Source organism: Ipomoea nil, unplaced genomic scaffold, assembly GCF_001879475.1.
Source record: "Ipomoea nil cultivar Tokyo-kokei standard unplaced genomic scaffold, Asagao_1.1 scaffold0176, whole genome shotgun sequence".
NCBI lineage: Eukaryota > Viridiplantae > Streptophyta > Magnoliopsida > Solanales > Convolvulaceae > Ipomoea > Ipomoea nil.
This window is the reverse complement of record NW_017616604.1, coordinates 1,939,107-2,011,195: the sequence shown is the minus strand read 5'-3', so window position 1 is coordinate 2,011,195 and position 72,089 is coordinate 1,939,107. Positions and strand designations below refer to the sequence as shown.

The 72,089-nt window shown below is 40.5% G+C and overlaps 4 protein-coding genes across 4 annotated transcripts in view; all 4 read left to right on the top strand.

The window, feature by feature from the left end:
• Nucleotides 1-6,547: 6,547 nt before the first annotated feature.
• Nucleotides 6,548-7,764, top strand: LOC109177038 (probable carboxylesterase 17). The gene has a single exon (XM_019326378.1). It carries the CDS (start codon nt 6,645-6,647, stop codon nt 7,701-7,703), a length of 1,059 nt encoding a protein of 352 aa, XP_019181923.1. The 5' UTR covers nt 6,548-6,644; the 3' UTR covers nt 7,704-7,764.
• Nucleotides 7,765-12,579: 4,815 nt separating this feature from the next.
• On the top strand, nt 12,580-20,848 carry LOC109178078. Its single transcript, XM_019327595.1, has 2 exons — nt 12,580-13,242; nt 20,663-20,848. Exons 1-2 carry the CDS (start codon nt 12,580-12,582, stop codon nt 20,846-20,848), a joined length of 849 nt encoding a protein of 282 aa, XP_019183140.1.
• Nucleotides 20,849-31,260: 10,412 nt separating this feature from the next.
• LOC109178066 (putative late blight resistance protein homolog R1A-3) lies at nt 31,261-40,669 on the top strand. The gene is made up of 4 exons (XM_019327569.1): nt 31,261-31,268; nt 34,707-34,712; nt 39,135-40,134; nt 40,218-40,669. The coding sequence occupies exons 3-4, from the start codon at nt 39,147-39,149 to the stop codon at nt 40,667-40,669; spliced, it is 1,440 nt and encodes a 479-aa protein (XP_019183114.1). The 5' UTR covers nt 31,261-31,268; nt 34,707-34,712; nt 39,135-39,146.
• A 15,163-nt stretch (nt 40,670-55,832) lies between these two features.
• LOC109176945 (disease resistance protein RPP13-like) overlaps nt 55,833-72,089 on the top strand; it is a 126,980-nt gene continuing 110,723 nt past the window's right edge. Inside the window, exons 1-2 of the transcript XR_002053491.1 lie at nt 55,833-55,928; nt 56,214-56,445. The gene's annotated coding sequence lies outside the window, so the exon portion shown is untranslated. Of the gene's footprint in view, nt 55,929-56,213 lie in introns of the transcript that reaches the window.

Below are 72,089 nucleotides of genomic sequence, written 5' to 3'. Positions count from 1 at the left end.
TTCTAATCATAATCAACACCCAAACATGCGATTTGCCCACCCGATAACCCAAGAATAATAACATACGATATAACCTAGGGTTCTAATTATTTTTATATCAACAAGAATGCGATTCATCTTCTAATCGCAAGATTCGGTAAGAATAACACATAAACATCGAGGATGCCAATTAATCATCAAGAACATCATAATCATCAAGAACAACACATAATCATAAAAATCCCAATTAATCATCAAGAACATCATAATTATCAAGAAACTCCCAATATCAAGATTATCAAGATTCCCCATGGAATCATCAAATCAACATCAATAATAATTACCGTAATTTCGCCATTCACAATAATATGGGGGAAACCCTAAGGGGAAATCATAGCTATGAAAATAGGTTTTGTTGAGACATGGGTTACCTCTTAGCCTTAATTAATTCCTTGGCTATGAAGGGTCTTTCTTTAAGCTTTCTTGCTTTCTTGATTTCTTCTAAGGGGATTCTTGGAGCACTTTGGGGTGGTGGAACGTTTATTGTGGTGGGGGGTTCTAGGTGCCTCTTAAGTCCCCTATTTATATATTTAGGAGTCCTGGTTAGGAACTAATATTATAGGCTTGCTAATTCTATTCCTTTTGGAACTAAGGATTGGGTTTTAGGGATAAGGGTCCATGGTCCATAGTGGACCATATTAATTAATTAAAGGGAATCCTAATCGTAGTCTGAATAGTAAAAGGCCTACTTCCTTTATTCCTAATAGATAACTAGGTGTAGGATTCCTAATTAGAATCTGAATAGTAAAGGGTTTACTTTCTTTATTCCTAATAGGCTTAGGACTCTAATTTAGGCAAGGGTCCACGGTTCATGGTGGACCTTTATTAATTAATTAAAGGAAACCTAACCGAATTAAATCATATTTAATTATTATTAACGGGATTAATTTAATAATTAATCCGGGATTGAAGGCCGTAACACGGGGTGTTACATCTGTAATGCTCTATCACTTAAGAGCGACTTGATCGAACTCCTCCGCCATCGTACTCTGCTCTTCTACTCGACTAGTCAGGGCCGACCACCCTTCTGAACACCTGCCACGTCGCCAAGTTCATCATCGTCGATTGTAGAAAACCTTATCGTAAGAACCACCGATTGGAATCTGGAGGATAGACGGTGCCTCGACTGATCGCCCTAAGCGGACGCGGACGAATACTCGCCGGCGTTGATACTCGCGGGAAATAGTCGGAAGACTCAGTCGTAGCCGACGGCATGCTTGGCGACGGGACACGCCCCTTCCATTGCGAAGCAAGCTGTACGACAAAGGGCGTCGACAATCACGGTTAGCTTCCCTACGGGTTTTGAATGTAACCGAGGCCGCTATGCCTCCAACTCTGCGACTGCCGAGTCCACTTCCCGGACTGCTGAGTCCTTTAGCCTGTTTGGATTCTGCTTTCTTTGACTTAGAGAGTTGCAGCAAGTAGGATGCCCAAGATGGATTGACTCCGTTTTCCACGTCCGCGCTCGAGTCCGGTTGACGCCGTAGGCGGCGTTTATGTTGTGTTTGTCTCATATAAGGATTAAGAATATGAGTTTGTCTCATATAAGGAATAGGAGTGAAAGGGAGATTATATGCCTATAAATATAATCAATGTATCTCATCGCCTGGATCACCATCACAAATAATAAGAGAATACTTTCACTCCCGTGGATGTAGGCACATTGCCGAACCACGTAAATCTTGTCTTCTTTACATTTTTGTCATTATTATTTTTCTTGTTCTTGTTAAATGAACATGGTGGTCCTAATCCAAGGAGACTATGAGATGAGTTTTTTCTCCTAAAGGGCTTATTTGCGAAGGTGGAGATGGTTAGATAAGTATTTTCTCCTGAAGGGCTTATTCGCCAAGGTGGAGATTTGTTGAGTTATCTTTTCTCCTAGAGAGCATATTCGCCAAGGTGGATATTTGTTGTGTTTGTCTCATATAAGGATTAGGAATATGAGTTTGTCTCATATAAGGAATAGGAGTGAAAGGGAGATTATATGCCTATAAATATAATCAATGTATCTCATCACCTGGATCACCATCACAAATAATAAGAGAATACTTTCACTCCCGTGGATGTAGGCACATTGCTGAACCACGTAAATCTTGTCTTCTTTACCATGTAGGCACTTTGCCGAACCACGTAAATCTTGGCTTCTTTACCCTTTTCTGCCATTCTTATTTTTCCTTCTTCTTATTAATCTCAACAAATTGGTATCAGAGCATAGTTGAGATGGCTAGTTTAAGTACAAAATTTGAGGTATCAAAGTTTGATAGTATAAGGAATTTTGGGTTATGGCGGTCTAGGGTAAATGATTTGTTGGCATATCAGGGCCTTCTGAAAAACTTGAAGGCGGAAAAACCAGCTAATCTGGAAGAGGCTGATTGGGAGGAGTTGAAGAAGCAGGAAGCTACGGACGTGGTACATGCTGATGACTCTTATTATAGTGAAGGTGATGTTCTAGCGGTAACTAGTAACAAGTTCGAACATTGTTTGGACTTGTTGGGCATTTCTAGATGCTAGATGAAAAGGTGGTGAGGTGCGCTGTGGTGTTGGGCAGCGCGGATACCAGGAGGGGATATGCACCTGGTATGGGCGGACGCTTCGGGATGAAGCGATTCGTGAACATGCACTGGGAACGTTTGATGCTGCGTTGTGCGGGATTGGTGGATCGGGTATGAGAAAGTGAGGGACTAGTTGATGGGGTGAGGACCCCGGCCCAAGAAGATGGGCCCAAGAAATGAGTCCAAGATAGGAGATATGGGTCAGAAGCCCAGTGGGGGGGGGCTTGGGCCGAATCCAGGAGTCGGCCCAGGCCCAAGCATGGGGAGAGACCTGGCTCCGAGCCGTTAGAAAGCATTCAAAGAGCCTCATTTAAGAGGACTCGGCCCAGAGAGCCGTTGAGGAGCGTATCACAAAGCATTTAAGTCGGTCCAGGAGCCGATTGGAGGCATTCAAAGCAGGCGTCCCGTAAGACTCGGCAACGTAGGCTGTTTAAGAGTCCATAGAGCCGTTGGCCGACCCAGTAACGGCACCCAACGGCCTTATAATTGTATTTAGCCTTGAAAGCGGCAATTAATATCTTTAATTTGGCGAGAGGGGCGCCTACTATATAAAGGCCCCTCCAAGATGTAAAACAGGCGAGTCCAAGCCCAGGGAATAAGAGACACACTTTCTAGCTACTATTCGACTACTCTTCCTTTGCTATCACTTTGTGAAAGGTGAATCCACCAACCAAAGGTTGTGTTGGACCTCCTTGGGCCCGAAAACCCAAAAACCAACAGTGGAGATAGTCTTTCTCCTAAATGGCATATATGTGAAGGTGGAGATGGTGAGATAAGTCTTTTCTCCTAAAGATCATATTCGTCAAGGTGGAGATTTGTTGAGTTATCTTTTTCTCCTAAAGAGCATATTCGCCAAGGTGGAGATTGTTGAGTTTGTCTCATATAGGGATTAGGAATATGAGTTTGTCTCATACTAGGAAGAGGAGTGAAACGGGTAGACCCATTGTATAGGGATGATTAGATGCCTATAAATATATTGTTTGTATCCCTAAGGGGTGGTGTCACCACCATCACCATCACTATGAATAAGAGAATTGTTTCACTCCCGTGGATGTAGGCACTTTGCCGAACCACGTAAATCTTGGCTTCTTTACCCTTTTTTGCCATTGTTATTTTTCCTTGTTCTTATTAATCTCAACAGTTGGGATGAGTCGGTGCAGCCTTCATAGAGATGAAGGAGTCGGCGAGGGTATCGCCTATATCTGCGTGAAGAACATGCAAGTAGGCGAGCGGGAGTTCTTCGTTGATCGAACCTTCCTGTACTTTGTGGTCAGTCACGACTCACGGCGAATCGACTCGGGCATCAATAAACAACCGGTTGAGAGGCTATGGCGCTGGGTGTTGCGTGCGGTCTCCCGACTGCTGGTAAGGGGCCTTATGAACGATGAGCAGCCTGCTATTACTCATTGGTGCCCACTCGATGTTTGTCGACCATTTCTGGGAGCATTTGCTGGCTCGTAATGGCTCGACAGCATTGACCCCTAATTGTTCAGATTACCCGCCCTGAAATTTGGTTGTCGTCACTGATCAGTTGACCACCCCGCCGACTGCTTCCGTGTTGGTGGCACGAGAGTCTACGGCACCCGGCACGTAGACTCGGCAGACTCGGGGGAATGATAAGAATGCTTCATTCCATTAGTGCTGTCTAGGATGTTTCATCGACAAGAAGCCAGCGGGTGCAATATTATCTGCAATTCTTATCTGTACGGAGAAGGAGGAGTCGGCGAGAGGATGTATCGACTGTATCTTTCGCCAAGATGGAACTTCTAAGTATATGGGAGTCAGACTAGTCAGGGCGGGCACCTCCGTAGTTTTCTTAAGCACTTGGGAGTCGACTCAAGTAGTTGCCGTGAGTTGAATGTCGGCTGACCATCGTTTTCTTCTCGCCATCCGCCGATTGCGCATTCCCACAGCAGAACACGTGTTTGTCGACCATAGGCACTCTACGGCCAAGCACTTACGATCTCTCCAAGTGCTACACCCTGATGGCTGGCTGCTGATGATGGTCGCGTGGAGTCGGTCACCAAAATTCCTACGCCCAAGGGTACTGAAGTGATTCTGGAAATTTTATTGTCACATGTGTCTAGGCACCAGTAGCTTTCAAAAATTTGCTCCACCATTCTAAAGGAACCTTTTTCTTCTCTTCAAAAAATGCCACATAATACCAATATTTCCTTGCGTAGATATGCCTTGAGATTGCAAATCTCTAATTCCCTTTATTTTTCTTAAATTTTCCTTTTTCGCTATGTTTTTTTTTTTTTTTGTTTTTTGTTTTTTAATCTTCATGCTCTTCCACCACATGTGTCTTCTTAATAACACATGCACTCTTCTTGCATACTTAACTGCTACGTTTAGTAGATGTATATGCCGTGTCTGTTCTGTCTCCCTGCGTATTGATTGTCAGCTTGGAACCGATTTGTATCAAGTGTCACGCTTGATTTTTCTTGGTTGGAACATACAACGTTGAATGCTGATATCAGTTTAAGAAATTTCATTTCTTGGAACTGGAGACATCCAGTTAGGATATATATTGGGAGTCCCTTCTCAAGCCTCTTTTAACGACATATTGCTTGTCTATCTCAATATAAACAAAGCCTTTCGCACAATCAAGAGTATCAAGAGTAAAGCGGAGAAAGCAGCTGTGACCACGGTGTCTACCGTTAAGGTCGTGGTGGGGGAACAATTTATTCAGCGTCCCGACTTCTTGATTCCCCCGGCCGAGTCCCTCAGTGTGATGGACCGACCACTCTTTGCTAACAACTACCGAGTACTTTAATTTAAATATTACATCTAATTTAAGGGTTACCTCTTGTAGACCTCAACGCACAACTTCTTTACTTGAGTCTCCTCTAATTCTCTTCTTGGTCCACGGTTCTTCGTGAACCTTCTCAATCTTCCGTCCGTAGTGCCCGGACGCTCTCTGAAATTGCTCAGATAAAGAGGCAAACGCAACCTTTTCTCACGATCCCCACAGACGGCGCCAGTGATGGGTTTAGGGTCTTTGGGCCCAAGGAGGTCCAACACAACCTTTAGCTGGAGGATACACCTTTTAGTAAAGCTTCACTATTTTATTGTGTATCGTACATGTTGTATGGCTATTCTCTATACAAAGTGTTGTGTTTCTAATAATATAGCAAGAATAATAGAAGGAAGAGTGGTGGAATGGTGTGGAAGAGTCCTTCCATGTGTATAGATGAGTGGTCTTCTTGGGAGAGTCCTCCCATGTGTGAATAACGTGATGCCCCCCCTCTTGTATTTTCTCTTCCTTTTTATAGTTTAGAGAATGAGAGCTAGCCATTGGGTGATTCAAGGGAATAATAATTAGGTTAATGATGGGGAAATAATAGCCAAGTAAATGGGTCATTAAGAATGATAATGTGTAGTGGGGGTTGCACTTTGTTTTGGCAACGGAAGAGTGTTAAAGGGTTTCTCATGAGTAATAAATGGAGATTAATGGCTTTTAGTTGGGTAATAAGTAGGAGGTTAAGAATGGTGGGGTAGATAAATAGGGTAGTAAATGGGCTAATGGCTAGTTTTGGCCGACCTCCTACCCACGCCGACTTCTCGGTTTGGCTCGTATCTCTTTTGGGCTTGCTCCATTTTCTTCTTAGGCTTCTCTTCTTCGTCTGTGCTTTATCTATTTTTTCCTTGGGTCTGAGCCCACGGAGTTCACACCCCATCAACTTTCTTAATCTAATGAAGCACAAAGAGTCAATAGTTGGCCTCCACCGAAGACCAGAGTTCATTGGCAACATAATTTACAACTTAAAACAAAAGTACAATTTTTTAGTGCATGTTAAAAATATGGTGCACGACATTTTAATTGAGTAAGCAAATTGATAATTGTGTTTACCCCATTTTAGAGTTCACTAACCAGTAACCACCCTAACCACCCACTTCCCCCACCCCACCCCACCCCACCCCACCCCACCCAAAATACTTATACCCAACCAACAACCATTTCCACTGTTATAAATTGTTGTGAACGTTGCCCATCCTCATATATCATCACACTCTATCAAATCTTCCCACTAAACTAAGTAGCAGCCAGCCATGAACACTGTTCAATCTTTTGATTCCTTCCCGACACCTAAAAAGCAAAAGCAGGTTGTCGACGAGGTTTCCGGTTGGCTGAGGGTTTACGATGACGGCTCCGTCGACCGGACTTGGACCGGGCCGCCGGAGGTCAAGTTCATGGCTGAGCCTGCCCCTCCCCACCTCAATTTCGTCGACGGCGTTGCCACCAAGGACGTCACCATCGATGAGAACTCCGGCCGCCGTGTCCGAATTTACCTCCCCGAGAAAGACTGCGCCGCTGCCACCGTCGCCGCCGGCGACAAGTTGCCCATCATACTGCACTTTCACGGCGGCGGGTTTTGCATTACCCAAGCTGATTGGTACATGTACTACGCCGGTTACACCCGCCTAGCGCGTGTGGCGAACGCCATAGTCGTGTCCTGTTATCTCCCACTCGGCCCGGATAACCGCCTCCCCGCCGCCACTGAAACCGGGTACGCCGCCTTTCTCTGGCTCCGAGCCCTGTCCCGGGGCGAGGCGCGTGAGCCGTGGCTCAGCGATCGCGGAAACTTCGACAAAGTATTCCTCGTCGGAGACAGCTCCGGCGCTAACATAGTTCACCACGTGGCGGCTCGCGCCGGAAATGACGATCTTGCCCCGCTGAGGCTCGCCGGCGCAATCCTGATCCACCCGGGATTTTGCCGCTCTTCTCGGAGCAAATCCGAACTCGAGCAGCCGGAAACGCCGTTCCTGACGCTGTTTATGCTGGACAAATTCCTAGCCTTTGGTCTTCCAGAAGGTTCCACGAAAGACCACCCCATAACGTGCCCAATGGGGAGCGGGGCGCCGCCGATCTCCGGCCTAAAACTGCCGCCGTACTTGTACTGCGTGGCGGAGTACGACCTTCTAAAGGACACGGAGATGGAGTTCTATGAAGCCATGAAGGAGGCCAACAAGGACATAGAACTGCTGGTTAACTCCGGCGTGGGTCACATCTTTTATCTGAACAAGGTCGCCGTCGACATGGATCCAGTCACCGGTTCCGAAACCGAACGGCTTCTTTCAGAGATCGCGAAATTCGTCGAAAAGCATTGAATTATATTAATTCCGTATAGTACGATAAATCCGTTCAATAAAATGTAGTCATTTTCGTGAATGGTGTGTGGTATGCGATATTGATGTTGTGATTTGAGGGTAGACAATGTCGACAGAAGCAGGAAAGAAACAAAGAAATTTGAGGTGTGCGAATAGGAAGCAACACTGTGTCGTGTTCTCTAGAACACTCCCGGAGAACACTCCCTTAAAAGTTATTTCCGGCGACTCTCCAGTAGCGCGTAAATATATATATGCTCAGGCAACAGAGGTTGAAGGTTTAGGAATGCAGTGTTTTAGGCGTCTGTAATCTGTGTGTTTATAGCTTGTATTGCATGGGTTATTTATTCTATTAGAAGCTCAACAACCTTAGCAATGCTGTCCACAAATATGCTGTTGTCCACAAAGCTAGGTAAAAGGAGAGAAACGTGGATCACATTCTGAAAAAGTTTATGCGATTGAGCAGCACACCCACAGCCACTCAACTGAACATTAACCATAGAGGCTACACTATTATATTGCTGGTGAGACTTGATCTCTGACCATTCTTCTAAACTTTTACCTCTATAACTAGTTGAGCTACTCATGCAGGCATTTTCCCAACAAATGCATGTATGTATTGGTTGAGGTTGACGTGAAGTCTTTCCTTATACAGTATAGTAGTTGCACCCGTGCGATACACGGACATATGATATATATAAGAAATTAACAGTAGTGTAAAAAAAAACAATAGAATAGTATATGAAATAATTACTGAAAAAACGATCAACATTGCATTGTATTACACATTATTGAAAGTTTCTTTGTATACGACATTGTCAGTCTTACTTACAAATGATACATTATCCCCACGTATCAAAATTTTTAATCCCCTAGAATTACTTACTTGAGACTGCTACATACATTTGACCATGATTAAAGATCTTCATTCTAAAAAACAAATCCACCTGTGATAGTGTTTGCCCTTGACTTTTATTTATTGTCATGTCATATGATATTATCAAAGGAAATTGATTTCTTTGGAACTTGAAAGGCAATCTTGAATCAGAAGGTGTTAACGACATTTGACAAATTGATGGTAACCTGTTATCATGTGAAATTGCACATTTTTGGAGTGTTCAGTGGCCTAATTACACTTTTTTTTTTTTTCGTTCAGTGGCCTAATTGCATTTTCAAGTTACGTTCAGTGGCCAATTTGAACCTTATTCCTTTAATATAATATAGATTCTATGACTCATCGTCATTATTCATTATTGTTATTACTATTATTATTATAGTAAAATTGCATCTTTAGTCCCTCAATTACAACCAAGTTCCGACTCAGTCCCTAAGTCATGATTGTATCCGAGTTTAGTCCCTAATTTATGATTGTATCTGAGTTTAGTCCCTCAGTTATGAGCAAAGTGGCGAGTTTGGTCCATAGTGTTAATATTCCGTCTGCAGCTAACGGAAAATATAAAAATAATTTAATAATAGAGGGGTAAAATAGGAATTTCAAATTATAATCATCTTCTTATGTTGAAGCCCATTGCGAAACAATCATTCTTTTATTCTTATACGTACAATTGAATGTCGTTTTCTTCCCAAAGCTTTGAAATCACAAATTCGTCCACTTTCAAATTGCGAAATTCATAAGTATAAGTTGTTTCTCTATTTTATATGTTTAAATAAATAATCAATATTCTCTGTATTTATGAGCAAGAAAAAAGTAACTTGGAGGTAGACCTGCCAATTCGTGTATATGGGTCCGTTAACGAGTCGACATGATAACGACACGAACACGATAAGCCTAAACACGAACACGACACGCTATTATTAACGGGTTCAAAATTTTAACACGAACACGATTTGTTAACGAGTTGACACGATAGACACATTTTATTAGCAGGTTTCAAGTCGTGTCGACACGAAACCCGTTATTTCTATTAATATATTTAAAAAACTAAAATTTAAAGTTAAGTTATATAATAATAATAAAAAAACTTAAAATTCAATCCATCAAACAAACTAAAAAATATTCAATTCATAACATTCATAAAATGATAAAATAACATCCAAAAAGCATAATTAAAGGAGTACATACTAGTTTTTAGAATAAAATTGAACACACAAAAAATTCAAATTTCAAATTGTTAAGCATAACAATTGGTGTAGGATCTTGGCCTAATTTAGTAAATTCATCATTAGTCAAGTTCATAATATCTTTTGTAACCTAATTCATGAGAATGGTTCTTACCTAAATGACAACAGTTCTTAGTGGGTTATAAACATGTTTGTGAAAACGGGTTCATGTTAACAGGTTAACACGATAATATTAACGGATTAAACGGATTCTTAATGGTTTAACGGGTTGACCCGTTAAGACACGAAACATAACGGGTTCTTAACGGGTCAACTCATTAACGACCCGGGACACATTAAAGCTAAACACTAACCCGTTATTTTCATGTCGTGTTAACGGGTCGTGTCCATAATTGCCAAGTCTACTTGATATAAAATAGAGAATATTGATTACGGAGTATTTATTTAAACATATAAAATAGAGAAACGACTTGCCTATGAATTTCGCATCTTGGAAGTGGATGAATTTAAGACTTCAGAGCTTGGGAAGAAAAAAAATCTTCAATGGTAGATATAATAATAAGAAGAAAATAATGACGGTGGCGCAATGGGTTTCAACATAAGAAGGGGATTATAATTTGAAATTCCTATTTTACCCCTCTATTATTAAATTGTTTGTAAGTTTTCCGTTAGTTGCAGACAAAATATTAACGCTAGGGACCAAACTCGTCACTTTTCTCATAACTGATGGACTAAACTCGGATACTACCATAACTTAAGGACTGAGTCGGAACTTGGTTATAACTCAAGGACTAAAGATGCAATTTTCCCTATTATTATTATTATTATTATTGTTATTATTATTATTATTATTATTATTATTATTATTATTATTATTATTATTATTATTATTATTATTATTATTATTATTATTATACTTTTTAAATTATTTAAAGTGGATTCAAATTAACCTATACACCCCACATTGTCCGTTATATCTATACTAGTCGCGGACAGTCCAACAATAATATATGTAAAATTTAATAATTGTTATATGAGAAAATAAAGCATACATAAATACGTTATTTAAATAACAAAATGATACAAATACAAATTATAAATGTAAATTTTATCATCCGGTGGTTCTCTAACACACCACTCTGCCACCACTTCAAAGAAACTCAAACGTAACCTAGATGAATATTTTCTAGAAGACATAAAATTCTAAGGAAAAAATAAAAATTTATTTAGAAACTCTATCAATAAATAATTAATCAAGAAACAAATTCTTGAATATATTATTATGAAATTAGAATTATTAAGTCATTTAATAAAACAATAGACAAGAATTATGAAATAATACGTAATTTAATTATTTGTCAAGAAAATTGAAGAACTTAGTTTGTATGATAAAAAAAATTAAAGAATCAGTAGCACACTAATTGAGTTTGTCGTCTTTTACGTCAATTCATTAAATTGCACTGTGTAGGAGACATCAAACAGCAAAAAACACAAATAAACAACCAAATTAAATATTTAAATAATTAAATTATTACTCAAATTAAAGAATTAGCAACCTCAATAATCAATAACTCAAATTTAATACTAAAATTGCTTCAATTACCTAGGCCAATGGTCTGTCGCTCTATTCTATGCCTGCTCTCTGATCTGCCGCTAGATTAGGATTTAGGAATTTAAGGTAGGGTTTGAGTTTGTCGCTACAACTACTTGCTTTGTTGAGTTGTTCGTGTAAGTGTCAAATTATTTACACATTAGACTTATTGGCTATTTTATTTAGTAATAGATTTATTAATTTTTTAATTAATTAGAGTTGTTAGAATTTATTCTTTTTAGACAATGTGATATATAAATGAGTGGATGGTATGCATTGATGAATAAAGAGAAAGTCAGCAACGAAAAAAAGCTTTCAAAGAAAACAAAAGATGTGGCTGTGAATCATTCGAACAAAGAAAAGGCTACATTTAAGGATCACAAATGAAGCTCAATATATGCTATAAAAGGAAGCTGTTAGAAAGTGGACATTTGCTGATTTTTGAGATTAACATATTGAGTGCACATCTGCTTGGCAAAGCTTCCTATTTTAATTTATATTATTATCCAATTCGTAAGAATATTTAATCTGTATTACATGATCAGTACGTGGTACTGCTGAAGCACATACTGAAGATAGTTCGGGTATTGGTGTGTCAATCCTGGATAGGTGTTAAAAAGAGTGGTAGTGGTAAAGGCTGAAGGCCATCTTTATTTACCTCTTGTAATACTCCTTTTGGTGAACATCTATAGTGGATTGGGCAGACGTGGGGTGCCCTGCAGACGTAGGAGAAGGAGCTTCGAACTGCGTAAAAATTTCTTTGTGTTTTTACTTTCATTTATGCTTTCGGTTTTCATTATTTATATTTGTTTAAACAAGTTTAATTAATGAATGTAATTGGTGCTTAATTAAAAAACAAGTAAAAATACGTTAGTTTTTTTATTTCAAGTCTCACGTTGGTCCACACTGTTGAAACATACGTTGGTCCACACTGTTGAAACTCCACCTGTACCGATTCCGTCTGGATCAAAATCTAAGGATACCAAAAAGTCTTATAGGCCCATTCTGTTGTCTCGTGAGCTGTTATCCGAATGGAAAATTCATGCCAACCGGGATTTCATTCTAGAGAAATCCATCAATGTGGAGGAATTAACTGCCAAGTGCAACATTATTCCAATTCTCAGAGATCAACATCTTTTTTCATCTCTCACTCATGTTGGGCCATACTCTGCCTGGCTCACTGCCGAGTTTTATACAAATCTTACAATGGATACCTTCACAGATGATTCAGAGCACTTTCAACAGGTGTTTATTAGAGACAAGTGGTATCCGTTTGGACCAGCTGAAATTAATGCCTACTTGGGGACTCCAAATCATCAAGCCGTGCCTTATCCTAATCCCCACTTATTAGCTGCGGCCCTGACTCACAACAAAGCCGTTACTTGGCCGCAAAATGGTCTCAAAAGTTTGCAACTCACAACGGTCTACTCCGTGCTTCTCTGTCTTGCCTCAGCCAACTGGATACCGGCAGTACGACAACACTTTGTCTCGGATCAACTAGTCGCCCTCCTCTACAAAATTCGAAACGGGCTCCCGTTCAATCTTGGAGATCTTATCTTTTCCCATATCATTAAGACTTTCTTAAAGAAAAAAGAAGCCAAGGTTCATCTCCCATATCCAAGTTTGATTTTTGGTGTTCTTCAAGATCATGGTTTCAAGCCCTATAAGGATGAAGTAGTGACCCCTCATGACAATGTGTACCTATATGATGACCGTCTGACCCAAAGAGACCACTATGATGATCGCGCTTCACTCAGTCTGCCTCCCGCCATTGCTATGTCTACTCCTCTAGTTTCTGCTCCAGCCACATCTGAGGACACTGTTTCTGCTTCGTTACCCGGCTCCAGACCAGTTCCAAAAGAGCCTCATGTTGGAAAAAATAGCTAAAAATGGCATAAAATGGCATGTTAAGTGGCTATTTTGTGGTACAATTATCAGTGGGGTCCACTTCCGATTTGGGTAGGGGGTTAAAGTGGATTCGGATTCTTCGTAGTGAGACGAAGAGATCGATATATTGTACGCTCAAAACGGATAATGGGTGAATGAGATATTGATTCTCAAAGTAGACCCATTTGAGTTGGAAAATGAAGGGAAAAAGTGTGCTTTTGTCCCACATTGCTTTGGAATGAAGATTTTCCCCCCTTATATACAAGAGCTCTTTTGAAGCTTGTAGAATTGTATAGCATAGAGGCTCTCTCGCGCCGGGGGGGGGGGGGGGGTGGGGTGCAAATCAAATTCCAACTAGCAGAGATTGAAAAAGGCTTGATTCAAGCCCAAGCTCGTGTGCGCCGGCACCTGGGGGCACGAATGTCGTCCGAAAATTGGCCCGCCTTGCGGGCTAAGTTATGCCAAACTTCGGTATCATTTTCCAACTGGTATAGCCACTTGGTTCGGCCAGAACCGAACCGAGAGCACCTACTCTTGTGCTACAAGAGAGCACGAGAGGTTGTGGTGCACCGAGAGCACAACTCTCGTGCAACAGCCACCTACTCTCGTGCTACAAGAGAGCACGAGAGCTTGTGGTGCACCGAGAGCACAACTCTCGTGCAACAGAGTCCACGAGAGGTGCAAGGGCTGAAACTGGATGAGGTCGAAAGTTGAGACCGAACCCTGTACGCTAACGGTCTAGAACCCAAAAGTTCTGACTGTTGAGGGGATTGAATTCATCTGTTACGGAATTAATTGTCTATTAATTCCAATTTTGAATTCTGAATTCAATTCCCAGGTAGTGGCCTGCTGTTATAGCTGTTGGAAGGCAGCTTTAATGTCATTTTTAATTGCCATAATAAAGGCTATTGGCTCCTTCAACCCTATATAAGAGAGGGTAGAGGCAGTAGAGTTTTACACACTGTGAGAACAGCAAGAACACTGCACGAAACATTGTTTTTCCAGCCTCAAAATTCTGCTTCTACTCCTCTTCTTAGCCATACTGTGTTCATAACCACGTCTTGCTCGCTGGATCCTTTGTTTGAATGCTCAAACATTGGATCATAGCAAGTTTTATCCTGGGAAGCCTAGGCCACAACGCTCCTAGCATCAACGGGAGGTGGCAAATAAGGTTTTAAGGAAATAGTGCTCACTCGACTCTTGCAAAAACCCAACATGAAACACTAGCCTTTTCCTTCATCTTTTCTTCTCTCATTTCTAGAAAATAATAGTAATATTTTATTTGATTATTATTTGTTTTCCTACCAACGATTCCTACAATCTTAAAACCTTATATTATTTGTTTTCCCGTTGGTTGTTTTCTCGAATTTCCTTGAAGAAATGGAGAACCCGGAGTTGCCAATTGTTAACAATGGGGAAGAAAATGTTGTTGAGAACAACAGTGGTGGGAATGGCAACAATGTTGCTAACTCCCAAGCTACACCAGTGAACGTTGGTTCACAAGATGGTGGGAGCACTGAGGGATATATTCCCATGTCTCGGGTACCTTCGGTACCTCGTGGTTCGGCAGAAAAGCCGGAGAAGTTTACCGGTGTTGGTTTGAACTTCAAGAGGTGGCAACAGAAGATGTTGTTCTACCTAGCAACTCTCGGCTTGGCAAGGTTCTTGTCCGAGAAGGTTCCCGAGTTGAAGGAACAAGATGCACAATCCGTGATGGTAGTTGGCTATTGGAAGGATTCGGACTTCCTTTGCCGAAACTACATCCTGAACGGATTGTGTGACACGCTATACGATGTATATCGAAAGATAAGCACATCAAAAGCGTTGTGGGAAGCTTTGGATCATAATACCGAAGTAAGGATGCCGGCTCAAAGAAATTTGTAGTTGGCCGATTCCTCGACTTCAAAATGGTTGATTCAAAGACCGTGCTAAGTCAGGTAGAAGATTTGCAATTAATCTTTGACGAGATCCGTGAAGAGGGCATGGTGCTAAGTGAAGCCTTCCAAGTGGGATCTGTGATCCATTTGTTGCCTCCAGGTTGGAAGGACTTCAAGAACTACCTTAAGCATAAGCGAAAGGAGATGAATCTGGAGGACCTGATCCAGCGACTCAGGATTGAGGAAGGGTACAGGACGAATGATAGGAAAGTTCCTATTGTTGTTGGTGCTAAGGCCAACGTTGTAGAGCACGGTAAGAGCTCCAAGAGGAACAAGAAGGACAAGAGAAAGCTAGGTCCGAAAGGTGGCGTTACCAAGAACAAGTTTCCTGGTGAATGCTACAATTGTGGCAAGCATGGCCACAGAGCATCTGAATGCAAGGCTCCAAGGAAGAAGAACAAGAGTTCTGAAGCCAACGTTGTTGGAGATAGCAGTCAGAAGGAGGTCGAGATTAGCCTTTCGGCTATGGTGACCGAGGTGAACCTCGTGGGCTCAAACCCTCGTGAATGGTTCATTGATACCGGTGCAACCAGGCACTTGTGTTGCAACCGAGAGATGTTCAACACCTTTGAGACCGTTGAGGGTGAAAAGGTATGGATGGGAAACTCTGCTCAGTCTGCTGTGGAAGGCATGGGCAAGGTAGTTCTGAAGATGACTTCCGGGAAGGAACTAACGTTGAACAACGTGCTGTATGTTCCTGAGCTGAGGAAGAATCTTGTGTCTGGCTCTCTGTTGAACAAGCATGGCTTTCGCATGGTGTTCGAGTCCGACAAAGTAGTTTTGTCCAAGTTAGGGATGTTTGTTGGTAAAGGATATGTAACTGATGGGCTCTTTAAGCTCAATGTAATTCATGTTATCAATAAAAACAAAGTTAATTCTGTTTACTTGATTGAGTCTTCCAGTTTGTGGCATGGTAGACTAGGTCATGTTAATTTTAATTCTATGCGTAGATTAATTAGCATGGACCATATTCCTAACTTTCAAATTGACACAAATAACAAGTGTGAAATTTGTGTTGAGGCAAAACTAACGAAAGTACCTTTCAAATCGGTTGAAAGGGAAACTGAACCACTAGAATTAATCCATAGTGATTTTCGTGATTTTAGATCGATACAAACGAGAGGTGGTAATAAGTATTTTACCACATTTATCGACGATAGCACACGATACTGCTATGTGTATTTGCTTAAGAGCAAAGATGAAGCCGTTGATAAATTCGTTCTTTATAAGAATGAAGTAGAAAACTAACTTAATCGGAGGATTAAGAAGGTTAGAAGCGATCGAGATGGTGAGTACGAAGCACCTATTGGTGACTTCTGTGCGAGTGTAGGTATAATACACGAGCGTACTGCACCTTACTCACCTCAATCGAACGGTGTTGCCGAACGAAAGAATCGTACATTGAAAGATATGATGAATGCGATGCTTATAAGTTCGGGCCTACCTCAAGATGCGTGGGGTGAGGCTATTTTGACAAGTAATTACCTTTTGAATAAGGTACCCCGAAAGAAGCTCGATAAGACTCCTTATGAGCTGTGGAACGGTAGGAAACCTTCCTACCAGTACCTGAAAGTGTGGGGGTGTCTTGCCAAAGTTTTGGTGCCAACACCTAAGAAAGTAAAGATAGGTCCTAAGACGGTGGACTGTATCTTTATTGGCTATGCATATAATAGTAGTGCTTATCGGTTCTTAGTACACGAGTCCCATAATCCGGATGTACACGAGAACACGATAATAGAATCAAGGAATGCATATTTCTTTGAAAATATATTTCCTTGTAGGTCCAACGAGGGACCAAGTACGTCAAAACGAACATTTGACAAAACTATGGATAATGATAGTGGGGAATCCGAGAGAGAACCCGAGCTCGAGCTGAGACGCAGTAAGCGGGCGAGAGTTGGAAAATCATTCGGTCCTGATTTTCTTACTTACTTGTTAGAGTATGAATCGGGTACTCTAACTTGTTTATTAGAAAATGAACCCGATTTTCTATCTTGTTTGATAGAAAACGAGCCTCAAACGTATGTAGAAGCCGTGACTTCTACGGAAGGACCAATGTGGAAAGAGGCTATAAAAAGTGAAGTGGATTCTATCCTACAGAATCACACTTGGGAACTCGTTGATCTTCCTCCGGGTAGTAAACCCTTAGGATCCAAGTGGGTCTTTAAAAGGAAGATGAAACCGGACGGTTCCATCGAGAAGTATAAGGCTAGGCTTGTAATCAAGGGTTACAGGCAACGCGAGGGCCTCGATTACTTCGACACGTATTCTCCCGTGACGAGAATAAACTCCATTAGGATGATTCTTGCCATAGCCGCGCTGTGGAACTTGGAAGTTCATCAAATGGATGTGAAAACCGCTTTCCTAAATGGCGAATTAGATGAGGAAATCTATATGGAACAACTCGAAGGGTTCGTGGTTCCAGGCCAAGAAAGGAAAGTGTGTAAGTTGGTTAAATCGCTCTATGGTTTAAAACAAGCGCTTAAGCAGTGGCACGAGAAGTTTGACCATGCGATGTTAACTAACGGATTTAAAATAAACGAAAGTGACAAATGTGTCTACGTTAAGGAAACGATAGACGGCTACGTCATTCTTTGTTTATATGTCGATGATATTCTCATCGTTGGTAGTAATGATCAGATGATCAAGTCTACCAAGAACATGTTAAATGCGAGATTTAACATGAAGGATATGGGTTTGGCTGATTTAATCCTAGGGATTAGAATCATTAGAAGACCTGATGGTCTCGTGTTAAGCCAATCACATTATATTGACAAAATCCTTGAGAAATTTAACAAGGATGATAGTCAAGTGGCTAGGACACCATTTGATACAAATATTCATCTAACCAAGAACCACGGAGAAGGTATTTAACAAGTGGAATATGCTCAGGTCATTGGTAGTTTGATGTATCTTATGAGCTGTACTAGGCCGGATATTGCCTATGCGGTTAGTAAACTCAGTAGATATACGAGTAACCCCGGTGCCATGCACTGGAAGGCAATAGTAAAAGTTATGAGATACTTGAGGTATACTCGTGATCTAGGACTGCACTACGGGAGATATCTCGCTGTACTTGAAGGGTATAGCGACGCGAACTGGATATCCGATATTAAGGACTCTAAGTCTACGAGTGGCTACGTGTTTACACTAGCCGGTGCAGCCGTTGCATGGAAATCCTCTAAGCAAACTGTGATAGCTAGATCCACGATGGAATCTGAGCTAATAGCCTTGGACAAAGGTTGTGAAGAGGCTGAATGGCTATGCCATTCTATAGAGGATATTCCTAATTAGGAAAGACCGGTACCTCCAATATGTGTGCATTGCGATAGTCAAGCCACAATTGGGAGAGTACAGAGTCATATGTATAATGGTAAGTCTAGACACGTGCATCGTAGACATAATACCATTAGACAACTACTCACAACTGGTGTTGTCTCGATTGACTACGTAAAGCCAAAAGACAATATAGCGGATCCGCTGACCAAAGGGTTAGGAAGAGAAGTTGTTGAGAAGTTGACACGAGGAATGGGTCTACTGCCCTTGGACTAAAAAGTTCTATAGTGGATACCCAACCTAGCTGGCACCTAGGTTTAATGGGACAACTAAATTATGGAACGGAGCGCATCACTGTGGGGGTCTCGTACTCCTTACCACTCCTCGTTAAAACAGTAACTCCCGCAAGAGGCTAGCATGTTAATGCTTTAATGATTCTTGAGTATGCGGGATACTCGAGAAAGAATCACCTATGTTAGAGAGAAGTGAGGGTCACTTCAAAGGAGAATTGTTGGGCACAATTCTTTAGAAACTCTCGCAGAACCAGGAACGGTGACCCACGACCAAAACGGGCACACTCATGAGAGCAAGAGCATGGTTGGGAGATTCCTGTGTGAGATTTGTCATCGTCTACACAAACGGCAGTCGGTTCAAAGACATCGCGTTCTACCGTACAGCCAGTAGAGTAAACATGTCTTTACGAGGGAAGGTTCAAAGGGTATAGTGACTCCCTACCTATCCTATGCAGGGATCGACCGTTTGAACACAGTTGTTTCCGATTTCAAAATACCCCGAAAATCAATTTTTCATTCATGTGGGGGATTGTTGGAAAAAAATAGCTAAAAATGGCATGTTAAGTGGCTATTTTGTGGTACAATTATCAGTGGGGTCCACTTCCGATTTGGGTCGGGTTAAAGTGGATTCGGATTCTTCGTAGTGAGACGAAGAGATCGATATATTGTACGCTCAAAACAGATAATGGATGAATGAGATATTGATTCTCAAAGTAGACCCATTTGAGTTGGAAAATGAAGGGAAAAAGTGTGCTTTTGTCCCACATTGCTTTGGAATGAAGATTTTCCCCCCTTATATACAAGAGCTCTTTTGAAGCTTGTAGAATTGTATAGCATAGAGGCTCTCTCGCGCGGGGCGGGGGGGGGGGGGTGGTGCAAATCAAATTCCAACTAGCAGAGATTGAAAAAGGCTTGATTCAAGCCCGAGCTCGTGTGCGCCGGCACCTGGGGGCACGAATGTCGTCCGGAAATTGCCTGGCCTTGTGGGCTAAGTTATGCCAAACTTCGGTATCATTTTCCACTTGGTTCGGCCAGAACCGAACCGTGCTACAAGAGAGCACGAGAGGTTGTGGTGCACCGAGAACACAACTCTCGTGCAACAGCCACCAAATCTCATGCTACAAGAGAGCACGAGAGGTTGTGGTGCACCGAGAGCACAACTCTCGTGCAACAGAGTCCACGAGAGGTGCAAGGGCCGAAACTGGATGAGGTCGAAAGTTGAGACCGAACCCTGTACGCTAACGGTCTAGAACCCGAAAGTTCTGACTGTTGAGGGGATTGAATTCATCTGTTACGGAATTAATTGTCTATTAATTCCAATTTTGAATTCTGAATTCAATTCCCAGGTAGTGGCCTGCTGTTATAGCTGTTGGAAGGCAGCTTTAATGTCATTTTTAATTGTCATAATAAAGGCTATTGTGTCCTTCAACCCTATATAAGAGAGGGTAGAGGCAGTAGAGTTTTACACACTGTGAGAACAGCAAGAACACTGCACGAAACATTGTTTTTCCAGCCTCAAAATTCTGCTTCTACTCCTCTTCTTAGCCATACTGTGTTCATAACCACGTCTTGCTCGCTGGATCCTTTGTTTGAATGCTCAAACATTGGATCATAGCAAGTTTTATCCTGGGAAGCCTAGGCCACAACGCTCCTAGCATCAACGGGAGGTGGCAAATAAGGTTTTAAGGAAAGAGTTCTCACTCGACTCTTGCAAAAACCCAACATCAAACACTAGCCTTTTCCTTCATCTTTTCTTCTCTCATTTCCAAAAAATAATAGTCATATTTTATTTGATTATTATTTGTTTTCCTACCAACGGTTCCTACACCTCAAACTCTCGTTGATCGTAGACAGATTGTGGTTACTCTTGAGGCCTCGATTGCACAAATTCAACAGTCTGTCGCTTCTCAACTAGCCACTATTTCTGGCCTTGGAAACCTACGAGATGCTCAGCTTAAGGAGATTGCACGTATGGAGGAAATACATGCTCAAATTCTGGCTGACACTGGTGCTGCTTCTTCTGGTTCCGATTATGAAGATGACGATGATGATTCGGACTCGGGCACCCCGTCTGCACGGTAAATCTGATCCACTATTATGATATTCACTTTCCTTTGTCATTTATTTGGCAAAAAGCGGGAGTTTTTTTTTAAAGTGGTATATTTTGGATTATTATTGGAAGTGGTATATTTTGGATTATTATGTAGTGGTATATTATTATGTAGTGGTATATTATTATGAAGTGGTATATTATTGAAAGTTTTATGTTATCTTTTATAATAGGATTATTATGTTAGGGGGAGTAGTAATCCCGTTTTGGTGCTCTTAATACCATTTTGTATGGAATGTTGCTACTACTCACATGAACAAGTTGAATTATGATATGGTCTGCTGTGTATTCAACCCTACTGTGTGTGGTTCAAGGCTTGAAGAATTCTAATCAGGCACACTATTCATTAATTGTCCAAAAAGGAATTAAGTTTAAATTTTGTAGTTATTATATCTTTGCGTCTTGTCCAGTACCTATACTAAGGGCTATTAATAAAATTAAATTGAGTCTCAATTTTTGCCCAAAGTATTTCATACTTAAGTTTTACAAAATAAAATGCCAAAGGGGGAGTTTGTAAGTGTAAAATTATTTACACATTAGACTTATTGGATATTTTATTTAGTAATAGATTTATTAAGTTGTTAATTAATTAGAGTTGTTAGAATTTATTCTTTTTGGACCATGTGATATATAAATGAGTGAATGGTATGCATTGATGAATAAAGAGAAAGTCAGCAACACATGAAGCTTTCAAAGAAAACAAAAGCCGTGGCTGTGAATCATTCGAACAAAGAAAAGGGTACATTTAAGGATCACAAATGAAGCTCAATATATGCTATAAAAGGAAGCTGTTCGAAAGTGGACATTTGCTGATTTTTGAGATTAACATATTGAGTGCACATCTGATTGGCAAAGCTTCCTATATTAATTTATATTATTATCCAATTCGTAAGAATATTTAATCTGTATTACATGATCAGTACGTGGTACTGCTGAAACACATAGTGAAGATAGTTCGGGTATTGGTGTGTCAATCCTGGATAGGTGTTAAAAAGAGTGGTAGTGGTAAAGGCTGAAGGCCATCTTTATTTACCTCTTGTAATACTCCTTTTGGTGAACATCTATAATGAATTGGGCAGACGTGGGGTGCCCCGCAGACGTAGGAGAAGGAGCTCCGAACCGCGTAACAATTTCTTTGTGTTTTTATTTTCATTTATGCTTTCGGTTTTCATTATTTATATTTGTTTAAACAAGTTTAATTAATGAACGTAACTGGTGCTTAATTTAAAAAAAACAAGTAAAAATACATTAGTTTTTTATTTCAAGTCTCACGGTGCAATTTCAGTTCGAATGCTGTAGCTGCGGTATACATACTCTAATTATTATTATTTTTTAATATATGGGGCTCCAAAATTTGGGTGCCCTATGCGTCGGCCCGGCCTGCCCACCAACAATCCTCATGCTAAAGATATGTTCATTATCATCTAGGAGCTTTAATCTCTCCTTGCGTATGACTGCCGAAAGGGTGTTGCTATTTGCACCACCCTTTAACCAAAAGACATCTTGAAATTGTAAAAAGTAAAATTTTTTAATAATTAATAGTTGGTGTAAATAGTCAAATGGGGGTAAATTTTGTTATTTGCACCACTTGGTCAAACTTGCAATTAATAATTTATTAATTCAATATATTTAATTAAATAAAATATTTATTAAAAAAAAAAAACAACGAACTGTCACCTTCTCTTGTGAGAAGGCGACGGACTGCCTTCTCACCGGAGAAAGCAACTAGGCTGCCTTCTCCGGTGAGAAGGCAGCCTAGTGGGTTGCCTTCTCATCGAGTTAGTTTCTACTTAGGTCGCCTTCTCCGGTGAGAAGGCAGCCCCACGCCCTCTCACCGGAGAAGGTGACAGATTTTTATTTATTTATTTATTTATTTTTTATTTTTTGTAAAAAATAGGGGCTGCCTTCTCCGGTGAGAAGGCAGCCCCGTGGGTCGTCTTCTCTCTAGAGAAGGTGACGGGTTCATCACCTCCTTCTTCTTCTTCTTCTTTTTTTTTTTTTTTTTTTTTTTTTTTTTTTTTTTTTTTTTTTTTTTTTTTTTTAAGTATTGGGTTGCCTTCTCCGGTGAGAAGGCAGGCCCACGCCCTCTCACCGGAGAAGGTGCCGGATTTTTATTTATTTATTTATTTATTTTTTGTAAAAAATAGGGGCTGCCTTCCCGTGGGTCGCCTTCTCACCAGAGAAGGTGACGGGTTCATCACCTTCTTCTTTTTCTTCTTTTTTTTTTTTTTTTTTTTTTTTTTTTTTAGTATTGGGTTGCCTTCTCGGGTGAGAAGGCAGCCCAGTGGATCGCCTTCCCCGTTGAGAAGGCAGTCCGTCACTTTCCCACCGGAGAAGGTGACGGGTTCGATCACTTTTTTTTTAAATTAATATTTTAATGGTTAAAAAAATAAAAAATAAAATATAATATTTAACCACATTTAATGATTGTGGACTTTGTTATTTGCACCATCTATAAAGTTGTTAGACTTATTAAATAGGTGGTGCAAATAGCAAAATAGGTGGTGTGAATAGAATTTCCTTTGCCGAAAATCCTAACGTAATGTTAACTTCTATAACACTTCCAATTCCAAGGTCTCCTTGCAAGATGCACCTGCTCATAAATGGTTTATACCTTTGTAGCTGATCAAATCTCCTCACCAACGACTATACCAACAAAAAGTAATTAAAAATTAAAGATTGTAAAGACTGAAAATAAACATAAACGCTGCTGCAAAATGGTGTGTTATCTTTTGATTTCGATCGGCAGAAGAATAAGGCAACCAAAGAATTTGTTTCATTAAGGGACAGCCAAACAATTGTTTAATCCCATACTCTTCGTAATCCGCTACTTTTGCCAGTTTTAATTTTAGGGAAATTGACTGTTCTAGGCATCTTGCCTTTGTGTTGGACAAAAATAGGAAGTTGAATAATTTTGGACGGTCAAGGAAAAATCGAGTTTGAAAAATACAATTGGGCTGAAAATCGCATTTTCTAAACTCGATCATACTTAATGGTTTTCTCTCTCTGCGGCAATATCAGCCGCATTTGAAAAATGCAGCTGTAGTATAATATACGATAACCGCGTTTCCCAAATACGGTTGTAGTATAAACCAAAACCGCATTTGGGAACTGCATTCCACGTATTATACGAGAACCGCACTTTCCAAATGCGGATATGTTTCCCGCCTTTCCGCCGGAGCCCGGCAACCAACACGTGTTTGGAAAATGCGTATATGAGAAACACATTTCCCAAATGCGGATATGCTTGCCACCTTTCCGCTGGAGTCCGGCGACCACAACATGCGTTTGGGAAATGCATATAGGAGAAACGCATTTCCCAAATGCGGATTTGCTCCTTTATGATAAAACCCCATTACCGGTTTCTTGATAAATCATCAGAAAGCATAGAAGTTATTAAGAAAGAAAGAAGAATAGAATTGTAAATCACCATTAAGTTTCGCACGTACAATTTTTTTTGAATGTTTTACCGTAATATGTTAAATGTGAAAGTAGTGAGATTTGTTTAGTGTTTTATTGATCGACTTACGAAGCTTAATTTAGTAATCATTTCGCAGGAAAATGCATTCATTTATGCGGTTGGAGTACAAATTCCAGTTAAAATTTGTGATTATCTTGTAAGCACATAATCCACGTTATAAACAGTAAATACGTGGCTAAGGAAAAGAGTTAGGATCACCAACCTCCAGCCATAGCTTTGATTCTTGATCACCAGGGACTCGCTGCAGAAGTTCCTCGGGCTGCTGTAGAATCTGCGTAAGTTTCAGTTATGTTTCTCTCACTTCTCTCAGTGACTCTAGATAGGTGTATGATACGTCAACCGAGCAGTGAGAGGACTTAGGGGTCTAAATAACCTACATCCCATCAATGTAGGTAACCAATTACCTAATGCTGACTAAGTTCTAATACTTAGTCAGCCTATTGATTTGCACCACTTAAATTACTATTGTTATTATATAATAATAGACTTAATAATAATAATAACAATATAGGGAAAACGTTACATTCTCCCACTTGGTGCAAATGCGGAACTCAAAAACAGGATTTACACCAACCATAATGATATGTCCTCTTTAGCGCAAGTAATATCCATTATGATCAAATGCAAATTGCCTTTGAGTACTTTAGGTAATCAAACTTTAATGAAACAAACCATATGTTCATTTCAAGTCCACTGAAGTATGTTTCCTTATTGAGATAAACTGAATTGTGTACACACTCAAAGAAAACATCTGAAGTATCTGAAAAACTGAAGTGCAAAAGAATTTCATTATTCAACTGAATGTATATACAAATTACAAAGAGGACGAAAGTCCTATTTTCTTAATCAGATCCTTAAATTTAAATGGAGGCATGCCTTTAGTAAAGGGATCTGCTAGCATCAACTCAGTATTAATGTGTTCAATGAATACAACTTTATTCTTGACACGCTCCCTAATGGCTAAGAACTTGATGTCGATGTGTTTACTTCGACTCCCACATTTTTCGTTCTTAGCTAGGAAGACTGCAGCTAAGTTGTCACAATAAACTTTAAGTGGCTTAGATATAGAATCCACAATTCTAAGTCCATAGATGAAATTCTTGAGCCACACACCTTGCGAAGTAGCCTCGAAACAGGACACGAACTCGGCTTCCATGGTAGAAGTAGTTATTAAGGATTGTTTAACACTTCTCCATGAAATAGCCCCACCGGCCAATATGAAGACGTACCCGGAAGTTGACCTCCGAGAATCAACACAGCCAGCGAAGTCCGCATCAGAATAGCCAACAACATCCAGGATGTCCATCTGCCTAAAACCCAACTTGAAATCTATAGTACCTTTGAGATACCTTAGAACTCTCTTCACAGCTCCCCAGTGATCCATGCCCGGATTATGCAAGTACCGCCCCAACATACCGACGGCAAAGGCAATGTCAGGCCTTGTACAAACTTGAATATAGCCAAGACATCCAACCGCTTCAGCATATGGAATATCTTTCATACGCTCCTTTTCCAAGTTATTCTTAGGACATTGGTCCAAACTAAACTTATCCCCTTTTGTGATGGGAGCAACATTCGGTGAACAATTTTGCATCCGAAATCTCTCCAAAACTTTGTTAATATAGGTTTCCTGCGATAGACCTAGTATACCCCGGGACCTATCCCTATGAATCTTTATGCCAATGACATAAGATGCTTCACCCATATCTTTCATATCAAAATTTTTGGAAAGGAACTGTTTCACGTCACGAAGCATCCCCACCTCATTAGTGGCGAGTAGGATATCATCCACATATAAAACAAGGTAACATATTTTACTCCCACTAACTTTCTGGTATATACAAGGATCTAAGGGACTTTCAACAAAACCAAATGATGAAATGACCCCGTCAAACTTAATATACCACTGACGGGAGGCTTGTTTCAAACCGTATATGGACTTCCTAAGCCTACACACCAAATCCTCACCCCCTCTAGAAGAGAAACCTTCAGGTTGTTTCATATAAACTTCCTCTTCTAGATCACCATTTAGGAACGCGGTTTTCACATCCATTTGTTGCAACTCAAGGTTAAAGTGTGCAACTAAAGCCAGAATGATCCGAAGAGAATCTTTCTTTGATACAGGAGAAAAAGTCTCCTTGTAATCAATTCCTTCTTTTTGAGTAAATCCCTTAGCAACGAGTCTGGCCTTGAACCTCTCAATGTTACCTAATGAGTCTCTTTTGGTTTTAAATACCCATTTACAGCCAATCGGCTTGGCCCCATTAGGTAACTCAACAAGGTTCCAAACTCCATTACTCTTCATGGAATTCATTTCATCTTTCATGGCTTCTAACCACAAATCGGACTATGCACAATTCGTAGCTTGTGAAAACGTTATGGGATCATCTTCAGCTCCAATGTCAGATTCTTGTAGATACGATACGTAATAGCTAGGAACTGCCGAACGCCTTACCCGAGTAGACCGTCTTAATGTTGTAACACCAGTACCTTGTGAAGGTTGTGGCGCCATTTCCTCTTCAGGAACTAGATGAAGTTCTTGAATTGGTTCAACTTCAGTCTGTGCGGGTTCAGGATCTTGCTGAAAATCCTGATTTGGTTCAACCATTGGCTCGAAGTCTAGTTCAGGAGGTTGCTGTAAGTCTTGAACTTGTTCTTCCAATGGTTGAGTTTCAACAGCTTGTGGAATCTCAATAATGGGTTGTACAATCGCAGGTGTGACTGAAGGCGCGCTGCGTATAAGTGCAACTCCGTTAGATGACGTTGAAGGGCAAGAGTCAAAATGATCAAATAAAGGAACTAAGTCCTTAAATCGATCTCTCCCACTGATCAAGTCATCTTCAAGAAACTTAGCATTTCTCGATTCCACTATCCTAGTTGTATGTTTTGGACAATAAAACCTATAACCCTTAGAAGACTGTGCATACCCAATAAAGAAAGCACTTATCGTCCTCGGGTCAAGTTTCTTTTCATGTGGGTTATAAATCCTCACCTCAGACGGACAACCCCAAACACGCATATGAAGCAAACTCGGTTTCCAACCTTTGAAAAGCTCAAAAGGTGTCTTGGAGACAGCCTTGGTCGGAACCCGGTTTAATATATACGTTGCCGTCTTGAGAGCGTCGGTCCACAATGATTTTGGAAGTGTGGAGTTGCTTAGCATACTCCGCACCATGTCCAAAAGAGTCCGATTCCTTCTTTCAGCAACACCATTTTGATCCGGGGAACCCGGCATGGTGTATTGGGCAACAATCCCATGCTCTTGAAGGAATTTAGCAAACGGACCCAAAGCTTGTCCATTTTCTGTGTATCTACCATAATATTCACCACCTCTGTCTGACCTAACTATTTGTATTTTCTTCTTGCATTGGTTTTCAACTTCAGCCTTAAAGGTTTTAAAGGCATCCAATGCTTCATACTTATGATGAAGTAAATACACATAGGTAAATCTAGAGAAGTCATCTATAAAGGTAATGAAATATCTCTGACCCTGCATATCCATATCTGGACAGCATATGTCAGTATGAATTATTTCTAACAATGTTGAACTCCTATTGGCACCTTTCTTTGACTTGTTAGTCTGCTTGCCTTTTATGCAGTCTATACAAGTCTCAAAATCAGTATAGTCTAGAGTAGAAAGTACTCCATCCTTTACCAACCTTTTAATGCGATCAAGGGAGATGTGTCCCAATCTCCGATGCCACAACATTGAAGGTTTATCGTTAACACTACACCGTTTGGTGCCAGTTTGAACATGTAAGGAATCATAACTTGCAACGTTTTGTAAGTGAAGACAATAAAGGCCATTAGACAATGTACCATTTCCAATACAAGTAGAATTATGAAACAATTTAAAATACTTGTCTGAAAAGTTAAAACTGAATCCCAAAGGTACAAGTCTCTAAATGGAAACCAAATTTCGTGAAAAAGTTGGTACGTAAAATGTCCTTTCTAAATTCAAAACGAAGCCACTTTCTAAAATCAGCTTGCAAGTCCCTACAGCTTCAACCGGCGAGCCCATCTTATTTCCGGAGAAGATGTTTCGCTCACTTGACATCGGTTGTCTCAGATTTTGCATATCCTGTAAAGAATTTGCAATGTGGATTGTTGAACCAGAATCAATCCACCAAGTGTTAGCATTAACGTCTGACATATTGGATTCAAAACAAACAAAGGAAGAGGTCATACCTTTCTCAGACATCCACTTCTTAAACTTCGCACAGTCTTTCTTCACATGCCCCTTCTTCTTACAGAAGAAGCATTTCTGTGCTTTCTTAATGTCGGTCTGAGGAGATAATTTTGCTTTCCCTTTAGCTGTAGTGTGGCGCTTTCCAGATCTTGCCTTAGGCTTGGCTATAGCAAGCATGACATTCTCCCCTTTTTGTTCCTGGCGTAGTTTCCCTTCTTCTTGCACACACTTATTAATAAGATCATTAATAGACCATTTCGTGTCATGTGTGTTATAGGCAATTTTGAAGGTGCTATACTCAGGAGGGAGAGTGTTGAGTGCAAAATGCACTACAAATGAGTCTGGCAGCTTGATCTTCAACTTGTCAAGCTGTGCTGCAATGTCACTTAGTTGCATTATGTGACTGCGCACATCATCGGCAGGAGAAAAACGAAGGGAGGTGAACTGCATTATTAAGGTGCTTGCTAGGGATTTGTCAGAAGTTTCATACTTCTTGTCAATGGCCTCAATACACTGTTGAGCGGTTTTAAGTGTATCAACCGTGCGACGTATATTACTCGGAACCCGAGACTGAATGAAAAATATGCACAGGCGATTGGATCGTTCCCACTTAGCCCAAAGGTCTTTGGCTTCTTGAGAGCTCGTCGCGGTTATAGCCGGGGGCTCTGAATTGTAAACAGCATAGTCCATCTCTCTCATGCCAAAGTAGATTAGGAGTGAATCCCGCCAGTGGCTATAATTATTAGCAGTAAGCATCGGAACATGAATGGGTGAGCTAGTTGGGGTAAGTTCTGAAAGGAAATTATGAATTGGTTAGTTTTTGATTTTCGAGGCATAAATGAACTAAAGTGCATGTTTTGCCAATGCAAACTTATGCAAAAGATAAACTCAAATGCCATAGAAATTGCCTGTGGGCTAAATTTTTACGCATAACGAATTTACCAAACTGAATGGTGAAAACCAGAAAGGGTACGGTTTGGGTGTTTCCACCCTTGATGACAAAACTACCAAAACTATATGCCGATACATAATCCCTGTGGGCAAATTATGATCATAGTCTGGCATTTCATCCTAATCAATCCTACAAATACAACAAAATTGCCTGTGGGCTAAATTTCGCCATATCATATAGAATTAATTACAAGGATATTGTCAACTCTTTATGTGAGTTAACCTGAATACAATTTAAGCAATTAAAGATGCTGTGGCTACTCTTTAATTACAAAACTGTAATCACTTGGCAAAGGGGAGTTTAAAGCCTAGCAAACAAATTAAACCAAAACATGATAGACAATCTTTAGGTATACTCCCAGGAAAGTTGGTCGAGACGAAGCTCGGTTAAATACCAACTCCTTAGACAGAGTAGCGTTGCAAGGGGACTAGTAGCAACAAGGCATTTAAGCCAGGGCCATAGAACTAGTATACCTCCCCAAGAAACTTCCCTAAGTCATGTATTCTCATATTTGAAGTAAAATTGTTTGGATGATCTATAATATGGTTATAAACCTGTGGATAAGGCCTTAAATTTGGGTAAACTAGAACATTGATTTACTTTATGTGCTTCATTGCTTTAGAAAGACACGAGCGGAGCAATAACCAAATGAGTAAACTAACATGCTTAATCTATCCTTAAAAAGGCACTAAATTCACCTAAAAGGCACTATAACATGCTTAATAGGCATATAATTCAGACCTAAAGGCACTAGATGCATACTTAAAGAACATGCTTTGCTAACATACGCATAATTATAACAATCAAATAATTAACGCAATAAACAATAAAACATGTTCAGATTATGCATATTATAACTCATGCTCCACAATTAAATTGCGATACTGAATACAATTTAAACTGAAATTCAATATTAAATTAAAATTCCAACAAATTGAGACAGAATAATTTGATCAAGAATTATAATTTAATATTAACTTTAGGTAAAAAAAAAAAAACCATATGAATAAAACCCTTAAGAAGAAGCTAAATATGATGAAGAGAAAAAAGAAAAAAATTCCTGCAAGCCCAAAGCCAAAATTTTTTTTTTTTTTGGAGCCTAGGTCTGGCCGAATTGGGCCAGACCCGGCCCAAAAACCAAGTCTCATCATCTCCTTCATCTGCGCATCGCGTACAGAGGAAACGAAGCGGAGAAGCAGGACCGAAGCGGAGACGGAAAGAAGCAGCGGCGGAGAGGCCGGGAGGACCCGGCTCCAACACCACCGCCACCGGTCGTCACTGCCGCCACGCCTCACCCTTGTCTCCGCCGCCGGCCACCACCGCGCCATTGAAGGAGGCAGTTGGTGGCGACACTATCGGGAGCAACCCAGTGCCGCCACCACTGCCGTCCTTGACGGGAGTCGGCCTGCGCCAGCAGAGGGGTGTGCCTCGCCGGTGAACGGAATCCGGCGAGCACTCCCCTCGCCGGCGAGCGGGAAGGAAAAAAAACGGCGAAGAAATTGCGCAGAGGTTTACGGGGAAAAAAAAAAAAACTGGAATTTTTTTTTTTTTAAACTAAATGCGGAAAAAGAACACACAATTTTTCCAGCAGCCCAACACAATTGCACAGTGCATACATATTCTAAATTATACATGAAAGATAACATATGTAAAAAAAAAACTGAATTGTGCAATTTAAACAAGGCTAGGCAGAGATAAAATTGGCTCTTGATACCAAATGTAAGCACATAATCCACGTTATAAACAGTAAATACGTGGCTAAGGAAAAGAGTTAGGATCACCAACCTCCAGCCATAGCTTTGATTCTTGATCACCAGGGACTCGCTGCAGAAGTTCCTCGGGCTGCTGTAGAATCTGCGTAAGTTTCAGTTATGTTTCTCTCACTTCTCTCAGTGACTCTAGATAGGTGTATGATACGTCAACCGAGCAGTGAGAGGACTTAGGGGTCTAAATAACCTACATCCCATCAATGTAGGTAACCAATTACCTAATGCTGACTAAGTTCTAATACTTAGTCAGCCTATTGATTTGCACCACTTAAATTACTATTGTTATTATATAATAATAGACTTAATAATAATAATAACAATATAGGGAAAACGTTACATATCTATGTTCGAATGGATTTTTTTTAGCACTTGGGGACATGTGACCTGACTTTGAGAAATGTGTATATGAACCAATGAATTTGAGAACAAGGAAAACATGTATGTACATGTAATGAGACAAATTTTAATTTGTGACTTAGAACAAGCTGAGTTGAATATAAATGTATATCGCTACACTTACATTTGAATTTGTGAGTGAGAACATGCCGAATTGAATGTAAATTTATGCCATTACAGTTCCATTGGGGTTGGAATGGTGTTTGACAGCTACCAACCATTAAAGAGTATTGGAATTCAAAACGGCGGTCAAGAAGGGCAAATATTGGAAGGCTACCTGTTTATATTCCGTTCAGTGTGCATAGATGATTACTGTCGCGCAGATTCCTAGTGCCAAAGGTTGGATAGTAAAAAAGTTTCATAACATCCAAACATGCCGGGTGGATTATACGCAAGGTGGAGATAACTACAACCTTACTAGTAAAGTGATTTCTAACTTCTTATTGCAAAAAGTTGCAGAGGATCCCCGATACAAAAATATTAAATATGTCATCGAAGATGTGAAGGCAAAATGGGGTGTTCGTGTTGACTACAAGAAGGCCTGGTACGCTAAGGTTATCGCGTTGGAGACGTTGTATGGTAAGTGGGATGAGTCGTACAACATATTGCCACAAACATTAATGGCGTTACACCAAACAAACCCAGAAACAGTTATTGATATTGTCACCACGCCAACATCTATCCCGAATGAGGTGTGGTTTAAGTATGCTTTTTGGGCATTCAAACCCGCAATTGACGGGTTCAAATACTGCTTACCCCTGCTTACGTACAGTTGATGGTACTCATTTGTACGGGAAGTACAAATGTCACCTTCTATTAGCAGTTGCAATAAATGCCAACAAAGAAATACATCCAGTTGCATACTCAATTGTTGACGCGGATAGTTGGACTTGGTTCTTGAAATTGGTGGTACAACACGTGTTTGGGGATCTTGACACATATGTATCATATCCGATCGGCACGGTGGTATCGACGCCACATTTCGCGAATTACCAGAATTGGCTGAGCTGCGAGTTTATCGCTGGTATTGCCTTCGACATCTGTGGTCAAATTTGATGACCAGGTTTAAGAACAAGAATTAAAAAACTTGTTTTGGCAAACCGGTTGTGCTATGGATGTAAAGGGGTTTGAAGCTGTAATGCATTTAATAAGTGCAAATGATGAAGAGACATATAATTATTTGATGGCAATCCCACCACGATTTTGGTCACTAAGTTACGATGGGGGCTTTAGACATGGGTTGATGACGACCAACAGCTCAGAATCTTTCAACAACAGTTTAAAGCGTTGTCGTCTTTTGCCTGTGTCGGCAATAATAAAGCTAACGTACGAAAAAGTGGCATTGATGTTCACTGAGAGGCGTACATCTGGTTTGGTAATGTAACAAGGTGGGTTGCAATGGCCACGTACTATTCTTGATGAAATGTTGAAAAGAGAAGGCCACAAGTACCGCGCCATTGTTAAACGGCATGACGATGTTGACAGCATTTATTCAGTTGCGATTGAAGGTGATCTAAATAGGTACGTGTAATGGACTTAGTAATGGAAGCAGAAATTTGGGAAAGAATAGAGAAGAGAGTTAGGGTGAGAAGAGCTTAGAGAGAGAAAAGAAGATGAATTTGGTATTAAATCTCAGCATAACAAATCCCCCTTGCTAATGGAGGCTAAATACAAACAATGACAGCTAATGCATAACAAATCTCAATATTCTCTCCTATGTTGATGACTGCTAACAGAAGGATTTACAGGGAGGACTGGGACGACGTCGTCTGAGAGCCTTCAACTGCTTTTAACGACTAACTCCAACAACGTCGTATTGGCCCAGCTTCTCAACGTTCTTAACAGTTGCTTCTGATGACACCGTTTTGGTTTCCGACTTCTCAACCTGTGCCTTCTTCTTCTTATTGTCAATCCCCATAGCCATTACATTACCCCCCTCTCCATGATATCCTTATCCCCAAGGATCAAACATTGGGAACTGAATCTTTGCAATGACCCTGTAGGGCGCATAATATTTGGCAGTAAGCTTCAAATTGTTCCTGACTGCTAATGTAATCTGCCTGTAAGGCTGGATTTTTAACAAAACCCAACCACCAACTTCAAAAGACCTCTTAGATCTGCCTTTGTCTGCTTGCACTTTCATCCTATTATGTGTTTGCATTAGATTATCCTTGAGGGCAGCTAGTATAGCCTCCCTCTCCTTCAGCCAACTGTGGCCCCTGCCTTCTGAATTCAAGCTGTAAGATAAGAGGGGTGGCAAATACCCATAAAGAGCTTGGAATGGTGAGCATTTCAAGGCTGTGTGGTAATTGGTGTTGTACCACAACTTTGCTAAGTGTAGCCATCTTCCCCAATTAGTAGGTTTCTGGAAAACCATACATCAAAAAATACCCCTCCACACATTTGTTGACTCTTTCAGTCTGTCCATCAGTCTGAGGGTGATAAGCTGTTGAGAGGCTTAACTTGACCTGGAAATTTCTGAAAATAGTTTGCCAAAATTTGCTACTGAAAATTTTGTCCCTGTCTGAGACAATAGTTTTGGGCAGCCCATGGAGTTTATAAACATTTTCCATGAATAATTCTGCTACAGTTTCAGCAGAATAGGGGTGACTGAGGGCTATGAAGTATCCATACTTGGTTAATGTATCTACCACCACCAGTATCACCTCCTTCTTATTTGATTTTGGTAGACCTTCAATAAAGTCCATAGACACACTTTGCCAAGCTTCCTCACATGTTTAATGGTTGTAGGAGTCCTGGATTAACCACATTCTCATCATCTCATGTTTGCATCTTTGGCACACATCACAACTTCTCACCATCTCAATGATATCCCTCTTCATATTTTTCTAATAAAAAAGTGGTTTCATCCTGTGGTTGGTACCAGCCTGCCCAGGGTGGCCTCTAAGGGCACCTTCATGCAGTTGGATCATCAATTCATTCCTCAACCCACCTGCAGAACCAATATACAACATGTTCTTATATCTAAGAAGCCCCTTAGTCACAGAGACTCTAGTATCAGCCTCAGGGCTTACTAAGGTAGGAGAGAGCTTCTCAGCAGCCCACTCATCATTCTCATAGCTTTTAATAATTTCTTCCATCCTGGACCACTGTAATGGAGTTAGTTGTGGCCTCTTCCCCAAATTCCTTCCTGGACAAAGCATCAGCAGCCCCATTCTCCATTATCGAATAGCACATTTTGATGAAAGATATGAACAAGAAGCTTCGAGAAAAGCATTGTTTCACCCCGTGGATATAGGCACATTTTTTACATCCCCCCACAGAATTGTTTCACTCCCGTGGATGTAGGCACATTTTTTACACCTCCCACATGCTCTATGCTCTGTCGGGTCGGGGTGTGGGGGCCCTTGGGGTTGGGGTTCAACCTTTTGGGATAATGAATAAAAGAATTGTTTCACTATACTCCCGTGGATGTAGGCACATTTTCGAACCACGTAAATCTTGTCTTCTTTACCTTTCTGCCATTATTATTGTTTCTTGTATTTGTTAATTTCAACATTTTTGTATTATTTAGGTAATTGATGATTATGTTAGATCTAAATAGCCTAACTATACTGAATATGGTATACAAGAGATCTGACCTCGTATATGAGCGGAAGCATAGCCCGTGTTGATCTCCAGCCATTGTTCCTGTTGTGTTGCCTCTTAACGGTAGACCGCTAGTCATATTTTGCCTCAGACTAGACTCAGAACCCTAGATGGTCTATTGGTGTCTACTGAGGGTCTGAGTACTGTAACTGAATGTGCTAACATCAATCATCATGTATCCCATCAATCCAGGATTATATTATGACAGAGTCTGATTGGCTAACAACTTCTAGTTATTCAGTCTAACCAGACCACTTAATAAGTCTAGTCAACTTGCACCACTTAATTAATGCCGTAATATATAATATACAATATAGATTATTGGGGAAAATCTTGCTGACTAATATTAAAACGTTCATTTATGTTGTACTCGATAATATTTTAGATGGGTAAAATATTAGGCTATATAGTCCCTGAGAGTTGTAGTCTGACAATTCTATAAACTAACTAGTCAATATATTATACTCTTATATCAAATTAAAATTCATTTTGGATTTATATTTTTCAATAAAGTTATTAAGTTACCTTCGTCAAGCCTGTATTTTATTCTGAAAAATTTTGTGTGTTTTCAAGTTGTAACCAGATTACACATTTATTATTTTGTACTAGTTTTTTACGCGCATTGCGCGATTGAGATAATGCCCAATGTTTTTCATAAATAAGTATTTTAAAGTATATCAATGCAAGATTATATTGGAATTGTTCATGTATAGATAATTGAAGGTTGAATTTGCGTATTTAAATTGGTAATTATAAGTTTATAAATGCAAGATAATATAGTCAAGATTGATTATAATTGTCAATAAAATAATTGTATGGGTATGGTTGAAACCAAATATGGGACATAAGGGAGAGCAAATAAAAATTAAAGCATAAAATATTAAATATATACTAATATTGTTTTAGGAGATTCCGGCAGTAGAATTTGTGGTTAGAGTTCTATTAAGACTTTAATATTAGAATTAGATTAATGTTGTAGTTATAATTCTATATTAGATTTTAATATTAGAATTAGACTAACGGTGAATTAACGGTACTTAATATGGAAAAGTTAACAGATCGGATAATCATATAATTAAGGATAAATTAGGAAATGTCAATGAAAAATTAAAATCTGAACAATCTGAACTATTCATTTGATTTAATAATTTGACGGTCATTTTTCTACCCAATGTTTATAATTAAATAAATATTTGAAAGTATATCAATGCAAGATTATATAGGAGAAGTTCAACATAAGTAATTTAATGTCTAATTTGTTTATTTAAATATGTAATTCATAGTATATGAATACAATGTAATATAAGAGATTCATTATAATTGTTACTAAAAAATTTTTAAATAGTCACAAAGTATTTTTGTTGCAAAGGGTTATAATATATTTAATGAATGCACATATATACAATATTAATGAATGAATCAACGGTATCAGTCCTTTAGGTCATTTTAAATGTTAATTTAAATAGCTAATTTTTTAAAATGTCTTTTTATCAACCGTTGATATAATTCGCTGGTCAAATCCGCTAACGCTAACCGCTAATTGCTGATTGTCAAACAAGGACATTGCGAGGTAGTTTCTCACTTCTATTTGTTGTGTGATTTGAATACCCTCTTTGTCAACAAATCCCTCAAGTAGTTAATATGATTGGCTTTATCAATTTAGGGTCCGTTTGGAAACCAGGAAAATGACTTCTGGAAAATGTTTTCTGGAAAATGAGTCATTTTCCGAAAAACATTTTCCTTTCCGGTGTTTGGTTGCATTCTGGAAAACTGTTTTTGTGTGTTTGGTTCATTTTCTGGAAAATGAGTAGAATTGTATAATTAAACATTTTAATTATTTTATTTAGAATATTACAACATGTATAATAATATATAATAATATAATATTAATTTTAAATATAATAAAAAATAGCTAAGTTTTTCAACAAAAAAAAAAAAAAACTAATAATATATCAAAAATATTATGGTGGTGGTGGTGGTGTAGTGGTAGTGGTGTTATTCGTTATATAATAATAATAATAATAATAATAATAATAATAATAATAATAATAATAATAATAATAATAATAATAATAATAATTGGTGGTGGTGTGATGGTGGTGGTAGTATGACGATGGTGTGGTGGTGGTGGTGGTGGCGGCGACGGTGGTGTGGTGGTGGCGGCGGTGGTATGGTGGTGGTGGCGGCGGCGGTGGTATGACGGTAGTGGTGGCGACGACGATGGTTGCGGTGGTATGGTGGTGGTGGCGGCGGCGGTGGGTGCGATGGTATGGTGGTGGTGGGGGCGGTGGTATGGTGGTGATGGCGGCGACGGTGGTTGCGGTGGTATGGTGGTAGTGGCGGCGACGGTAGTGGTGGCGACGGTGGTTGCGGTGGTATGGTGGTAGTGGCGGCGACGGTAGTGGTGGCGACGGTGGTTGCGGTGGTATGGTGGTAGTGGTGGCGGCGGCGGTGGTGTGATGGTGGTGGTGTGACAACGGTGGTATGGTGGTGGTGGTGGCGGTGGTATGGTGGAGATGGCGGCGACGGTGGTATGTTGGTAGTGGTGGTGGTGGTGGTATGGTGTTGATGATGTTGGTGTAAAAGTTGGAAAATGACTTCCCCCAAAAAAAAGGGGAAGTCATTTTCCATAAAATTGCCTTCCTTTTCCATTGACTTCCACCCCATTTTCCTTTGACCAGTCATTTTCCAATGTAACCAAACACCAAAACCCCGGAAAATGACTTCCAGAAGTCATTTTCCGGGTTTCCAAACACACCCTTAAATTTTTTCATTGTATTAATAAAATATTTGGTAAATAAATATATATCATTATTTTGTATTATAACTTTGATATTTAATTAAAAAATAGTGCACCAAAAAGATAATAGACAATGTAGTGAATATAATCAATTGATGAATTTGAATGTAAAGAATTTTTACATTGGAGAAAAATAAAGACAATATGACTAATGAAATTATTTCTCTTAATTAATTTATTGATAATGAATAGTTTTTTTTTTTTTAAATAAAGACATTGTAGGAACAATATAGCGAATATAATCAATTGATGAATTTGAATTTTGAATGTAAAGAATTTTTATATTGGAGAAAAATAAAGACAACATAACTAATGAAATTATTTCTCTTATTTATTTTTTTTTTGAATTGTTATTTCTCTTATTTAATTTATTGATAATGAATAATTTTTTTTTGGAATAAAGGCATTATAGACACATAATTCTAAATAGAGTAATAATTATGCCAACTTTGATTGAGATGAGATTCGAACCTAAGACCTTTCTTATTGAAATCAATGAGTAAGTTACCGGTGAACTAACGGAAAAGATAATATTTAACGCAATATCACTGGCTATGGCGGCTTTTGGTGCTGTAACCATTTTAATGGACACACTCCATCAACACTTCCTCCAACCCACTCCTCGTTTCCCTGTTCGCAACAAAACAATAGTCAGATTACTTTACAAAAATCTTTCTTCGTTGCAAACCTCTCTTTGAACAAGATTTCAAAGTGGGGGAGTGTGATGAAGCAATCAAAGCTTTGGAAGCACAACTGAGAAATGTCTCGGTTGAACTAAGGTTCCAAATAGAAGACCAATTGAAATTGTTTTACCTGGGGAAATCCATGAAGCTTAGGCTTCACTCTGCTCAAAATCTTATTCCCATATTGAATCGAGCAATTAAAGGTGGCTTAGAAACTGTGATGGAGATCCTAGGGAAGCACTTTAAACTGTCGGTATCAGGCATGCCGCCTCATATAAACAAAAGGGTCAAATCCTTTTGCACGCAGCATCAACTCATTCTCTATGGAAAGGAGAGTAAGGATGATGAACAAGAGAGCAAGAATGAACAAGAGGCAGAGAGAAGGAGGAATATGTTGTATGAAGCAGAAAGTGTAATCAGACAAGAACTGAGAGCCTCTTATCTCAACAAATACATGAAACAACGGATACAGGCTACACAAAGGATTCGTCAACTCTTCATCCAAGGAATTAGCCTCACATCTTACATCAACAAAGAGATGTTCAAGGTTAAGAATAATGCATACCACCAATCCAACAACTCACAAATCAACAATTATCCTGTTCCTCCTACAAGGCCAGAACGCGGCAACATTACGGTTAGTGATTCAAAGTCTGCAATCAAAATGGTGGGCTGCGATGATGAGTTCAACACCATAATGGACAACCTGAGCCATCAATCCTCAAAACGAGAAATTGTCTCAATTGTGGGAATGGGTGGCATCGGTAAAACCACCTTAGCTAGAAAGATTTATGAAGATTCTTCGTTCATTTCTTGCTTTGATTGTCGAGCTTGGGTTACTATCTCACAGGACTATAATCCAACACAAGTGTTCCAATGCCTGCTTCGTTGTCTTGCCCCAGGGGCCAGTCACACCAACGGAGCTAGCAACTACGAATTGGCTGAGCAAGTATACAAGCTTCTAAAACATCGAAGGTATTTGATCGTAGTAGATGATATTTGGAATACAGATTTCTGGGATGATTTAATGAGATGTTTTCAGGATGACAATAATGGAAGTCGATTATTGTTGCCCACTCAGCAAAAAAATGTGGCTGAATATGCTGATTTAGGTAATAATTTTTGCCATACCTTGCCTCTTTTGGATTCAAATGAAAGTTGGAATCTTTTTCAGAGCAAGATGTATAAGAGATCAATAACTCTACTGTCCACTGAATTTGAAAAAATTGGTAGAAAGATAGTATACAAGTGCAAAGGGTTACCGCTTGCACTTATTGTGGTTGCTGGACTCCTGTCAAACTCCAACCAAACTATTCATGAATGGGAGCATATTGCAAAATGTGTCCCTGCTTTGAGTTTAGATCATTCTAATCAGCAGGGTGAGAACATCATTGATTTGAGTTACACCTTCTTGCCTCATCACCTTAAACTTTGTTTTTTTTGTCATTTGGGTGTTTTCCAGAAGATTATAAGGTTTATGAACATATGATGGTTGATTTTTGGGTTTCAGAGGGATTTCTAAAGGTTTTGAGGTCTGGTGAGAGCTTGGATGGTGTGGCAAGGAGGAACTTTCAAGATCTTGTGGATAGAAAACTTCTAATTTGTGGAGAGACAAATGAGAGATCCTATCAGATGCATGATGTCTTGCGTGAATTGACTTTGAGAGAAGCCCAAAAAGAAAATCTCTTATGTTTCAAGAAGGGTTATGATATAATTAGTTTGAGGTGGAAGAGAAATCAATCAATAAACTCTTCCCATATATCTCAACCATGGAGCATCCAATCAAGAATTTGCAGGTACAGCAGTATAACTCCTACTACCAACACTTCTTCACTGATTGAACAGTATGGTTTTCGCAGGACTTCAAGACGGGTGGGGGTGCATGCACATTTTAAGGGCATTGGATGTATTTAGTGTGGAGATAAATGCCCGTAATATTTTTTTGGAGATTTTGGGTCTAGTGCATCTCAGATACTAACTATTGATTGTGGGTTAAATATTCATTATCTGCCTTTGTTCATGTTACGGAATCTACTGGAGCTACGAGTTCATGGTTATTCACCATGTGAACCGTATCTCTTAATATTTGGGGATTACCTCAATTAAGGAATTTCGATGTTTATAGAGGTGTTACATTAGTTCCTCCAAGATCGGTTCATCAAAATTAAAAGAGCACTAGTTGTTTGGATTATAGGAGTTGTACAAAGGAGTTGTTACTGAGGATCTCAAATCTAAGGTCATTGGGAGTTACTACTAATCATAAATTTGAATGCAAAGCTCCTAATTGGTTTGAAAGTCTTGTTTATTTATATAATAAAGTGGAAGGACTAGTGGTTAATGATGTCATACTTCCGAAGCTCAGAACTATTTATTCTATGGGGATGCTAGCCTAGAGAATTTTTGGCCAAATCTTAAGGAGTTAAGATTCTCTTAAACAAATTTAAAATGGAAGGATATGGATGTTTTTAGTAAGTTGTCTAAGCTTGATTACCTCTCATTGTCTGGATATGCTGTTAAGGATCGAAAATGGAAACCCAAAGATGGAGGATTTCGTCGATTAAAGTTCTTGGAGATATATGAGAGTCCTCTACAATATTGGGAAGTCACTAGTAATCATTTTCTGGTCCTTGAAACACTAGTCCTTGGTCAAATAGCTTTGAAAGAAATTCCTAGTGATTTTGCAGGAATAATTACTCTCAAATCAATCAGTTTACATGATTGTTTAGAGTCACTTATATCATCTGCTAAGCGTATTCAAAACGAACAGCAAGAGTATGGAAATGACAAATTTATTGTTGATATTCCTAGGTCAGATTTCTATATCTCCTTTGCTTTTCGAAAAAAAAAATATAAATTAAGATTTATTTTTGAATCCTTATTTTTCATCATTTTAATCCAAATTTATATCAATTTCAGCTATTAATTTCTAAACCATATTCAAATGGTATGTTGTGACAAAGACGCTACGCGAGAGTGAAAGCTCTGATGGTCAACATTGAGTGAAGAGGAAAAGTGAGAAGTGTGCTACAGAGAGGGCCCTAGGCCAGCTTATTACATGGCGGTTATAACTGAAAAAGGAAAAAGAGGAAAATACAAAACTATCCTCATTCATTACATTGTTTCTACATTTACACCTCTAACACCCCCCCCCCCCCCCCCCCCCCAAGTTGGCGCGTGTAGTTCTTGAACGACCAACTTAGATACAAAGGTTCGAAAAAGAGAGATGGGTAGCGGCTTCGTGAAACCATTCGCAACCTGATTATTAGAGGAAACTGAGAGAAGTTTGATGAAACCTTGGGAGACTGATTGCTGTATATTTGGGCAAACAAACCACAGAGAGGTAGCGTACTAATCACCAGTTAATAACTCACTCTTATGAATCTAATCCGATCGAACTTTGAGGTTTGGTGCATAAAAATAACAAGCAGATTTAAGATAAATAAAAGGGGTTTTGCAAACAAAGGAGCGAAACAGGATTCTTGGGATCACAATGTTTAATCACCTAGTGCCAGATAACGTTTGTAATATTTAGTTTGGATTTAATATTCGTGTGGGAATGCTAAGTCGAATCGAATTACTCTCGTAACTTCTATTCCTAGTGAGTTCCCATTCTCATGGCTCAAACACCCGATAAGATTAAAGATCAGCATTCAATTATTCCTAGTTACTACCATCTCTCGATGCGCAATAATAAAGAATAAACTTCCCCCAATAAATTCCCCTCTCAAGGTCCAACCATTAGGTGCAATCGTGTGTGCCCTAGTTCATGCCTCAATTCTCATTGGTGACACAATCATGGCTATGAAACTAGTAATCTAGGCCTTTAATTACCAACAATAACAGGTTAAAACAAGATTGCAACACAAATTATAAAACCAAACATAAATATATTAAGAAATTAACGAACTAGGCACATAGGTTCATAAACAAATTCACCCAAAAATCCTTAAGAGTTTTAGCCACTCATGGCCATAACAATAATCAATACAATATTTAAAGATGAACAAATAACTAAAGAAACAAGAGAAAGAGTGAAAGAATTCTCTCGAATCTTCCTAGCCAGTTCTCTATTCCAAAGCTAGTTGTCAATCTTCAAAATGGTCTTCTTTGCCTTGCTCTCAATTGTCTTCCAAAACACCAAAAATCTCAGAAGAGAAGTCTTCTTTTAGGGTTGATGGAAGATGATCCTTTTATAGTTGATACAAAGTTGGGATCAACCCTAGAAAAATTAGGAATATTCCTATATTAAATAAGGAAGTTGCCACCACTTTGCTTTTGGAATTTAGTGAATTGAATTTGGAATGCAATTGCTGGTTCAACTTTGGAATCTGTTGCCGTCCCCTTCTTTTTTTAGTAATCAGCGTCTTTCTCGACGCGTCGAGCCTTCAGTCTGGGCAAAGTTTGAACCTATTGAAAAATTTCGACACGTCGAGTCTCTGATGCACCGAATCTTTCGTCTTTTGATCCCTTCGTGCTTGAAATTCTTCCCTTACTTCTACACTTAGCCTGAAATGGTGAAAAAACACTACCAAACACCGTAAGGTATTCAAAACAAGTGTAAAACCATATCCTAACGAGAAAGCAAAGAAAACAAATATTAAATAAGCACGATTATGCGACTTTGCTATCGAAATAAATAAGGAAAGCTATAGAAAACATACATAGATGTGATAATATCATAGACCTTTTCACGAACGATATGGCAGTCAATCTCGATGTGTTTGGTTCGTTCGTGAAACACGTGGTTTTCGGCTATAGCCACCGCGGACTTGCTGTCACAAAACAAGGTAGTAGGCTTAGATAACTGCACATGCAAATCTTTGAGCAAGGAAGGGAGCCATTGGATTTCGCATACTGTTGTGGCTAACGCTCGATACTCTGCTTCTGCGGAGGACTTTGATACGGTAGCCTGTTTCTTCGACTTCCAGGATATAAGAGCTTTGCCAAGGTAAACACAATAGCCGGTAAGAGATTTACGAGTCTCCATACAAGAGGCCCAGTCGGAATCTGAGAAAGAGTTCAACTATATGGGATTGTTTGCTGGGTAAAAAATACCTTGGCCGGGTGCCCCTTTGATGTAACATAACACCCGATGAGCAGCCACAAGATGTTTTTCAGTAGGAGCATCAATGAATTGAGTTAACTGTTGCACAGCATAGCTAATGTCAGGCCTCGTAGCCGTGAGGTAGAGCAGCCTCCCTACTAATCCTCTATAGGAACCAATATCGTGTAGAGCAACACCATCCCCATGCATTAAGTGATGGCCAGGAACCACCGGAGTGCTTGCAGGCTTGTAGTCGATGAACCCGGCTTCATTTAGAATATCCATAGCATATTTGTGTTGACACAAATTCAGCCCAAACTTGCACATATTGGCCTCAATGCCTAGAAAAAAAACCCCAAGCTGCCAAGGTCCTTTATCTTGAAAGCGTTGTCCGGAAAACATTTCAATTCTTGAATGAGATTAAGATCACTACTGGTGACCAAGATATCGTCCACATAGATTAAAAGAGCAATGAAAGACGGACCACAGCCTCTAGTGAATAATGAAGGATCTGATTTTGCTTACTCAAAACCAATATGTGATAGAGCAGTGGTGAGCTTTGCGTTCCACTGTCAACTGGCTTGATTCAATCCATACAAGGAACGTAGTAACCGACAGACTTGGTTAGGTTGAGTAGCTTGGAAACCGGGAGGTAAAACCATGTAAACCTCTTCATGTAAATCACCATGTAGGAATGCGTTGTTTATGTCCAGCTGATGAATATGCCAAGAACTTGAAGTGGCAACAGCTAGAAATGAGCGAATGGTGGTGAGGTAAGCTACATGTGAAAAAGTCTCAATATAGTCCACACCGAGTTGTTGATTGTAGCCTTTGGCTACCAATCTAGCTTTGTTTCGTTCCACTGTACCATCTACTTTGATCTTCACTTTATATACCCATTTGCACCCAATGGGAATCTTATCAGGAGGTAGAGTGGTTAATTCCCATGTGCCATTGTCTTGAAGTGCCTTGATCTCTGCATTCATATCGTCTTTCCAACATTCAGATTTGATTGCTTGATTGTAGGTTTGGGGTTCACTAACAGTTGTAACAGCCATAAAAAACATTCTTTGAGTATGATCAAGATGATCAAAAGAGACCACCTTCGATACTGAATTGGGTGAAGAGCCATGCTTTATAATAGTATCACAGTAGTAACTCTACAAGTGGCTAGGAGCATGCCGGACTCTGCTAGAACGCCTAGGGGATTGTTGATTATTCTGAGGGCTAGAAACTTGTGTGTCTTCTGCCTGACTGCTGTGAGAACTAGAATCTCGTTCCAGAAGACTTGTCTATTACATATTCCCTCCATTCCATTTTATCTGTCTTACTTTCCTTTTTGGTTTGTCCCAAAATAGTGTCATATTTCTAAAATTGAACATAACTATCACTCTACATTTCCTAATTTATCCTTTTGACTTTTCAAATTTCTAGAGGTAAGTACAATTGTACTTTGTACAAACAACATCTACTTTTGAGGGACAAAATTGGAAAGTTAGTAACATTTGTTATGTTGTATTAAAAACCGTGCAAAAAGCAAGTAAGACAATCAATTAGGGACGGAGGGAGTATTATTGAGCATCCCCAAATTTAGCCCACTAAGATCTGGATCATCATCTACTTGTCTCGATCCAGTCTGCTCATAAGAAATAGGTGTGGAGATGGAGATGTTAGGTAATGAAGGATTGAATGCCTCGGCTCTTGGCTCGTCTTGAAGATTCTTCTTAGCATATGGGAACTGATTCTCATAAAACATTACATCCCGAGACACAAATGTAGACCTTTGTTGGATGTCATACAAAATGTATCCTTTCACATTAGCTGGCATGCCAATAAATATGCATTTCCTGCTGCGGGGAGCCAACTTATGTCTGCCATGAGATAGAGTAGAAACATAGCATAAAAAACCAAATACTCTACGCAAATCAACAGTGATGTCTTTGCCATACAGCTTACGGTAGGGAGTGGAACCTTGTATGATTGGTGAAGGGAGTCGATTAATGATGAAAGCAGCATGCATAATACAATGGCCCCAGAACTCAAGAGGGAGTTGAGCCTGAAAATGTAAGGCCCTGGCAACAGCAAGTAAGTGTTGGTGTTTCCTTTCCACAACGGCATTTTGTTGCGGAGTGTCAACACACGATTTTTGATGGATAATTCCATTCTCAAGAAAAAAATTTGACATACTAAACTCTGGACCATTGTCACTACGCAAGGCTTTAATTGAAGCTCCAAACTGTGTGTGAACCATATTGTAGAACCCTTTGATTAATGGTCGTACCTCAGATTTATGTTGCATAAGATGTATCCATGTAAACCTCGAATGATCATCTACCAAAGTTAAGCAATAACGTTCACCCTTCATTGAAGAAGCCACAAATGGAACCCATATATCTGCGTGCACTAAATCAAAACATGCATTTGTAGAGGTAATACTCAAGGGAAAGGGAGAACGTTTATGCTTAGCAAGATGACAAATATCACAAGCTAAAGTTTTATTTGAATGCATATAAATATCTTTCAATAGATGCATCTTATTTACTGGAAAATGGCCCAATCTTTGGTTCCAGATTTCAGTACTAACAGTAGGCATAGCAAAATGTTCAGGTAAGATAACAGTCTGCACACTTGGTTCCATAAGCAAATATAGACCTCTCTGCTGCTTAGCTATACCAATTATCTTCCCAGTATCCTCCTGAATCAAACACTGGTTATATGAGAAAACCACATTATATGTTGTTTCTTGGAGTAGCTTACTAATTGATATTATGTTAAAATGAAATGAGGGGATATGCATAGCATCTCTCAACCAGAGACTGTTACCAATCCTTACGTTCCCTGTATGTTTGACAGCTACTCGTTTTCCAGTTGGTAAATTGACTTCTGCTCCATTAGCCACTTCATAATCATTAAAGAAGTCAAGGGAACACACAATGTGGTCGGTTTCCCCTGAATCAAGTATCCAAGTAGATTCACAGAGATAAAGGGAATTAATGTGAGGTGTAGCGTGTTAGATATACAATAATCTAACCATACTGAACTATAGTATACGAGAAACCTAACCTCGTATGATAGCGGAAGCGTAGCCGTGTTGATCTCCAGCCATAGTTGATGTTCCTGTTGTGTTGCCTCTTAACGGTAGACCGTCAGCCATGTTTTGCCTCAGACCTGACTCAGAACCCTAGATGGTGTATTGGTGTCTACTGAGCGGTCTGAGTACCGTAACTGAATGTGCTATCTAATCCATAATCCTGTATCCCATCAATCCAGGTTATATTAGGCACAGAGTTTGGTTGACTAACAACTACTAGTTATTAAGTCTAACCAGACCACTTAATAAGCCTAGTCAACTTGCACCACTTAATTAAGGCCCTAATATATAATATATAATATATATTATTAGGGAAAATCTTACATTCTCCCACTTGGTGCAAGTACTAGCACAACCTTCATCAAAGAACAAAACACACGAATCATAGTGATACGTCCTCTATTTAATCAGAGTAGTATCCATTATGGTCACATGCATTTTAATTCTCCAACTTAGGTCCTTAATGAACAAACCCTATGTTTATTCTCGGTACCTTAAGGGATGTTTCTCAAAATACATTATGTGCACAACTGAAGGAGAAAACACATCCAAATTGTACAAAAGAGTACACTGTATGATCTCTAAAACTTTATAAGCATGCCTTAAGTAGAGATCTCTTAATGTTAGCATAATGCTAACTATATTCCATGACTTCTTTATAAGTTAACTTTAAGTACTATCTCTAACAGCTAAGAGCTTGGAGTTGACACGTCTGTCACTCCCACTCATCAAAAATAGCCAAAAGATAGTCAAGTCACAGAAGCATTCCAATAACTTAGACAAAAAAACCAAAGGTCTAAGTCCATAAATTTGGAATCTTAATCATACACCATAACTTCCCAAATAACTTCAATGTTCACTTTAAATGAACTGAACATAATGAGTCCTATTTTTATGTCCCACAAAATTGTTTTGAGTCTTACAACCGAAATGATCCAGGATCAATTTTGAAGAAACTAAAGACTCTATTAATCACTGAAGAATTTATTAAATGACAGTGCACCACAAGTTAAATGCTTTTGTTATAATAAATTCCTTAATATTGTTGCAACATTTTCATAAATATGTTGCACAACCAAATGTTCAATAATTTGAACTTATGAATTTATATGAACAAATACAAGATTAATACTTGTCGAATATTTTGGACTTATTGTTTGACATACAATCAAATTTAGTGGAGCATCTTAATGATCTTTTTCTAAATGATCACTCCCACTGATTAAAATATTCTTCAGCGAAATTAATAAAATGAACTTAATAATATACATACTCATAATCGATTTATTGACCAACTAACAAATGAAGACATAATTCCCCACCATTAGTTGGACATACTAAATAATCAATTTTTGGTTCCAATTAAAGTCCAACTAAATAATGAAGATATATTTCCCCACCATAGTTGGACATACTAAAAAAAACAAAATACATCTTTCAAAACCAAGTTAGAATTTGGCTCAAAAGATACATTTTATCATTATTGGAATCCAAAAGGTATGTCAAATCACGTAACTTACTACAGTTAGTCCAAAAAACCGAGCAAGATTCGTGGATTAATTAATAAAAGTTGCTAAATTTTGGGAAGTGACTGAATACATGTTTTGCCAATGCAAACCATGAAACTTAGAATTATAATTGAACTGAATTTATAACTCTAAGAAATTGTGATAAAATTATCATCTAATGGGTGGTGGGATTTATTGACATAAAACTTGCCTTTGGGCTAAAATTTTAATTCTATTAAATCCAATTAAACCCTTATGATAATATATTTTTCACAATTACTAAAGAGCCAGAAGAATCTAGTGACATAAAACTTGCCTGTGGGCTAAAGTTTTACTCAATTAGATCCAACTGAAATTGTATTTGTGATGAAACAATTATCAAATGAGTCGAATAATCAAGTGACATAAAACTTGCCTGTAGGCTAAAGTTTTATTCAATAAGATTCATTACAACCATTATGATAAAACTTAAGAAATCATGCTCCTTTTTTTAATCCCTGTGGGCAAATTAAGAAATATGATCTAAAGTTTACATCAAAAATTAAACTTCATGATAGAATTGGAAATTATTTACAAACAACCATAAAGTAAATAAATTCATTTATTTCTATCGTCACTGATAAAACTACTAAACTACATTCCGATACATAATTGCCTGTGGGCTAAATTATGACCGTAGTCCAGTATTTCATCCTGATTAATTATACAAATATAACGAAATTGCCTGTGGGCTAAATTCCATCATATTACATACAATTAATCACAAATGATATGTCCAAAATTTTATGTGATCAAAATAAACCGCTTAATATATAATTTTAATAGATTAAGGATGCTGTGGCTACTCCCAAACCAAATTAAAATTATAAGATCACTAGACAATTATCAAATTCTTGCCTAAACTTTATGTGATTAAAACTTAATAATCTTAGGTAGCTGAATATGCTGTAGCTATTCCTTAATTAACCAAGATTGAAAACTCAAGATATTTCAGTAAATTAAAGATGCTTTCGCTATTCTTTAATAAACCGAAATAAAATCACATTGGCAATGAATACTTAAAATTTTGACAAACAGATTATACCAGATTGTGATGGGAAAATCTAAATATACTCCAAGGAAAGGTGGTTAGAGACTAAGTCTCACTGAAAACCAATTCCTTAAATAGAGTATCAATTTAAGGAGACTAGTGGCACAAGATGTTCTTAAGTCATGGCCATTAAAAATAGTATGTCTCCCCGATTCATATATACTTAATGTATAACTGTTTGGGGGTATGAACCTAAAACTGTAGGGTATACACCAAAAACTGTATGGTTCACCTATGATTAAAGCTTAAATGGTGAACTAAATTAGCGGACTAAACGTGCTTAAATTCAGGCACTACCGCAACTAAAGTTTATGCATAAGTCCAACTTAAATAGGAACTAATATAATTCCATCTAAGTATGCATTGCTAAAGGCATAATAAAATTGCATAATTTAAAACATAATATTATGCTTAGGACAAATATGCATAAAATTAAACATTAAACTCATATACTCCAAAGAAATTGCATAACTTAAAGCAATTTACAATATGAGATTTTAAAGTATAAACTTAATATTCAAACACCGATGAGTCCAAACCAAAAGAGACCCAACATTTTGAATAATAATGTACTGAATATATAATTTAAAATTTTTAAACTGTAAGCCCATGGGAAAATGTTTTAATGCATAAAGATCAAATTTATGAGAAATAACTGTATTTACAAATTCAAACAATATCAAACCAAAAGGATATGCTAGCATTTGTAAATCAAATTCTCATGAACCCTAATTGCATAATTAAACTTAATATTATGCATTTAATGTGATCGAATGCATAAAACAATCTAAAGAGTATGAACCAACTAAAGGATATGAATTTAAACAAAATATTCATTTATTCATACTTAACCAAACATGGGCAATCAGAACTAAAATCATAATTCCAAGAACTAAATGAATTATGGAATTAATGGCAAAAGTCAATTGCCTAGAAAATATGTTTTTCCAAAATTACTAAATTGATTCAAAATCACTCTCCATAACTCAATTAATATTATTATTATTATTAATGGCAAAATTGCAAAAAATCAAAATAGCAATAAATAACCATAATAATATTATCACATTAAGTAGGAGACTAAATATGGAAAAACAATGGTTAAAATCGCTAACACTTATAAATGTTTTCGGATAAAATTTTGAAAACTTAATAAAATTTGAAGTCCAAAAAATATTAATGTCCAGAAAATTATTTTCTGAACTGGAGTATTGTCACATAAATTTATTTGGAAACAGTTCAAACTGAATACCACAACAATATTAATGTCATCATTAATTAACTAATTATTAATAGCAATAAATAGCATTATAATCACTATTAACATTAACAATAACGACAAACTAAATTATGGTAATGCGCCTTCAAATGTTTCCATTTTTCTAAAGATAAAATATGTGACTAGTCCAAATTATCGATTAACCATAACTGTAGCACTAATTATCAATAATAACCATAAAAGATAATTAATGACTAACCTTAATGATGCAAACCGCATCTGCCCATTGCGCTAACAACGATGACGATCCACAAGAGAAGAAAAGACTCCAGAATTCTCCCAATCTTCACTATCGGTGTCAATAAACTCGATGCAGCATCCAATGGTACGTTAAAAAATTTATTGGTAGGACTTAATTACCAACATTAATATAATAGTCATGTAAAATGAAGTGGTAATCATGCCAATGTACCAAATATAGCAGATTACCATGAAATGATAATTATTATGAATAATAATAAAATGAGATTAGCCCTTAAACTTAATAACAGTAATTAATAATGCCAATTAATAATATAACTATAATAAAGGCAAAATTGTAATTAAGGGATGCCAAATACAAATCTCAATTAATTACATAATAATTAACCATGACTATTATGATACTTAGGGAGACTGAAGTTAAGGTAATAACCAAATTTACCATTATACTAACAATATAAACTATATTGCTTTTGCCATAAAATTAAAGACTTAATATTATTATTAAGGCCCTGAAACTATTGATAGATTAAAAATTAATCAACTTAAACAATAGTTTGTAATTCTTAATGGCCAAAATAACAATTAAATCCTTAATGTCTCAAAATAGATCAAGACGATAATTATAACACTTAATTACTCAAATTAGGCTCATAAACCTCAATGGCCTAAGTGAATTATAACATGAATGATAAATGGTCTAAGTACTAAAATAGACCAAAAACTTAATATTATTACCAACGATGAATACCAAAATATGATAGTTAGTAATAATTAAAACTTAATAAACATGTTATAAGGTGCTATAATTATTATTAAAATATCAATAAAAATGGTGGGATCCATACTTTAATGACCCAAGATAGGTCCCAAATCGTTTGTTCAAAATAGGTTCTAAAGTCCCTGAGACACATAAAACAAAAATGTGCTCAAAATTGAGGGGAAACCAAACAAACTGATTTAGTAGGTCATAATACCTAAAATTGACCTAAGGATCCAAAATTAAATGATATTATAAAAATGAATTTATGAGTTAATAATATGCTAAATCCAACCTTAATGCATGCTATTATGAATGTACAACAATAACAATAATTTATGAATATATGTAGCATGCTTGAATTTGCATATTAATATATTATTAACCCATATATCTTAAATAAATTGCAATACTTAAAGCAATTTAACTTGCACCTTAACATTAAATTAAAATTCAAATAGCAAATTAAAACTTAATATTTGCTCCAAAATTGAATGATAATTTAATAATAGCTGAAAGATGAATTAATTTGATCAATTAGTTAGAAGAAGTCCAAATATGATGATGGAGAAACTGAAGCAAGCCCAAAATGCTAAATAGGCCCAGTTTTTTTTTTTTTTTTTTCTATTGGACCAGGTCTGCCCAAATTGGGCCAGACCCGGCCCAAACCATAAGCCATAAACATCATCATCTTCTTCACTAATTAATCAGCTGATGCAAGCCGCCCTAGCAGCCATGGTGAATCGGCAGCAGCAGCCATGGTTAATCATCTTCTTCACTAATTAATACTCCTTATTTCTTAATGTTGAAATTGAACAGTAGCTCAAAAACAACTAAAATCAATCCTAGCCGTCCTAAATAATCAATTACAAATAATCCATCCAAATTCCAAAATATACATAATCAATTTGCTCAATTATATCAAACGATATATTTTTTTTATATGTATATTTTGAATAATTAAAGGATTGTAATTGGAAGCTAGATGAACATATACCAAAACTTAATGTATATGAAAAACTTAATGTTGATTTTAGGCAATACAATCAACTAGGCAGAGATTATAAAGGCTCTGAAACCAAATGTTAGATATACAATAATCTAACCATACTGAACTATAGTATACGAGAAACCTAACCTCGTATGATAGCGGAAGCGTAGCCGTGTTGATCTCCAGCCATAGTTGATGTTCCTGTTGTGTTGCCTCTTAACGGTAGACCGTCAGCCATGTTTTGCCTCAGACCTGACTCAGAACCCTAGATGGTGTATTGGTGTCTACTGAGCGGTCTGAGTACCGTAACTGAATGTGCTATCTAATCCATAATCCTGTATCCCATCAATCCAGGTTATATTAGGCACAGAGTTTGGTTGACTAACAACTACTAGTTATTAAGTCCAACCTGACCACTTAATAAGCCTAGTCAACTTGCACCACTTAATTAAGGCCCTAATATATAATATATAATATATATTATTAGGGAAAATCTTACATTCTCCCACTTGGTGCAAGTACTAGCACAACCTTCATCAATGGCCCCAGAACTCAAGAGGGAGTTGAGCCTGAAAATGTAAGGCCCTGGCAACAGCAAGTAAGTGTTGGTGTTTCCTTTCCGCAACGGCATTTTGTTGCGGAGTGTCAACACACGATTTTTGATGGATAATTCCATTCTCAAGAAAAAAATTTGACATACTAAACTCTGGACCATTGTCACTACGCAAGGCTTTAATTGAAGCTCCAAACTGTGTGTGAACCATATTGTAGAACCCTTTGATTAATGGTCGTACCTCAGATTTATGTTGCATAAGATGTATCCATGTAAACCTCGAATGATCATCTACCAAAGTTAAGCAATAACGTTCACCCTTCATTGAAGAAGCCACAAATGGAACCCATATATCTGCGTGCACTAAATCAAAACATGCATTTGTAGAGGTAATACTCAAGGGAAAGGGAGAACGTTTATGCTTAGCAAGATGACAAATATCACAAGCTAAAGTTTTATTTGAATGCATATAAATATCTTTCAATAGATGCATCTTATTTACTGGAAAATGGCCCAATCTTTGGTTCCAGATTTCAGTACTAACAGTAGGCATAGCAAAATGTTCAGGTAAGATAACAGTCTGCACACTTGGTTCCATAAGCAAATATAGACCTCTCTGCTGCTTAGCTATACCAATTATCTTCCCAGTATCCTCCTGAATCAAACACTGGTTATATGAGAAAACCACATTATATGTTGTTTCTTGGAGTAGCTTACTAATTGATATTATGTTAAAATGAAATGAGGGGATATGCATAGCATCTCTCAACCAGAGACTGTTACCAATCCTTACGTTCCCTGTATGTTTGACAGCTACTCGTTTTCCAGTTGGTAAATTGACTTCTGCTCCATTAGCCACTTCATAATCATTAAAGAAGTCAAGGGAACACACAATGTGGTCGGTTTCCCCTGAATCAAGTATCCAAGTAGATTCACAGAGATAAAGGGAATTAATGTGAGGTGTAGCGTACTTGCCTTCATCTGTGAACTCCATTTCTGTGAACTTTGGTGCTAGGGACACTGTTGCTGTGGTGTTGAGACTAGAGCATTGAGTCATTTGTGATTACATGAGTGTCATAAACTTTTGTATTTGTTCAGTAGAAAATCTCAGGTCTGCCATACTGCCAATGCTGGTATTTGATGCACCATTAGTGTTTGTTACTGCTACCAATGTGTTCTGCTTATTCTTAGATTTGTAACCCGGTATCCACCCGGGGGATACCCGTGCTTCTTATAGCACTTTTCTATGGTGTGTCCGGTCATACCACAGAAAATGCACTTAGTTGTTTCCTTGCTGCCATTGCTGCCTGTATTTCTTCTTCCATTGTGAACGTTGAAAGCAGCCACTATCTCATCTATTTGTGACTATGAGCCTTGAACGATGTTTGCATGACTTATTTCCAGGTTGCTCAAACTCAATTTGTCCAAATTTAGTTGTCTCTCAAGCTTTTCTGCCATGACAAATACCTTATATACTTCCGGTAGAGGATCCATCACAAGGACTGCTGATCTCAAGCTACTGTATTCATCACTTTGTCCTTGAAGAAGTCTTATCACCTGGTCAACTTCACGTTCTTCCCTTATTGTGTTAATGACATCGCAACCGCACTAAGGATTGCATTTGCAAATAGGTAGAGGCCTTAGATCATTCAATTCATCCCAGAGAGTTCTACATTTCGTATAATACTCATTAACACTCATGTTTCCCTGTTTCAATGTGTAGATCTGACTCTGTAAAGCAGCTATGCGATGAGGATCGCGTTGTGAAAATCTCTTCCGTAGATCCTCCCATACTTCCCCTAGCTTTATCCATATGCATAATACTTTGTGCAATTGATGGATGAACAGCTTTGAAGATCCACGAGCATACCATTAGGTTACACCTTCTCCATGCTGGGAACTTCGGCTGACTGTACGACGACACGTTGGTGGAGCCGTCGACTATACTCTACTTGTTTTTCACTTCAAGTGCAATTCTCATGGATATACTCCATGACCCATAATGCAGACTTCCAACCAGTGCAGGAGAAACTAGAATGGTGTTAGGATTATCATTGACGTTGATCAGCAAAGGATTCTCCAAATCATCGAACGCCTGGTTCCTTTGCGTGAACAAGTTCCTCTGCAGAGCTGTTGCCGGAGTTTTGTGGACATGAAGCTGAGGATCTGCTTGTCCTTCATGATTCGTCTCGCGGGTGCCTGAGACGGCGACGGCTTACGTCCCTGGACGGCACTCTGATACCATGACAGAGACGCTACGCGAGAGTGAAAGCTCAGATGGTCAACATTGAGTGAAGAAGAAAAGTGAGAAGTGTGTTACAGAGAGGGCCCTAGCCCAGCTTATTACATGGCGGTTATAACCAAAAAAGGAAAAAGAGGAAAATACATAACTATCCTCATTCATTACATTATTTCTACATTTACCCCTCTAATGTGTTGCCCAGAGGTTTTACCAACGCATCAAACTATACACATATACAATACCCTTTATACTTTCATAATGAGTAAGTTTTCTGTCTTTTTTTTTTTTTTTTTTTTTTTTTAGGCCCATTGGTTATTTAAAGTCAGAGTAGGGCATTGGACAAGCGGGTGGGGCTTCTTGGGGTGCATGCTTTGAAAGCTAGGGTTTGAGGAGGATTGGGTGAGGTTGATTACAGTATGTATCTTAACGATCAAATATAATGTGCTAGTAAATGGTGTTGTGACAGGGCATGTTATACCTACGAGGGGACCCATTGTTACTTTATTTGTTCATAATACGTGTGGAGAGTCTCTAACTTCTGTTTAAGGAAGCGAAGAGGGACGGGCACATCCATGGGGTGAGGGTTGTGCATGGGGCTCCTCCGGTGTTGGATAAGTGTCAATTGTACACATTTTGTGCTTAATTTGCACCATTTATTGCATTGCATAAGGCTTATTAGTATTATTTGTCTTCTTTTAGGTGTTTTTATCTTCAATGGCAAGGGAAATGAAGAAAATGTAGATTTTTGGATGATTTGCAGCAATAATTAAGGAGCCCTTTTTGAGATGATCGAGAGCATCATTGGATAATCAAGAAGAAGGATCAGAAGGATCGTGTTCAAGTGAGCCAAGACAAGTTATGTCTCTATCTGATGATGTCACATGGGCATCGACATGCTCGTGTAGGGGCCTGTTCTTGGGCATAAACATCGCACGGCTGCGAGAAAGCCTACGTACACGAGCGCCCACACGCTCGTGCCATTGCCCGTGCAACGGTCCCAATCTTGTGTATTAAGCTGTCTTTTATTTTGTTCAGATCTAGATTTGAAGGGGGAGAGTAGATAACTTTTTCCTAATTTTTCAGATAGCTTTCTATAGATTAGATTATTTTTCTTCAAAAGAATTGATCTACTCAGCTTACATACTTGGATTAGAGTGGATTCTTCCACCTCAACTCGGATTTCTCCATTAAGAGAAGTTTTTCTATCTCTTTTGTTTTATTTGTGTTATATCCTTGCTGGATATTTGTGTTTACTTATGCCTTATAAGCGTGAGTAGTTGGTTGTGGCCTGTGGGAGTTTTAGAATGCTTTTGAGCTTAAGAGTTTGGAATTGAGGCATTATGAAAGTCGAGCAATTCCTTGTTTTAATTCTAGATTGAAAGATCTTGAATTCTAACGTAGTACATTGTGGGTAAATTCGCGGGATAGGTGTTTCTCCCCAAATTTCTCTGATTGTTCTTGCCCTTAAGATGTGATAACCCTTAATCCATGAAGATCATATGAGATAGATACAACCAACACACCACACATCTACACCAGCACTATAATCTTAAGACATCAACACAAGCTCGGTCGTGCGGTACGTACAATCTAGTATATATCAACATCTTATGTTCCCACCTCAATACATAAGTTTGTCTAGGAAAGACCAAACTCACAAATCTTAATATCAGAATATTCAGTATGTAAATTGTGAATATTTAGTAGGTAAGGTGTGAACATTCAGTATATAAAATTTGTGAATATTCAATAAGTAAATTATGAACATACAATATATAAATTGTGTATTTTTAAACTCAGGTCCACCTTACAATGTAGACCCGAGTCCACAGAATAATTTGCCCTTTTTGGTGGCAATTTATATCGTGCATCACGCCGCACATAGCAATGTGCGCCTAGGCACAAAACGCGCGCATTTCTTGTTGACGTCACTCTGTCCATCCGAACAGACCAAACCTGATTATGTGTATTCAGTTAAAATTTTATGTGTATTGTGTTATGAGTTTATGTGTATTCAGTTAAGAGTTTATGTGTACTATGTTAATCAAACACATTATGTGTATTCAGTTAAAAGTTTTTGTGTATTGTGTTATGAGTTTATGTGTATTCAGTTAAGAATTTATCTGTATTATGTTAACCAAACCCCATTATGTGTATTCAGTTAAAAGTTTATGTGTATTATCTATTATGTTAGATTATGTGTATTCTGTTATGAGTTTATGTGCATTCGAAACAAGATTTTTTTTTTTAACAAATTAACAAAACAACGTCGTTTGGGGAGGCGCGGCGCGCACAGTGCTATGTGCGCCCTGGTGCACGGTATAACGATTGTTTTTTGGCTTCCAGTCTCTATGAATAACATTCGCGGATGGAATGTATGTATTTTAGCCCATTAAGGATCTGATACAATAATAAATACTGCAAGCACAATTAGCACACCAACACGGTAAAAAATCAGTGCCCTATGATCCAGTTTGCCTCACCCAAATAAAACAACAAAGTGAAAGGTGGCAATATATATTTTATGAATCAATACTTGTTAGGAAATCAAAAGCATTCATTAAAAAATAAATAAAAATAGAAATGACGAAGATGCCTTACAATATGTGATGGATATATTAGGCACGGGCTCGGGGCAAACCGACCCGGAGGGCCGGTGCGAAGGGCCTAGGGAGGCCCCGGATGGGGCCTAGGTCGGCCCCGGATTGGGCCGACCAAGGCCTCGACCTAGGGATCAACCGTGGCCCAGTTAGGCTCGGCCTCGGTCGGGGCCTACGTCGGCCCGGGGGCGTGTGGCGGCCCCGGGTACCCGCGCGGACCCGGTCAACGCGCGATCCAACCGCCCCGCGAGAATAGGGGGGCGGTTGGGGATTTGGCTAGTATAAAAGCTTTGATTGTTGTATTGTTTAGGGGGTATACTTCCTATTATTATTACCATATTTTACCTTGTAACCCTTCTACAAACATTATTAATAAAAAGTTGTCCCCGCGACACACATTCAACGTCTTTTCCTATTCCTTATTTATTGGGTTTAGTAATTCGGGTCTACCCCGGGTTAATTAAATCCATCATTGGTGCTCTTGTTGAAAGCTGACATACAAGCTCGAGCGTGTTCCATATTCCACGAACTATGGCAAGGTCGCGATCCAACTCTCGCGGCTCCCGTAACACCCGTGCCTCCCCGACTAGGGGTGGCCTCAACGGGACCACTAGTCAGATACAAGTCCCTTCTTTGAGGTCGGCGGGTGACCTCAGAGATTAACTCAACAACCACTGCAACGACACAGTGGCCGCTCGTCCTCCTCCGGATCCTGCCCTCTTTCGGGAATGGGCGGCCGCCCTCCAGCAGGCCTCGGCGACATTGGATCCCCTCGCACTGGGGCTCCAAGGAGGTATTCCGGTCTGCCCAAAGGCTACCCAAAGGGCTCTGACCCCGCCTCCGGCCCCATCGAGGGGGTGTAGCGGCCCGAGCCGACCACCTCACGCGCCCGACACCCCGGTCGAGGGCAGGCTAACTCGCCCCGACCCCCCATGCCGGGCCTCAACAGGGACATCACCACCCTCAGGCTCGCAGTCGACCCCACAATCAAACCGGCTCAATAGCGCGAGAGGTACCTCTCCGAGGAGAGGAAGGAGCTCATGAGGAGCTCTTGACATTCTCTAACGGTAGTATCGGGGGGACGCCCCCGCTCACTACTAGGGGACCTACTCGGCCCAACCCCTCGACCTTGATCCTGAATAAATCTCCAAGATTGCCCGGGTGGAGGACCTTAAGAAGTCCAATTCAGAGGCCTACCTGGTCCTCCCCGTGCAAGCTCGAGCTCCCTGCTAGCTAGACCACCTTAAGGAGTATAAGAAGACAGGCGTCCTCCCCAAGACGAGGTGGACCTATTTGGCCTGGTCCCTCAACCTCGGCCCCGAACACATCTCCAAGATAGCCCGGGTGGAGGACCTCCGGAAGTCTACTACGGAGGTCTACCCGGTCCTCCCCGTGTAAGCTTGAGCTCCCTACCTACCTACTCCTAGAGGACACACTCCACGGAAGACCTTACAACGGCACCCTACTACGCTACCTATACCCCAAGGAGGGTCACAGGGGAGACCCCATTCTCCTCGTCCTACGAATTTGAAGCCCGAACCTCCTCTAAGGTAGTCGTACCTTCCCCCCTGGACAGAAGAATACGACCCCGACCTCAACGAGGGCAACCACCGGACCTCCTCATCGAGAATTACCAACACCAAGCTAGGGCCAACCAGGACACACGTGTCCGACCTCGTTACTCCCAGTATGGAACTCCGAGCACCCGCTCAAGTACTTCCAGTATTTCTATCTTGTAAGGTGGTCCGTCCACTTAACTTTAATAAAAGCAGTTAAAAATTCACCGTAGACTCATTTTCACTACTCGTAGAAGGGGTAGAGGGTAAACATCCAACCTCTTCAGCTACCCTAAGGGGGGACAAGGACCGACCTCGTTGGCTACCCGACGGAAGACCCTAAGGGCCCAAGTCCGGCGACTTGGGGCCGACAGGCTACCCTAAGGGGGCACGAGGCCCGACCTTGCATACCAACCCCGACGGAAGAGCTTAACGGCCCAAGTCCGGTGACTTGGGGCCGACGGGCTTACCCTGACGGGGAACGAGGCCCGACCTCGCGTACCAATCCCGACGGAAGAGCTTAACGGCCCAAGTACGGTGACTTGGGGCCGACGGGCTTATCCTAAGGGGGCACGAGGCCCGACCTCGCGTACCAACCCCGACGGAAGAGCTTAACGGACCAAGTCCGGTGACTTGGGGCCGATGGGCTTACCCTGACGGGGAACGAGGCCCGACCTCGCGTACCAACCTCGACGGAAGAGCTTAACGGCCCAAGTCCGGTGACTTGGGGCCGACGGGCTTATCCTAAGGGGGCACGAGGCCCAACCTCGCGTACCAACCCCGACGGAAGAGCTTAACGGACCAAGTCCGGTGACTTGGGGCCGACGGGCTTACCCTAAGGGGGCACGAGGCCCGACCTCGCGTACCAACCCCGACGGAAGAGCTTAACGGCCCAAGTCCGGTGACTTGGGGCCGACGGGCTTACCCTAAGGGGGAACGAGGCCCGACCTCGCGTACCAACCCCGACGGAAGAGCTTAACGGACCAAGTCCGGTGACTTGGGGCCGACGGGCTACCCTAAGGGGGCACGAGGCACGACCACGCGTACCAACCCCGACGGAAGAGCTTAACGGACCAAGTCCGGTGACTTGGGGCCGACGGGCTACCCTAAGGGGGAACGAGGCCCGACCTCGCGTACCAACCCCGACGGAAGAGCTTAACGGACCAAGTCCGGTGACTTGGGGCCGACGGGCTACCCTAAGTGGGCACGAGGTCCGACCTCGTTCGCCACCCGACAGAAGAGTTCTTGCATCAAGGGGGCTACCACATGAGCTCGCCCGAGAGGAGGACGCATAAAGGGGGATACCACATGAGCTCGCCCAAGAGGAGGAAGACTACCTCATGAGCTCGCCCAAGAGGAGGACGCATCAAGGGGGCTACCTCATGAACTCGCCCGAGAGGAGGACGGCTACCTCATGTGCTCGCCCAAGAGGATGACGCATCAAGGGGGCTACCTCATGAGCTCGCCCGAGAGGAGGACGGCTACCTCATGAGCTCGCCCAAGAGGAGGACGCATCAAGGGGGCTACCACATGAGCTCGCCTGAGAGGAGGACGGCTACCTCATGAGCTCGCCCAAGAGGAGGACGCATCAAGGGGGGTACTGTAACACCCCGAAATTTTTCAACTTTTAAGACATATATAATAAAGGTAAATTCTCATTAAATCCCAAAACATAATATAAAGAGTAAGGGGTGCTATGTCACACCTGAGCTAGAGAACTCAGGTGCATAGGCTAACTAACTAATATCCTCAATAATGTAAATGCATAAGCATGGCATGCAGGCCGAAAGGGAAACTATCTACGTCTAAGCTCCAAGACTCTAGCGCGCTCAAGTGTCTACTCCTCTGTGCCTGAAAGCCAAATATATCTGTTCAGCGAGAGATGCTGGTAACCCACTCCAACGTGTTGAAATACAGTACATATAGATATATACATAGATATAAGAAAAACCATTTCGAAGCATGAAGATATATCCTAAGAGACTCTAGCTTTTAAAACAGGGAATAGACTCGACAGATAGGGATAAGCACAGTCAACAGTCATACAATTCACAAGCATAGGGAGCAGACTCGACAGATAGAGATAAGCACAGCCAATAGTCATAACCAAGCATATACGATTTACTAGCATGTATCCTATGGTCACGCTTTCATAACATTTATAACAACAAACCATCCATATCTCATCACGTAGCACGCTTTGATGGCGCCACAGGACCAATCGTATGCCCATACATGAGGGTCAGCGCATATAGCTCTGACACGGCCCCGCAGCACCCTGCCCCGTATCGCATCACGGAGGGGTCGATCGCAACTGACCGATGAACCGCAGCTCATCATAATGTTTGATCGCAACCAAACAATGGACCGCAGCCCAAGAGTAGTCATCTGACCGCAACCAGGAATATGAACCGCAGCTCATGTAAAACGTTTGATCGCAACCAAACGGTGGACCGCAGCCCGAGAGCGTAAATCTGACCGCAGCCAGCTTCTGAACCGCAGCTCAGGAATAACCAATTTGATCGCAACCAAATTGGGGTATCATGCACACATAACACATAGCAAACACATGCAACCCTCATTGACACATTGGGAAGGGGGAGAAATCGTATAACGAAACCTATGCGTGATCATCCACATACTAAGAATAATCCTTAGGGGTTCATACTTCTCACACCTAGGCCAACGGGATACCAATTCAACTAGCATGTAATATATAAGACTTATTCAACCTACGAATGGTACCCGAACATCAAACTAGACATAGGCACGATAGACAGACTCCGTTGGGACACCACGGGGGTCAGGGGAACATCAAACGGGGAAGCTGGGATCCCGAAGTGGGATTATTTCCAGCGGGTAGCCGGTGGGTGAAGGGTCACCCGCTGGCGACGGCAACGTCAAATCTGGCCGTGGGTAGGTGGCGGGTCTCCTACCCCCACCTACCCCCCACTAACTCTTTCTCACAATTAACACCCCGGGAACCTTTGTGGAACCCGAAACCATGCTCAGACACCTTTAAACGCAACTGATGACAATTCGTAAACAATTAACGGATCAAAAGCAAGAAATATACGGCACATATCCTATCATGCTTTCTAAACATAATTAACACCCAAACATGCGAATTCCCACCCAATATATAAAGAATAACACCATACGAGTTTCACGACACATTCCAGGGCTCTAATCATATTCAAATTACTAAGAACGTAATTCATCTTTTAACATTAAGAAACAATACGATTTATCATGAATATCACACAATCATTAGGAATCTAGGTTTATCAAGAATATCACACAACCATCAAGAATCTCTTTCCATCATCAAGATTATCAAGATTACCCAAGAAATCATAACATCAATTATCAAGATCACACCATCAATATCATAAACGAATCATCAATATACAAGAATGTAGAGGGATTCCTAGAGGGAGATCATATCTAAGAAAATAGGTTTTGTTGAGACATGGGTTACCTCTTAGCCTTAATTGATTTCCTTGGCTATGAAGGGTCTTTCTCTAAGCCTTTCTCCTTTCTTGATTTCTCCTAGGGGAATTCTTGGAATTCCTTGTGTGGTGAGAGATTATTGTGGTGGGGGTTCTAGGTGCCTCCTATGTCCCTTATTTATATATCTAAGAGTCCTAATTAGGGCCCAATACTATAGGCTTGCTAACTCTATTCCTTTTAGAACTAGGGGTTGGGTTTAGAGATGAGGGTCCACGGACTATGGTGTGCCTTTTCCTAATTAATTATTGTAATTTAATTCTTTCTTTGGATAATTGGTTAAGTGATTAATTGGTTTTAGGGGTCGTAACACGGGGTGTTACACTCTCCCCCCCTTACAAGGGGCTTCGTCCCCGAAGCCCGGTGTGTTAATCCATTCTTTCACCCCTGGACATCCCGTATTTTGGCCTCCTGGTTAGGAACGCGGCCCCACGTTTTGTCTTTGCTGGGGTAGACTGGACTTCTGGTGTCGTGGTGATAGGAAAGTTTGGGTCTACCTTGGTTTCCTGCTCCGGAGCCGGATGCCTTGCGAGTGCCCAAGGTGGCCTCGATTGTTGCCACCCTCTGATCTAATGCGCGCGTCGTGTGGATTAAGGACGAGAACCCTTCTTCCATGATTTGGTTTTGCCGGGTGAGTTGTGCTAGGATGCGCTCATTGACCGAGTCTTCGTTTTGTCCCCTTGGGTTTCCTCCCGATCGTGTGTGTGTCGGTGGGTTAGGCTCGCTGTCCTCTTCCTGATCCTCACTTCCCTCAAGTCCCCCACAATCTTGCATTGCCCATTTAAGCTTTTTGTTTAAGATGTCCAATCGGTCAACCAACTCTCTACGCTCTTCCTCGGGTTTGAGACAAATTTCCTCGAGGGTGACATACTGTCCTCCCTCGGTGTAGTACATATCATTGCGTCAGAGGTTCTGGGCATTAAAAATCATGCCATTTACAGTCTTGACCTCAGTGTGGCTTAGATCCACCCCCTTTTTCTCCATGATCCAACTTAGGATCATCCCGTAGGGCAGGCTAAGTCGGTTGCTTGTCTTGCAAAATTCCATGTGTTTTAGCATGAGGGTCGGTAGGTTGAACTTGATTTTGTGTTTCAAGAGGTAGGCAAAAGTGCACTCTAAGCTCCCCACGTCTTTGCTCTTATTATTTGTGGGCAAGAGGCTGTCAGTTACAATCATAACCAATATTTTTTGCTCCGCCGTTAGCCACTTCCTATTTGGTCGCGTGGCCGAGGTGAAACCTTCCTCTTTCCCGAGTAAGTATCCGAGGTAGTCTTTGTACCCCGTATTTTGGGTATCAATCCACCCCTTTCGGTCGTAATTTGACACACCCGTGGTGGTCAATTTCAAGAGTTTGGCCAAACGGCCTTCGGAGAGTATGATTTCCTTGCCGCGGACCTTGGTGGTGATTTCTAGTTTATCACCTCGTTTGGTGGCTACTAGGTGTTGGTAGAATTCTTTCACCAATTCGGGGTACGTATCCCCTTTGATGGTGAGGTATGTATCCAAAAGCCCTTGGTGATTAAGCATATCGACCAATTCCGGAGAAAATTGGTCGGGTTCGAGGGCTTTACCTCCGATTACGGTGTAGTCGGCGTTGCTCCATTCCGGGGTACGGACTCCGAGGGGCTTTTTCGGCATTTTTTTTTGGGGAGGTGGTATTTTTTCGATGAACTTCCGGCGGGACTCCGGCGTGTCTCCGACGGGTTTCCGGCAGCGCGGTTTCCCCGTCGGCGAGGAGGGCGGCGGTGAGCTCGGCTCTGGCGACGGCTTGGCGAGGGGGGCGGTGGCTTTTGGACAGGGCTGGGCAGTGGTGGCGAGCGCGGCAGCGGGGGTACTTCAGGCGAGTGGAGGGTGGCGGAGGCATCGCGGTTTGCTTCCGGGCGGCGACGGCGGCGTGGGGTGGGGCGTCGTCTGGGCGGTCGGCGGCGGCTTCGGTCGTCGACGGCGTCCGGCTGGGGCTGTTGGCCCAGCGTTTGGGGAGGCGGAGAGGTGAGATGGAAAGGAGGGGTGAGGGAGAGGGAGTGTGGGAGAAGAAGAAGAAGAAGAAGGGTTTTTGATTTGGGGATTTGTGGGTTTTAGGGATTTGTGGGGGATTTAAGAAGGGAGTGTTCCCTTGAGGTTTTAAGAAGCATCCTTAGCTTAGTGGTTAAGATCTTGGTCTTGTATGTGGGAGGTCAAGGGTTCAATTCCCATTGGTAACATTGGGTTTTTTGATGGTGTGGTCCTTGTCTTTTTCCTTCTTTTGTCTTCTAGTGGTGGGAGGCTTGGCTTGTTTTCCTTATGTATAATTTTAGTTCCACCCCCGTAAGTAGGGTCGAATTTCGATCTAGTCTTTTATTTATAATAATTCCGAAGTAATTAAGCTAAGTAAATAGTTCCACTACGAAGGTGGTTACAAGGAATTTGCCGGTCTATCCTAGACAGAACTCGTCTTCTTGGCTTTCTTCCGCGGGGTTTGCGTGGTCCTCGTCTTCTGGGGTTAGTTTCCCCTCCTCGAGGTTGTCTTTTTTCCCGAGTTCGGCCTGGGTGCGGCTCATGACGAATATCTTCCCGGGAGCGTCGTAGTTTCCTTGGTGAGTGGTGCCCCCGTGTTGACCCATGGTGGTGGTGCGTGGCCTTTGGGGTTGACTGCACTGGAAGGCCTTGTGTCCTTCTTCCCCGCAGTTGAAGCATCGCCAGGGATTGCCCATGCAGTCTTTGCCTCTATGGCTTTTGTTTCATTTTGGGCAAGGGAAGCTTCTTGTGTTAGCTTCGTTGCTCCCTAGGGGTAGCCTTTGGCTGGCCAGGTTACTCGGTCTTGTGTTGGTGTCGTTTCTTGTCCTTTTTACGGGTGGTGTCCCACCTCCGGTGTTTCTTTTTCGTATCTGTTCTTGAACCCCTCGTTGTAGCAGTTGGATTCGATAGAGATTTGTGGCACTGGAGTAAGCCTCGTTGAGGGTCCGGGGTTTGCTTACCACTAGTGCTTTTCGGGCTTCGAAGTTGAGGCCCGATACGAATCTCTCTATTTTGGTTACCTCAGTGGGGACTAGTTCTGGCACGAAGCGCGCTAGTTCTAGGAATCGCTTATGGTATTCCATGACGGTGGTCGTTCCTTGTTTCAAATGGAGGAACTCTTCGTGCATAGATGCTTTTACGTGTGTTGGATAGAATCGCTCTTGTAGACATGTTTAGAGGTTTTCCCAGTCGAACCCTGGTTCTTGTCGGTAAGCGGGTCCCTTGTGGATCCACTAAAGGTCTGCCTCGTGTCGGAAGTAGAACGAGGCTATCTCCACGCGACGTTCTTCTGGGCATTCCACCAGCCCTAGAATTTTGTCGAGGGTCCGGATCCATTCCTCAAGGATTACGGGGTCTTCTTCTCCTGAAAATGTGGGGGGTTGATGATTCGAAACTTGTCGGGCGACGTCTGAGTTTGTATTGGAGGTGGTGGGGGTCTGTTGTTGCGAAGAGCTACATCGCTTAGTGCCTGGGCGACTTGTGTCAGTTGCTGTAGGGTTTGGGTCAGAGGGTCGTGGATGTCGGGTTCCGGTGTCCTTGATTGTCTTCTGTTTGGTGCCATGTCGTCGTCCTTCTGGGTCAATGTTTATAGGGACGTTAGGTGAGAGTTTTGTATCCTTACTTTGGCGTGATAAGCGGAGGGAAAGTTCCCCTTAGATAAGTGAAGGGTAAAGTGAGGGAGAGTTATGTGTAGGTTTCACAGTCACACTGCGCGTCGTAAGGTTCCTGAGTTCTACGTTCCTAGATACCTAAAGTTCAAGCCTATTGTCTTAAGGTCTAGTCGTAAGAGTCTTATCCTAGGGTCAAACTTAGGCTCTGATACCAACTGTAACACCCCGAAATTTTTCAACTTTTAAGACTTATATAATAAAGGTAAATTCTCATTAAATCCCAAAACATAATATAAAGAGTAAGGGGTGCTATGTCACACCTGAGCTAGAGAACTTAGGTGCATAGGCTAACTAACTAATATCCTCAATAATGTAAATGCATAAGCATGGCATGCAGGCCGAAAGGGAAACTATCTACGTCTAAGCTCCAAGACTCTAGCGCGCTCAAGTGTCTACTCCTCTGTGCCTGAAAGCCAAATATATCTGTTCAGCGAGAGATGCTGGTAACCCACTCCAACGTGTTGAAATACAGTACATATAGATATATACATAGATATAAGAAAAACCATTTCGAAGCATGAAGATATATCCTAAGAGACTCTAGCTTTTAAAACAGGGAATAGACTCGACAGATAGGGATAAGCACAGTCAACAGTCATACAATTCACAAGCATAGGGAGCAGACTCGACAGATAGAGATAAGCACAGCCAATAGTCATAACCAAGCATATACGATTTACTAGCATGTATCCTATGGTCACGCTTTCATAACATTTATAACAACAAACCATCCATATCTCATCACGTAGCACGCTTTGATGGCGCCACAGGACCAATCGTATGCCCATACATGAGGGTCAGCGCATATAGCTCTGACACGGCCCCGCAGCACCCTGCCCCGTATCGCATCACGGAGGGGTCGATCGCAACTGACCGATGAACCGCAGCTCATCATAATGTTTGATCGCAACCAAACAATGGACCGCAGCCCAAGAGTAGTCATCTGACCGCAACCAGGAATATGAACCGCAGCTCATGTAAAACGTTTGATCGCAACCAAACGGTGGACCGCAGCCCGAGAGCGTAAATCTGACCGCAGCCAGCTTCTGAACCGCAGCTCAGGAATAACCAATTTGATCGCAACCAAATTGGGGTATCATGCACACATAACACATAGCAAACACATGCAACCCTCATTGACACATTGGGAAGGGGGAGAAATCGTATAACGAAACCTATGCGTGATCATCCACATACTAAGAATAATCCTTAGGGGTTCATACTTCTCACACCTAGGCCAACGGGATACCAATTCAACTAGCATGTAATATATAAGACTTATTCAACCTACGAATGGTACCCGAACATCAAACTAGACATAGGCACGATAGACAGACTCCGTTGGGACACCACGGGGGTCAGGGGAACATCAAACGGGGAAGCTGGGATCCCGAAGTGGGATTATTTCCAGCGGGTAGCCGGTGGGTGAAGGGTCACCCGCTGGCGACGGCAACGTCAAATCTGGCCGCGGGTAGGTGGCGGGTCCCCTACCCCCACCTACCCCCCACTGACTCTTTCTCACAATTAACGCCCCGGGAACCTTTGTGGAACCCGAAACCATGCTTAGACACCTTTAAACGCAACTGATGACAATTCGTAAACAATTAACGGATCAAAAGCAAGAAAAATACGGCACATATCCTATCATGCTTTCTAAACATAATTAACACCCAAACATGCGAATTCCCACCCAATATATCAAGAATAACACCATACGAGTTTCACGACACATTCCAGGGCTCTAATCATATTCAAATTACTAAGAACGTAATTCATCTTTTAACATTAAGAAACAATACGATTTATCAAGAATATCACACAATCATTAGGAATCTTGGTTTATCAAGAATATCACACAACCATCAAGAATCTCTTTCCATCATCAAGATTATCAAGATTACCCAAGAAATCATAACATCAATTATCAAGATCACACCATCAATATCATAAACGAATCATCAATATACAAGAATGTAGAGGGATGCCTAGAGGGAGATCATAGTTTAGAAAATAGGTTTTGTTGAGACATGAGTTACCTCTTAGCCTTAATTGATTTCCTTGGCTATGAAGGGTCTTTCTCTAAGCCTTTCTTCTTTCTTGATTTCTCCTAGGGGAATTCTTGGAATTCCTTGTGTGGTGAGAGATTATTGTGGTGGGGGTTCTAGGTGCCTCCTATGTCCCTTATTTATATATCTAAGAGTCCTAATTAGGGCCCAATACTATAGGCTTGCTAACTCTATTCCTTTTAGAACTAGGGGTTGGGTTTAGAGATGAGGGCCCACGGACTATGGTGGGCCTTTTCCTAATTAATTATTGTAATTTAATTCTTTCTTTGGATAATTGGTTAAGTGATTAATTGGTTTTAGGGGTCGTAACACGGGGTGTTATAGCTACCACATGAGCTCGCCCAAGAAGAGGACGGCTACCTCATGAGCTCGCCCAAGACGAGGACTCATCAAGGGTGCTACCACATGAGCTCGCCCAAGAGGAGGACGGCTACCTCATGAGCTCGCACAAGAGGAGGACACATCAAGGGGGCTACCTCATGAGCTCGCCCGAGAGGAGGACGGCTACCTCATGAGCTCGCCCAAGGGGAGGACGCCCAAGAGGAGGACGGCTACGTTATGAGCCAACTGGGTCCCCGGCGTAAACCTCAGCTGAGGTCTACTACGTGGACCCCAGTTGGGGACGATCTTAGCGCCGGCCAAGATTGGAGTCAACCTCGGCGTCGGCCTCGGCCAACTGAGGTTTGGTGGTCGCTCGCCCAAAAGTGAACTCAGAGATAAAAGTCTCATTCACGAAGCCAAGGAGTCCAAGACTTGTTAGTGTTCTTGAGGAAGAGAAGCAGTCCCGATCGCGATGGAATCACACCAAAGTCGGCCAAAGAGGAAGGAGGCGGGACGGAAGTCTTCTCGTGGGCTTGGGGTCGACCTTCGACTCAAGCTACTCTCTTTCGTTGATGAAGACTCGCAACTCAGAGAGTGGGGGACTGATGATGGATATATTAGGCACGGGCTCGGGTCAAACCGACCCGGGAGGGCCGGTGCGAAGGGCCTAGGGAGGCCCCGGATGGGGCCTAGGTCGGCCCCGGATTGGGCCGACCAAGGCCTCGACCTAGGGGCCAACCGTGGCCCAGTTAGGCCCGGCCTCGATCGGGGCCTACGTCAGCCCGGGGGCGTGTGGCGGCCCCGGGTACCCGCGCGGTCCCGGTCAACGCGCGATCCAACCGCCCAGCGAGAATAGGAGGGCGGTTGGGGATTTGGCTTGTATAAAAGCTTTGATTGTTGTATTGTTTAGGGGATCTACTTCCTATTATTATTACCATATTTTACCTTGTAACCCTTCTACAAACATTATTAATAAAAAGTTGTCCCCGCGACACACATTCAACATCTTTTCCTATTCCTTATTTATTGGGTTTAGTAATTCGGGTCTACCCCGGGTTAATTAAATCCATCAATATGTTATCTTATTATTGTGTAATTATTTTAGTGACTTTGTCATTTTAAAATATGTACGTACCTTATGATTATATAGCTAATTGTCTGATCAATTTGATTGGAAGTTGCTCCCAATTATATTTGCATCTAAGAATGCTGAATAATGTGAATCAATAGTTGTTGGGAAGCCATCAAGTTACTATCATTCATTATACACAGATAACTAAGACTAAACACAAGCCAGAGTAGTAATACTATACGAATATTCCCTTGGGGTTAGGGTTCAACCTGTTGGAAGAATACTATACGAATATTATTATGAGATAATACCTAAAATGTCTCTCAACTATGTTATAATTCTCACGTTTCAAAAAAATTGTTATAATTCTCATATTTGTCCTCATTCCAGTTCATCCAAATGGTTCTTGATTATGCAAAAATGTACTTAATTTAGTCCTCAACAATCAACATAAGTAATGGATTATTAAAATAAGTAAAATTTTACATAGTTGAGAGACCATTTTTTATGAATAAATTTCAATTTTGGTCTTGTGACTATAAGGGTCCTATTAATTGCAATCCACGACTTTCAAAACTGTTAATTTAGTAATTTAACTATGCCATTTTATCAATTTTCGTCACTCCGGCCAAATTGCAGACCGAATTTCGTTAGAAAATTTTAATAGTTAAAATAATGGGGGTATTTTAGTCTTTTTGCATCTATTTTTTTTCCTACCCTTTTCTTGGCCGGATTTGTGGAAATTCGTCGGAGAAGACGATGCTCGCCAGCGTCCGGCCGCCGCCGCCGTTTGATGTGCATGCTTTGAAAGCTAGGGTTTGAGGAGGATTTGGTGAGGTTGATTACGGTATGTATCTAAACGATAAAATATAATGTGCTAGTAAATGGTCTTGTGGCAGGGCAGGTTACTCCTAAGAGAGGACCCATTGTCACCATATTTGTTCATAATATGTGTGGAGGGTCTCTCACATCTGTTTAAGGAACCGAAGAGGGACGGGCACATCCATGGGGTGAGGGTTGCGCGTGGGGCTCCTCCAGTGTTTGATAAGTGTCAATTTGTACTATTTTTATGATGCATAATGATAAGTGTATTTTTGTACACATTTTACCCAATTCTTTAACCAAGTTTGTGCTTAATTTGCACCGTTTATTGCATTTCATAAGGCTTATTAGTATTATTTCTCTTCTTTTAGGTGTTTTATCTTCAATGGCAAGGGAGATTTTTGGATGATTTGTAGCACTATGATAGATGGGCCATAGATTCATCGTTGCCAGGATTAGAAAGGAACCTATATAAAGGCTATGGATTTGGCTACCTTGGACAATGAGAGAGTTCAAGAAGAAGAAAACGGGAGGAGAGAAAATTTGTGTAAGATATACAAGTGTGAGAAAATTAGCCTAGAAGAAGTTGGTGGATTTCGTAGAAATTCTTGTGCCTCGGGGTATGTTATTTTCTCTTGTATTGTGTTGCCTCTAATTGTTGAATTAGAGAAGTCTCCTATGTTGTACCCATTATCTATATAGTGGAGGATTTACTGGCTTGTGCCCGTGGTTTTTTACTCCTTGCCTTGAGGAGGTTTTTCCACGTTAAAATTCTTGGTGTTTTTTTTTTTTTATTTATTTTCATTGTGCTAATTATATATTCTTGTGAGCTTTCTTCCCAACAACGGTCAATGTCCTCTATGTGGGTAGGGTGGAGACCAAAAGCTTAACAATTAAGCTTGGAAGAGGAAGTGAATGGTTTAACAAATAAATTTGATTAATGTCTCCATTGATGGCCACTTA

What these genes read in the sequence shown, in the direction of transcription:
- LOC109177038 (XM_019326378.1), top strand. Translation starts at nt 6,645, where the DNA reads ATGAACACTGTTCAATCTTTTGATTCCTTCCCGACACCTAAAAAGCAA.
- LOC109178066 (XM_019327569.1), top strand. Translation starts at nt 39,147, where the DNA reads ATGTTGTATGAAGCAGAAAGTGTAATCAGACAAGAACTGAGAGCCTCT. An exon ending in AGATCATTCTAATCAGCAGG is followed by an intron (nt 40,135 to 40,217) that starts GTGAGAACATCA and finishes GGTGTTTTCCAG; the next exon opens with AAGATTATAAGGTTTATGAA.
- LOC109178078 (XM_019327595.1), top strand. Translation starts at nt 12,580, where the DNA reads ATGGATACCTTCACAGATGATTCAGAGCACTTTCAACAGGTGTTTATT. An exon ending in CAGTTCCAAAAGAGCCTCAT is followed by an intron (nt 13,243 to 20,662) that starts GTTGGAAAAAAT and finishes CAAATTCAACAG; the next exon opens with TCTGTCGCTTCTCAACTAGC.